The following is a 67140-nucleotide window of genomic DNA, read 5'->3' on the forward strand; positions in this document are numbered from 1 at the left end:
ATGATATTTTAGTTTTATAACATTACACTGGCTTTTCATTAGAATATTTATAAGCATGCCCCCTTCATCAAACCTTAATTTACCGCCTCTTCAAATATAATACATTTTATTTTTTGATGTTTTTACTTTATCAAACCATCAATTGGTTTTGCTCATGGAAAACATGAAAAAAATCATGTTATGGAATAACTTATATTCCTCAAACACTGATGAAAATACAAATCCGCAGTACATAATGAACGATCCATTTATTTTTTTTTTCAAAATTTAATATATATATATTATATATATATCAAATGCGACATGCTGTTTTCATCAACGTGCTCTGTCAATTTAATAATAAAGAATTATCAAAAATATGGACGAAAACATAATTTTCCAATTGACCCTTAAAACAACCAATATACGCACTGTACGTAATATTTTTGTTGTTTTATGGTAATCACAATATAAATATAGGTATGCCAAATATTGATGCATTACTCTGATTTGGCGAAGATAATTCAACTGCTTGTTGAAATCCGATGTGCGTTTGCTTTGAACCACAAACTTGCAATGAAAATGACACGCAATTGCTCTTTGACGACTTTGTCAAATTAAATTTGATTATACTAATAAAATATTAGCATGCATTTTTGCACAGAACACAATTGCTTCAACTTACGCATAAAATTCATTTGCATCTGGAACACTGTCAGAGTATTTCCCCCTATGAGCTTTGGCAAATGCATAGAGGGATTTACTAGCTGTCAAAAGCTGTATTGAATAGGCGGAGTCTGAAAGCAGAATAAGAACCTTTAAATACTTCAGAAATTCAAAATGTTCGTATATTAACAAAGACAATAAACACCGAAGACTTCAAATCCTCATGAGTGATGCTATAGATCCATTTTTACAACAAAAACTAAAACTCAATCCATTTTTACAACAAAAACTAAAACTCAAAAGTTTTGTGCTACTTTATACCTATGCGTAATGATACGAGTGACATATAAACCAGTAATGAATTTTTCTCCTGAAATATGATGTGCATGATATACATATTTCAAAGTTTCAGAAAAATATTGAGATGTATGTGTACGTAAATTAACTATTAAAATGGGTTAAAAGCGCGTTTACTGACAATATTTGCGTCGACGTCAATTAACTTGTATCAGCGAATTACTCTGAAGCAGTCAACAAGTGCATGATACAAACCATAATGCACTGAACAAACTAAAACTATTTTCTTTACACAAATCCTGGTAATTCAAATTTAATTTTCATACCAAATTATTCAATAAAGTTTCTGACAATTCTTTCGTGATTGTTCAAAATCTCATTTTGACACTTGGTTTCTTGAGATTATATTATATACATCATTCAGACGGCTTTTCTGTTGACATTTGAGATCACGTAGATGTAATTCGAAATGACCTTCACTGAGACAGTACCTTTTGATTTAAACGCGATCGATCCCGCCGCCATGGCTGCCGCTGTCTCTCCAGCCACGTCACTTCCGGGATGCCGCGCATTGACTTTGTACGTCGGTCTATTTGGATTCATGTCTTCCGCTCTGCCCCAGTAGTCATGTCCGGCATGTCCATTACCGCACTGTAAATAGGCACGTTGTTGTGGAACATTTAAAGTCACTCGACACGTAACTAAATAATGTACGAGCAAATACAAGATAAAAATCAGTTGGTGTGGATGATAAGGTTGGTCAAATATATATCGAGGCATGATTGAGTGTTAGAGTGCAGAAATATTGTCATGGCGTCTGTCGGTACCATGCAATTGTACAAAGAAATAAATGTAAAAATAAATGTAAATATTATATCATTGCCTCTGTCGGTATCATGTAGTTGACACATGATACAAAGGATGTGTTAGAGTGCAGAGATATTGTCATGGCGTCTGTCGGTACCATGCAATTGTACAAAGAAATAAATGTATATATTATATTATTGCCTCTGTCGGTATCATGTAGTTGACACAAGATACAAAGGAAAGTTGTAGTGCAAAGATGTCACAAATTTCCGTGACTGTTCCCAAATGCAGGCATATTGCAAAATGCCAACGAGTAGAGATGGCATGAGGTATAGCTAAGTTGATCAATGAAGCCACAAACAGGGAATACGACCTGCATACATACATTTAAAATTAACGCCGTGACCAACCTGAACGTAATATGTATTGGTGTTTGGTTTCCAACACTTAAGGAAGTAGTCCAGTGGCCATTTGACGCTGTCATACATATTGTCAAGTTGTCCGGCTGCTTGGTAGGCGTCCGGCCAACGAACGAGGCCCCATACTAACAGGGTGGTGGTTGATGCCATTGGAAAATTAAACTTTATTAGATCACCAGCTAAAACAATAAAAAAAACATTCTAGATACCAGAAAAAATCAAATATAGATGAATGAATGTCATTAAAATGCGAGTTGGTATTGTTGCTAGGTCTCTTCTCTAGTCCTTTGAAAGTATGTTTCAGTGAAGAAGTACTATTAAAGTACAGCGTGTTCAGTATATCAAGACATAACACATTCATACTGTTGTCTACCAAAGTACAAGGACTCAACACATTGTCTTATACAGGTGAGGTTGACCTTAAATAACCTCCTACCCTAACGTGTTCTAATCAATTTCTTTCATCTGTTGCCGTATTTAATATTTAACTATTAACATGACTTTTGAAGGTGCAATAAGTCATCGTAGAAAATTACTTGTTATGCAAAAAAAAAAAAAAAAAAAAAAAGTCAGACAGCGGTTTATGACATATATCTGTACCCGACACGATGTCAATCATATACAGGGCACGTGTAGAATCTCATAGATTAATTTGACATTTTACTATCATTCAGGGATAGGTCTCGTAACCAGGATATTTTTGTTTTATTCTAACACTTGTTTTAAGATGGATATATGCACTTTTAAGGTAATCGATTGTCGATTGTGATGCTATTTCATATACCTGATAGTCATTATTGTTTTGTGTGAAAAAAATAATAGAGTATTATAATGAGAATTTAACACTTTAACAGATAACTAAAATCCCAGAGAATGAACACCTAGGTGATTCGTGGTGCGGAAATGTCATATTACTGTACGGTTACACAATCCATCGGTGGCATGAGTTTCAAGATAGATGTCGGAAATTATTTCTGAAAAAAAAGAACTCTGGTGCACAAGTCTTGCAGCTAGCGTATGATATTTCCAATTGCCTGTTGACCATTTAACCTTCTTTCTACATAAGGTCTGGGAAAAAAGGGAAAAAAATCAGTTCGAAAACTATTTTTAGGGATCGTGAGATGAAGGTTACAGGTATTATTCTAACAACCTACCTGCAGCGAAGATAATGCAAAAGTGTTGATAATGGGCAACAAGACTGACGCACATTACAATATTTGTATTAACCTCTCAAACTCATTCAGTAATGGTGACCGATTCAAAACTAGAAATTGCAAATCTAGCATTGGCGAAAATGTGCAAGTAATAAAGGAGAGACTTTGAATTAATTTTGTAACCTCCACCCACACTACTAGTGAACAATAGTCCTATATGCCTCTTGATCTTGTTTTTGCACATATTTGTCTCCTGAAGTTTTTTTTTCTAATTTATACTGTTAGCTTACTGAATAATAGTCAACTAAAAGCTTGAAATGGTTTCCATTAGAAGTTTCCCATCCGTAATTTATTCTCACAAAATAAGAAGAACAAAAGTTTGAAATTTGAAAATTACAATACATATGTTTTAATTTTTCAAAGTAAAATATGAGTTCAAAATAAATTCTATATTTGCCTCTACAGTGCAGTACAATGAGAGAGTAGTCATTTTTTTAATAAGCCTAACTGTGAATTACTATTTCCTTCCACATTTTACAGCGATACTAGAAATTATTAAGATGCTTCTTCAGATGTGTTTTCATTTAAACATACAGCAAAAAAGCTATATTAAATTACATAAATTAAGTATTGTTGCAAATGCCTATAAAGGGCGCCATGGGTGTTTGAACGTGCATTTGAACGATTTTCGCAGCTTATTTCATTAAGCTTAAATAGATTACTGAAGAAAAAATTACATATCAAAATCTCATATGTAGCATTAAGGATGTGGCCCAATTTTTCTGTATTAAACTTTATTTTCTCATATGGATTTTTGGAAAGAGAGGTTCATACCATGTAAGAAAAAGGAAGAAAACATATTTCAATGTGCTCGTTTTGCAGCTAGTGTGATTCAATGATAAGTATTTGACAATGTATTGGATTTTATGATAATTTTTCAGTTTTGGACGTGAACACGAACTATAAAATCCACATTATCCTAGTGAGTTGTTTGATATGTATACGGATGTGTGCAGAATTTAATGAACCTTTGACTTCTTTAAAGAAATAGCAGTTATGTCTAATAAAGTTCTTTTTTTTCCTCATAAAGGAAAAGAAGCTACTCCTTCCGCTTAATTTGGCGCTTCAAAATGCACCATTTCAGCCGGGTTTGTTTTCAAATTTAACCATGTATAGAAAAAGTTTTGGTATCAAACTTTGAAAATATTTGGCAAATCATAGATCAATTGGAAAAAGGAAAGGGTTCGAGTGGTAACTTTATTTTCAATATTTTAGTGAACAAAATAAAGGTGCTCAAAATACCTTAAAATACAAGAATAAAGAGAATTAATGCTTAATATTTCAATTACATTGAATCTAGTAAAGAATTACAGCAAAATATAGCCCGATGCAGCTAAAACTGCTATCGCAATAATGATTTTTAAGTAAAAATATGGTAGTTTTATTTGCTCTTTTCAAAGACACATTTTCAAATTGATGTCATCTCCATTTATAAAAAAAATCTGCAAACAGTAGATTTCTAATGTTTTGGAAAATGTGTAAATGGCAACTTGCTACTGATATTGAAAAATGCATATTTAAAAAAGTCTTTAACTCCCGGTTGAGACGAAGTTTCAACAAGATGGAAACATCAGAGTTGTTGATAACCCACCGTCATACCAGCCTCCCGTCAGATCTGTGTGTACGTCTTGCCCATCCTGTAGTGCGGAGTCTCCCCGCCAAGGTATGGGGTTATCTGCCGGAAGTTTGCCCGATCGCTGCGCAGCATAAAACAATATCGATAATCGCATCGCTTCGGCGTAATCGTATTTGATGTTGAGAGCTGCAAACAGGATGAAATCAAAGCAACGAGTAACAGATATATGTTCTAAGTAAAGTAATAAAGTGTGTAATCATAAAGAAAATTTCGATACTTCGAAAATGAAGAACACATGATTTACCATGTACATTCTGGTTCGTTGGTGACTGGGTGGTTGACACTGCTGCTGTAGCCGGGGTCGTCACGTGACTTCCGCCCAGTGTTACCTCGGTGACGGTAACAGTTCCGGTTGGGGCCTGATCGTCTAGAATCATACCAGTGAAGTCCACAGTCAGTGAGCTATGTGCTGTAAGGTTTCCATCCCATCGAACATTCTGAACGACGTAATGGCGATAATCGCTGCTTGACGACAACACTATGGCTTTAAAAATCTGTAAAACATACAATGATTTGAACATCTCATTCGTATATATAATTATTAGCGGCTCCAGGTATCCCAGCCGAGTTATCATACAGTTACTCCTTTACTACAAGTCTGGACTCGAGAATCGAAAACATCTGTTCGAGGTTTTCAATTGCATGAAGACCATGGTATCATCGAGGGGACATCGATGGAGATAATTGTATACAAGATATAAAGCAAAATAAGTTGAAGAGAAATCATTATCATTTGCAAAGATTTTTATCAAATCATTAAACAAAACTATAAAAATTGCTTCTTAATTTATAACCAATAGTGTACATTGATCTCATTCTTTTATTAAATCCAGAAGATACAGATACGATATGTTGTATTATTCTAAGCTAACGCTTATCCTCATTTATCATAATAATATTCCGCTTAACTCTCCCTAACCATAATTAGAGTAATTGTTTTGCTTTAAGAGTAATATAATGTCTTTTTCATGAAAGTGTAAGATCCTGGCTTATCCCAAACTGTGATTAATAGTGACAGGCTCCTCTTTTGTTTTATATTATATGGATTTAAGAAACACTAATGCTCTCATTTTCTTCTCCTTCGAGGATATTTATGGCAGTGAAGCCTTTGTACCGATCAGTAAAATATACCGCACGGTATCCAAAAATAATAACTTTTCTCAAATTAATAAGTTTCGTAAGATATATGTATACCAATTCGTGTAAGAATAACGACATTGCATACACAAAAAACGAGCTATATGTTTGTTATTTCCGTTGGACGAGTAATAAATTGATATTAAAGAAGTATATTTCATACATTTCTGTCTCTGTATCTTATTTTTAATAATTCCGGAATGATAAATGCTCAGAAAGATAATAATTAGCTTGTATTACGTATTTATAGACGTCATTGAATTAGACAACGTACAATTAGTTGTGAGTAGGAATCGAATAACTTGAGGCTGAGTTCTAGATACAGAGGCAGACAATGCTTTACCCTGACATCAAATGGAATATACACTTATGCATGTATTGCCAGATATCATGAGAACAAATCATGATTCAAGCACATGATATTAATGTCTTACCAATATCTTCAAAAGGTGTTCAATTACGGAAGCATCGTGTGAGATAAGATATCGCGCGACAGGTTTAAAATTAGAAAGAACGATTGTCATTTTTTTAATCAATGTAGTTTATGTTACAAAAGATGACCGATCTTGTACTTTATTCAGCGCATACGTACCTGGAGACTTTGAACTGCCTTACTGAAGGCCAGGTGAGCGGTCCAACCAATGATTTGATGGTCGGTGTGGATCGTGAAGCTGCCATGGAAACCACCATCCCAGGAATTGTGGATCTGAACTTGGTCTCCAATGGCTTCGTTTGGAGTTACCACCAAAATACAGGTTACCACAAGTATCGACAACATTTGTCGGTAGTGCGAGTCTAGAGAATGGCATAAAATGATAATAGGAAAATCATTTAGAGATACTTAAACATTGAGTTTGTCTTACATGTATGTGTTACAAGCATTGAAATAGTCAGACAAAGAAGATTAAGTAATTTAAGCTTTATTACATAAATCTACCAAAGTGGTGTTTTTGTTGTCTTGGAGCTGTTGCATAACAGTTGTGTTTGATTTGAGTTTGTACTTAGATAGTACATAGTTCTGCCGGAAGCTAATGACCTTTCAACTACAGTTAGGTATTGCACTTTCCAAAGTACCTATAAAGTACAGTTTGTCTCTGAATTACACTCTTCAGTACCAGTGACTGGCCGTTTTTGTTAACCCTAGTCTTGTTAACTTTTGGTTTTATTAGTTCAACGTTACATTAACAACAATGCCATGTAAGGACGTGTCAGGTTTGTTGGCGGAATAAAGCCGGATTACCCGGAAAAAACAGCGATCAGCTGTATATTCGTATTGTTTCTCCTTGTGATAGTGGACTAGATCATTTTAACAAATATCCCTCTTGTACGATTATACATTGATAACAAAGCACACATACAACAATGCTGAATCTAAAAGGGCAATAAAACATATATTAAAAAATATTTGCTTTTACAATAAACATCTATTAAATCATTTCTTAAAATATACATACCTGTTGCATTGTTAGACAATATCGAATTAAACGAATCTAACTGAGCGACGATTCCCTTCGTACCAATGACAGGATATTAAATCCAGTTTAACACATCCATACGTATCAGTCAATATATTGTTTGCACGTGTTGTTGTTTACGGGGTGAATACTAATATGCTTACAAACATATCTGTACAAATAAAGCAAATATTGATAATGGACAGTGCGAACAATACGTAAGCCTGCAGATAAACGTTGTGAAAGCTTTCAATTATCTACGTCAATACATCGTCTTGTAATGTTCTACTTACCTTTAGGGCAGAAGACAGCCAGTACAATGGTGTCCACTTTAACTTTAACTTAAATCTTCTGATTATAAATAGGACCTGTAAGTCTGTACTCCCCAAACAAAGTCGGACAACTGTCGCACGGCAGTGTTCTACATGTCTTTATCTTAGTTTCACGGCAGTAATAATACCGTTATATCCATATGCAGTTGAAGGTAAAATTCCAAGATAAGACGCCTTCGGACCAAGATTGGTTGGTTGGTTGGTCAGATTTAATGACGGCCTTCTATGCTAGCGTTGTGTTGCGTTAGTGTTTTGGGAGACTGCAGTATGTTCTTTGTGTGATACGTTGTAATACTATTGTCTTTAGAATGTCAACGCTTATATAAAATCGTAAATATTTAAAGGTGAAAAGTGGGCAAAAATAGCTTGTTTCTTAATAATGATTTAATATGCAAATAAGTATGCCTATGAAAGGAAGCAAAACATAACTGAATATGAGTCTTAAGCTTTTTATATCAATATTCCATAGTTCGAGAACGCTCGAAAAAATGTAACTAACTTGTTATTACATTTTATTAAGAAAGGACGCAATGTAACAGAATGTAACTGAATATGTGTCTCAGCTTATCAACATTTAGTAGTTCGAGAACGCTCGAAAAGTACAACTGTATTGTAATACATTTTCTAGTTATTTCTTTTAGTTGAAACGAACTTTTAAGTAATCTTTGGAGACAAAGAGTTGCTATTTGCTATTCATTTTTTAATTTGACTGCAAAGTACATTTTCGGCATTGTTCGGATAATTGTGTTGAGAGGTATATAAGAGTCGGTCTCGAGTAGTTTACGTCCGTTTTATGCGGTAAGATAGTGTATTCTGTATGTATAATTCATCTTATATCCTTTGTTCGGCGACAAATGTGTTTAATGAGTTTCAATATTTCGTCTCTAGTAAATTGTGCCTCTGTTGCTAGGTGCCTTTTTGTCTTCTTAAGCTAGTTCAAATAGAATCGACGGCAGCTGTAGACGTAGTTTTGAATTCCCAAAACTCCTAGTCTCACAGTTGTTGATACCTTTTCTTTCCGAGAGTTACTGTTATTTACGTCATGAATATTTTTATTTTTTATTTACAAGTTCTGATGTAAACCCCACGTAGAGTTAAAGAGCAATGACTGTCACGTTTCGTGATACGATTTGACAAGAACCGGTAATGGCTATGGTTATGGACACAGGAGTATTGCTGAAGTCAAACTGGGTATTGAGACCTACTCTAACACGTTACTAATACGTAATTTACGTGCTCATGGGCATTATCTGTCAGATGGGACCCAAGTCAGCAGCAAACGGACATTTAACATGCATTGAAATTCTTCCAATAAACATGTATTTAGAGATCTGTAAGCAGTTATAGTACGTCAAACTGGAACTACGTAAATACAGGTACTAATGTATTAATATTAGCTAAGAAAAATCTATGTGCTTCTATTTTTAGACTTCTTGACCACGCGTTATCCTCGAAAATAACATGTAATAATATGTATTTTCACTACAGGACTTTGATTCCAAGACCCTTCACCTCTATCGGCGTCCACTACAGGAAAGGTCATAGCTACATCTAGAAGGAAGTTCTTCGTTTATTACACAAATAAAGCGGAAATATTAAAGATTTGCTCTTAACTTCTTGTCAAAGATATTTCATATTGAGCAGCTAACTGGAATCGTCTTAAGAGGGATGTCAATGCAGGACGAACACAGACTTAATGTAGCTGAGCTATACTGCGTTTTATCGGGTTTGTCAAGAGGGAACGATAACTTCAAGAGTAAATCGGCTGTATATTAAGAATTTATATCATATCGTATTAGTAACTTGGAAATAAAAAGGTAAATACCAAACACATTAGGAAGTAATATTGCCGACACTACTCAAGACTCCAGATTAATCACATGTAATGTTTATGTCATAACAGGAATTCTTCATGAAAGCTATCGGTCTTAATAACTGTTCTTCATTATGTATGTTTAAATCTATCGCTCTTCATTAGTAAACTTCAATATATATATAAATTTTAACGCATTTAATATCCCTCACAAAGTATCTAAAATATCAAGTTTTTTTTATAAATCTTACGCATCATAATGGTTTTTATGAATCTGATTTTTTTTCTAATTACAATTAATAATACCATGTTTTCTTGGGGTTATTTTAGGGATGTGGGTTTCGTTATGCTTTTCAATCCACATGTCTTCACTGCTGTGTCAGTTTTGGACGGTGTAACGATTTTGCTAGCGAAGAAAAACCATGTCGTAAATCGCACACCAGAAATGAACCTTAGTGGTAGAATGTCAGACACCATAACCAACTCTGACATGGTGGCACAAACTCATGTCAATTAACATACTTATTAAGGTAACTATTAAGATAACAATTTATCAGAGCATTGCAAGCGATATCAGACAATGATACATATTGATTCAAATCAAACGCATTTATGGTTAGTCTTATAACATTTCGATCAAATTCTGCTTGAAAGATAATTTCCGTACTGAATGCTGCACATGATGCTTGGCAATATCATATTCAATGCAAATTGCATAAGCAAAGATTAAAAGCATGATTATATCAATCCCTCTGCCGTTTTAAACGGAAAGACCAGATAAGATTTTTTGAAATATAAAATGCTGATTAAAAAATGAATCATGCAGTTTTGCAAGGAATGCTCTTTGGAAAATATATGTATTTATTTTACTAACTTATTTCACTAACATATCCCCGGAGGCAAACACATTCGAAGGGTTTACAACATATATATTTAAAAACAAACACAATTAGTGCAATTTTTGCATATGTCACTAGTGTAAACAACCAGGAATATTTGTATTGGCTGTGATGAGTTGGATATTCGTTATGACGTTATGGGAGAAAAAAAATAAAGTGACGTAAGGAAAAATCACTATGTTAATGTCATATGAATATCATGAATCTCCCCTCGCAGTTCTATGTTTTTTCTTTTTTCATGTAATATCATGAAATAAACACTCATTTAAGATCAAGCTAGCCCAATCTCCATCAACTAATTTAGTGGTACGTAGCGTAATGAACAAGACTTAGTTTCACAAAATGCATGCATGGTGCAGATATAATCCTGAATACTTTTTCTTTCAAATTCCAAGACAAAATTTATTTTCAGCATTTTCACCAAAATACTGCTCGGTCTTATTAATTGTTGTATCCTGTTTCTCTAGCATTTTTTGTTTTCAATTTTTCTCCCACTTATCGGATGCGCTGTTTAGCCGCCAGTTTGATCACCAATGATCACCCTGTACAATACAATATCTGACATCATTATGTTAAGATTATATCTTCTGGTGATCTTCGCACTTTCTGTAGTTTAAAGACATATATTTGTCTACATTATCACCCCAAAATAAAAATAAAATAAAAAAAAAAACAGTATTCGAATTAGGTATATTGCTGAATTCAGTAGTCTACGAAATGACTCCAGGCACGACTAGCATTCTGCAAGCTCTGCAAACTATTCCGTAAAATCGAAATTTACCTTCAAAATTCTAAAGGCAATTACTTGACTTGAATACAAAAGATCAACAGAACATTGCCCCTGATGTGATGTTGTCATATTTTAATTAGAATGCTTGTCCGCCAGCAGAGCCTGATGACGAATTATGTTTAATTTATCTTCAGCCTTACATAGCTTGAAGCAACTTTCTATGATACGATTATATAATTTGGTTGAGGTAATGAGCTTACGTGTAATCAAGTTCAAGCCCTTGAAGCAACAAAAATAATGGAATAATTAACGTCTTCTACATTTAAAAACATGAAAAAACCCCAAATCTTGCCAATACCGTAGGGTCTATCCTTACTAACAATTGCGTCTGAAACTATGTAGGAAGTAAATTCTTTCATACACTTTTTAAGTTTTATAACCTGAAGTAATATAAGGACGCCATTTTGTTTAAACCGACGTACAAATAGGTACTGTGTGGCAGCTCATGAAAGGTTTAACACAAATGTCATGATCTCCTTGTTACAAATACGGTATGGCGAATGTCATGATCTCCTTGTTACAAATACGGTATGGCGAATGTCATGATCTTCTTTTTACAAATACGGTATGGCGAATGTCATGATCTCCTTGTTACAAATACGGTATGGCGAATGTCATGATCTTCTTGTTACAAATACGGTATGGCGAATGTCATGATCTTCTTGTTACAAATACGGTATGGCGAATGTCATGATCTGCTTGTTACAAATACGGTATGGCGAATGTCATGATCTCCTTGTTACAAATACGGTATGGCGAATGTCATGATCTCCTTGTTACAAATACGGTATGGCGAATGTCATGATCTTCTTGTTACAAATACGGTATGGCGAATGTCATGATCTTCTTGTTACAAATACGGTATGGCGAATGTCATGATCTCCTTGTTACAAATACGGTATGGCGAATGTCATGATCTCCTTGTTACAAATACGGTATGGCGAATGTCATGATCTTGTTACAAATACGGTATGGCGAATGTCATGATCTCCTTGTTACAAATACGGTATGGCGAATGTCATGATCTCCTTGTTACAAATACGGTATGGCGAATGTCATGATCTTCTTGTTACAAATACGGTATGGCGAATGTCATGATCTTCTTGTTACAAATACGGTATGGCGAATGTCATGATCTCCTTGTTACAAATACGGTATGGCGAATGTCATGATCTCCTTGTTACAAATACGGTATGGCGAATGTCATGATCTTGTTACAAATACGGTATGGCGAATGTCATGATCTCCTTGTTACAAATACGGTATGGCGAATGTCATGATCTTCTTGTTATCAATACGGTATGACGAACGAATATGGTATTGTGAGACATAATCGAATTTTCAATTATTTCAAAGAGATCGACATTTTAAACAAAATTTGAACGTATTCTCATCTTATCATCATATCAACGACACACTCATCGTTTCATCATTATTTTGCATGAGTTTTCTCATGTGTTTTAGCCACAACTTTTATATCCTATCCAACTCTTTTCATTTAATCAACATTAACAATTTGTGTTTTAGTTTTAACTTGCCTTTTTCTTATCCTGATCTTTTAGATTCAGTCCTTGTTTATATCATGATATTAATGCCTGCCTTGTAGTTTAGTCCTCCTAAATGACCTTAGATCTATGTCGATGGGCCGTAAAACTCAAACAAACAAACAAAACGAATAGAATATCACGATCTCCTTGTTACAAAAACGGTATGGCGAATGTCATGATATCCTAGTTACAAAAACGGTATGGCGTCATACTCAAACGTGTTTAGAATGTATTTTGATCACTGTTATATGCAACAATTAAGAAAACATTCTTCTAGGCTGTTCAGATTGATGGCATTCACTTCCACTTCAGTTCTAATGTCAAGAAGTGTGGCCGTATACTCCATTACACGATCGTAAAAGGCGGCTAAATGTGGGAACGTACGTTTTCTTGTCTTCCTAACTGACTGCCTATTCTTTCTAATGACTCCCTTGACACTGTCCTACGTTTAGCCTCGATTTGAGCGTTCGTCTTTGTGAGAAAGTCTCTGGATAATGTTCCCAGCTACTAACGTTAAGACTTTAACCCCACCCAACTACTTTAATTACCATTTCATCAGACACAGTATACGTCGTTATGCTAACTCAGACTGAATATTTACATCGTTGAATTATTTTATAAAAGTACAGGATGCAATCGTGGATATTAGTTCCTTCTTGTGTTATACAAAAAAGCACAAAGCTCAAAACATGAAATGAGAATAATCAAACCCATTTCATGGATTTATCCTCATTTCCCTGATACGTAGTATGTATGTTTGTATTGATAAACAATGTTGAGTTATATAGAGGATTTTTTTATTGTTTCTTAATAAATACATATTATATACCATCGAGTGAGATGCGAAACACGAGGAAAAAATATCAGTGTTCACCTCACGAGATAAAATATTACCGGATTCATCAAATAACAACGAATATTCTATTTACTACATTTGTTTTCTCGCTTTCATTTACAGAAAACCATCACTACTAGTTCCGCCAAAGATTATTTTGCCATTGTATTGTACAGAGTTATTTGCTCATGCGATTATTGCGTTGTATTTTTGTGAGCATAACGTCGCATTTCTACACATAAATATGACGTCATTTTCGCCCACTATTTAGAGACGTTACAATCAAAATGTTATTTTCACGGTCAATGCCGCATTCTGATTTGTCAAAAAATTTCACTGGATAGAATTATGTCGCTTTTATGTTCACCGTAAAACCTTATATTTTACTGTGAAAAATAATAAAATGTATCAATACGACATAAGACGGATAAAAAGTGACACAGCATTTTCATTTTAACATGAAATAAGACACAAATAAACAATATTGATCAAAGAAACCATTTAATACAAGAGAAAAATACTTTCGTGTACAACACAATTGAAATTGGCTTCAAGGGTCAAGCCTCACAACAACGCTTTTAACTTACAACGAATTCACCAATTTTCTCTCTCGCTAAAATACATTTTAACACATTCAATACTTAACAAATAAGCAAACTGATTTTTGTTTTCTTTCATTAGTGTTACAGTATACAATTGTCTCATTGGTACTGGGGGAACAGTCAAATCATTGCCCCTCAGTAGCAACAGTTCCCTAGGCCTTCCCTGCTATCTCGGCCGAGGGCAACAGTTCCCTAGGTCTTCCCTGCTACTGAGGGGCAATGATTTGACTGTTCCCCCAGCACCAATGAAACAAATGATTTATTACCTGACTCACTATTTAAGAATAAGATATTTATTACATCGAAAGTAACAAACATTTTGATCCAAAATATTTTACATGACCTGCTGAAGTCAGGATGGTTTACAATGTCAACATAAGCTTTCTTCTCAAAGCGTTTTTGTAGCCCATACCTTATGGAAAGAAATTACTTTTTGGTATAGAGATTGCCATCTTTCGTTCTCAGTGCGACATAGAATTTGCACAGAAACCCGTTCAATTCTGCGTTGCTGCATGTTTCATCTATCACGGGTAAGCCTTTCTCTTCGCAATATTTCGTTAATATGTTGACAGCTCCCTTGATTACATTCTTGGTACTTAGAGAGTCTCTATTTTCCATCAATAAATCCATATCCTGTTCGGATATATCCTGAAATCTGCAGCTGTCACTGTTGGGTTCAGCCATTTTCCGCAGACGACAACAACAAACAATCTGGATCCGAAAAACGCTTGAGTTGGGGTCCTACGGAGGAAATGTCTGCGCATACTTTTCGCGCATGTAACAGTACGGTGCAACAGTCGACTGTTACACCCTGGCTGATGTTTACGAAGTTTTGGTCGTGTAAACGGATTTAACAATTAAACAGTCAAAAATGCGTAATATACACTTAAATAGAGAGTCAGGTAACAATACCTAATGTTGGTGATTCAGAACATATAGAAGGAGATTGGTCGTTGTTTATCACTCGTAGTTTGTTGAGCTAAATCATCAAAAAGAAGTCTAAATTTTCCCAATGATTCGAAAAGTAAAACCGAAGTAAAATGATAACTGATCGATACATTTTATGGAATGTTGCTTTGTTTGTGATTTTAATGGATGCATGATGGTTTACTGAAAGAAAGTAATGTATCACCTTATTCCTTATGTTACCATAGATCCTTTTGGAGTACGCCTTATATTTTCAAGCAGATGCGCCCCTTTCGTGATGTGAGTTATTTTCTATGAATAAAATCATGATTTGCTTTAAGAACTATTAGTTAATTCCGAAATTAAATTGTAAAATAAGTAAAAAAAGTATAGCGTAGAGCGGGTTATTTATGTTGGTAAAAATGTAACTAAAACGAGAAAATTAAATTTTAGATACTTTAAAGTTTCGCGATCTGGCATTCAAGGTATATGTATGTAATCTATATGCTTTAATAAGTTATCATAACTTGTAGATCAACTTTTCGTGATCATATATATTTCTCGCGAAATCGCACAGATATCCGCGTGGAAATAAACCGGCTACAGTATAGATAATAAAAATAACAAAATGAGTTAAAAAAGTGACAAAATAAATCTTAATAAACCAACTTTACCGATTAATAACAACACTGAAACACAATACAACGCTAAACGATAAAAAATGAAGAAATAATAATACAAAAGTATGTATGACAAATGTTTATATATAACTTTGTAGATTGCTATTTGTTATAATGTCTAACTAGCTTATTGTTGATTACTGTATCTACGCACGCGCTCTGTAATGATTTCAATAGAATTATAAAAGGTTTCGGAATGATGGAATGCTGCTGCTCTTGGTTGGCCTTACAAGGTGAAATATATATATCAGATTGATCATTGAAATAGAGAATAAATACGACAAGGAAACAAAATGTTTCTATCGGTCGTTTCCAGTTTTTGTTACTGGTATTATGTACATGTACCTGATTTCTTCCAGTCAATAAGACGTTAAAATCATAAATTTACATATGTACACCATATACTAAAGTGACATGTACTGTTTTTCTAGAGTAAAATTATAAAAAAAATATTTTAAGTACAAACTAATATTACAAACAATGGATCTAGAACACGCATGCCTTGTAATACTTTTAGTAGAATTTAAAGATTGATTTACTTCAGAATTGTAAAAAAAATAACAAAATTGTTGAAAAACAATGTAATCCAATGATGCGATAATGTACATAATGAAATGCTTCTTATACTAGTAACACAATCTAAAAGCATATATTTTAAGAAAATAATATTAATTTTATGTACATAACGAATGATGAAGGAAGACAAATGTTTCTGCTGACATTTCTGGCTCAACGTAGGCACCAAATGTTTGGCAGTTTCTCTCTTCATCAAATCGTACATAACCGTTATATCATATTGTGATGGCCATGGTGGAAAAGGTATATATAGGCTTTGCCTGCAGCCCGATCCAAAATCAAATCTTTTGATTTAATAAGATATTTTGAAAAGAAATTGTGATTGTCAGTCTTATACGGAAAAATAGGAAAGCTACAAATTCATCATATATCATGGCAATATTGAAGGAATTGTTAACATGTGGCGACGAAACGTTGAAAAAGGTTGTTTCCAATTGACAAAGTCGAACAATATTTCTATGCAATCTATTCAAACTAGATTGTATTAAATATTACAGGTTAGAAAGGTTCCAATGAAATTGACTCTTCACAACTTCACATGATATAAACGTTACCATGTTTTCATTTCAAAGGCACAATGATTCATACATTTGGTATTAAGTTACAAGACGTTCTTGGTTGATAAGTAGAACAATGACTGATCTGTAAATCACTCACACATTTACCCACCAATTAATTAGGCCTAATAAGTCATTGGTATGCATAAATAATAAAGTAAACTCTGTGTTTTACCTTTGTAGTAACTTTTATACCTTTTACTGACTCTGGCATGTATTGATTTTTAAACAAAATTTGATCACTTATATTGAAGTGATTTTAGTCTTCACCCCTCGACCTTGACTTTTGATCCGATATCCTGACCTGTAGTCATTTGCCAAATGCTCTTTTAGTCTTACCTAATTACCCTTTTAATGACTTAAAATCGTTTGTGGTATTGTAGTATTCTTTACTATAAAGCAATATATAATTTTCACCACATTCACATGGGAATTTGACACCTTATTCTGTTCACTTCTGACAAAGTTGTCGTCATTAAAATTCAAATTTTTATCATTGTAGCTGGGTAAATTTCACCTTTTGAATTCACACGAATAAAATCCATAAGAATTATTGATAAATCTGGACTAATAAGAAAAACTGTGATGTCTACATTGCACCTGTATTGCCGATACATCGCTAGCTATAACCATTAGTACTCTATCTGTTTATATTTCCCATCCTGACAAATATACGTAACATTTTTATTACCCTACTATCATACATTTAGATCAAATTCGAAGAGAGAAACAGAAATAAATTGTTTTGAAATAAAAATCAATATATTTGACAGCAGTATTTCGTATGTCTCTGAAAACTTTATTCCGTAGTCGTGTTACATGATATCAGGGTCAACATCTGGCATATCGAACGGACCCTTACATGAACATCCCACGTGACCTTTTATCTATACCACGCGGTCACAATGCTATTCGTTGTATGCTGTCTGAAAAAAAGTAAATGAATATTTTTTTAACATATAGCTTTATCCATTTAACGATGTTAAATTATATAAATGTATTCAAAATCATAATAAATGGTATATTTGGTCTCCGTTTGCGTTCGGTCTGTGTAGCTGTAAACTTGTTGGCTCATTCAAAGTTTGAGTAAAAGCCAAGAAGTGTCCGCCAATATCGGACTGTTACAACCCACTTTGAAAAATAATTATTTCAAAGTGCGTTAAGTTTTCAAAGTGGGTTGTAACATGGGACGAATACCAATTTAAAGGATTCGGACGCGGAAATCATTCACAAAAGATCACACAAGATTCACAAACAAAAACCGGGTGCTTGAATACAAAGTAGTTACATCTTTTTCCTTACTGTTTATCGTTTAAAAAAAATCACAAATCATATACCGGTTAAGAAGTTAATTGGTGGATTTTAATAAGAAAATATTGATTAATCCACAAATTGAATTCGCAAATTTCATTATAAAAATCCCATTGACTTAAAATAATGTCAATGAACCATTATTTACCTCTTCGAACAAGAAACTATCTTGGTTAAAAGGAATTGCCTCTAAAAGTTGTTTTTACGTTTTTAACATCAAACATTGTTATTATGACTGTTCAGAGGCTGACATTACAAATCCAGTGACCTGGCTATATATAGACAAATCAAAATAGAGCTTTTCACAAATTTAACATTAAGCAAATTTTATTATATGCAAATACATATGAATGGATTAGATAACAGGCTAGGCCTATATAAATCTTCTCCAGAAGATAGAGCTTTGCTGATCATACGGGCAATATTCATAATGTAAGCTGTTAGGGTGTTAGAATTGTACCTGCTGCCCCATTGCATAATCGTAAAAGGCGACAAAATTTAGGATCTTATCTTTTCTCTTCTTCCTAACTGACTTTATGCCTCACGGCCTTGAGATGAGCACTCGCCTCTGTGAGGGAGGCTCTGGATTCTGTACCCTGGCCGAGACACAACAAAGTCTATAAAAGTGGTAGTTTCTGCTCCTGCTTAGCGCTCAGCAAACAGAGAGTGGGACGACTGGTTCGCCCGTTGTCAGTATAATGTGACCGGGTGGGATGTGTTGTTTGGTGTCTTCGGCGGCATGCTTCAGTGATATAGCACTATAAAAAGGGCAAGAGTTCCACTAAACCAGAAGACACAACACGAACATACCACAGCCTCCCAAATCATGCACCTAGCACTTTACACACGCTACACACTGCATACATGGGAGGCCGTCCTGACATGACCATGGCGGTTGATGGTACGTTTAAATAATCAAACAAACAAACAAACCATAATGTAAGCAAACAAGGCAGACGATAGTGCGATATGTCGGTGAATAATTTTTCTTTAATGTTTTGTTAAATTGTAGTAATTGTCTTGTCTTTGTGTCATTTTTTTTCAAATAGCAAAGCTTGTTTTATAGGCATCATTGTATATAACAAAACAATTTTTCGGCTTCGGGGAATATCACCTTTCTCAGGTTCAACCATTCCTCGTAGTAAACTACAAAAAGGCAATATTTGTCACCTAGATTTATAAGTCAGTTTTACTGACGTATCATTAAAAAACATATACAAAATTTCTAATTTATTCTTGAATATTGATGAACATACATGTTAATGTTATGTCTTCTGTCGTCATGAGTTTTACAATGAAAACTGCGAAAACACCATATCAATTATACATACTATATATAAGAACAATAAATGTTTAAATCACAACCAAAACAATTGAACCATGAATAGCAGGTACAACGCTCATATTGTTCTCTGTCCAGTCACCTTGTGTCATGTCGATTTATGACACAATATGTTACAGGCTGTCGTCATATAGACGATTTAAAACATTCTAGCATGCTTGGTGAAAATTGTGAAAAAGCGTAAAAACAAATATATTATCGTATCATATCTTTCTATCATGTACCCTTTGAAAAAGTATCCGCACCTGCTCTTGAAATGTTTTTTATCGTCGGTATCTTCGACAAAATTAATGCGAATGGCGAGTACCTGACAGAAATAATCTGCCTCTGTGTCGTATACGTCACACTAAACATCACAGTCACGACAGTTGCCTCGTTAAACTTGTTTTCGTTATCCAAAACTAATACCCTCCTCTCATTAGCCACAAACGTTATGTGTTACCCTGTAAATTGTCTCGTTAACGTTTTCACAAACAACATCGTTCATATTTCTATATATACCAACAAACTCAATCATACAACATTGTATCAACATGTTGGCATTATCTTCCACCACAACGATTGTTAACATTTACCTGCCTGGACCTGAATCACCCACAAGTATGTTTGTCTGAAGGCCAATGAATAAATCACTTCAAAAGTGCAAGTCCAAATCTTGTCGATAAATAAAGCTTCAGTCGCTAACGTTTGTTATTTCTAATTTCTAGAAATTTTCTTTCAAATTGAGGAAGGTTGATCATGTTAAGATATGTATTCATTTTATTCTTAGCAAATAAGTAATAACATATCCCTTTTTTGGTTCCGCTACTTTGATTAGCAAGTTAAGAATATTTTAGCCATGTGAAAAAATATTTACAAATGATGAGAAGAAAAGATCATACACAGCACTGGTACTGCCTTCCACTATCTCATACTTTTTTTTAACTCATTTCAAATCTTTTTTCTTTTAATTAAAAGCCTTGCTTGCTCAGAAATTGCTTTTGACATTGTTTTAGTGTGTGGCTGAATTGTGACGTCGTTGGAAAACGCTTGATCTGCTTCTTGCGGTACTTGAAGTGTTTAGATTGTGTTATTAACTCCGGTCAAAGTTTCACGTTATGATTATGTGTTGTCACTGCCGTGGTCTGTGACTGCGACCTAACCGCGTGGTACATCTTTGATGATTTACTCTGAATGTTGTCGCAAGCGATTTCAAAAAGGCAGTCCCGAAACTGTCGGCTCATGGCGCAGTACATACAGAAGTTAGCGGAGCTGTTGATCAGAGACATCAAATCCAAAGTCTCCGCGAACAGCATGTAAGTGTTTTCCATGAAATTCTCCACACATACACACAACACAACCAAAATGGACGACGGCATTTGTGTAACGATATACATAACTATGATCGCCAGTAACATGACCGTCGTACGCTTGTGCTGTTTCAGACGGTTTGCACATTGAGCTCCTTTCAGCGTTAGCGTTCTTTTCTTACTCTCGTGCAAACTACGTAACAAAAGCCCTCCGAATATGCATATCAACACACAGGGGAATACTTTGCCTATCAAAATGAACACTCCGGCAGCTGTCTTCTGTAGCCACGTCTGGTCGCTAGCACCGAGATTGGTAAGACCGTTTAGCTGGACTGACCCATTGTTATTGTCCACTCTGTATACGATGTACACCGGGAGATAACAGAGTACAGTACAGACATACACGATTATCACAAGGATGACGGAGTTCTGAACCTTCATTATAGACTTATTGTTACCCATGGACTTGATGTAGATATACCGGACTATGGCCATACAAACCCCGAGCCAGATGGATATGGTGTGGGTCGTAATACTGAGACCCGAATGGATGGCCATGTACCACACCCAGCCGTAGGTGTATTTATCCTTGGTCCTCGCAAGACCGTGTATGATATAGAAATGGATGCAGTAAGGCATATAGCAGAGCATTGTCAGAACATCAGCAATGGCTATTCCAGCCAGAATACAGTTGATCGGTGAACGGAGGTTTTTCCTGGTTAAAATCACGATGTTGACAATATTTGTTGGTACTCCGAAACAACAGATGACGAGACTTGCATACCCGTGAATTGAAAAAATAAAACAGGCGTAGGATAATAGTCCGTTCGCTGGTGACTGACACTGCTCCTGGGGATCAGTCAGGTTGGTTTCGTTGCTGAAGTTCATGATTTCAAAATCCTGCTGTGTCTGGAAAAGGTCGTCTGAATTATCTGTAACGAGAACAATGGGAGGTTGTTGTAAAATTAAACCGAATCGTTTATTGTCAATAAAATTAAGAACCAAAACAAACAATTATCAATTAAAACGGAATAACGAAGCAAAAATATAATACCAAGAGTCTATTTGATTCGTTCGGAGTAAGCTTCGACGAAATTGTTCAATGCATTTATAAGCTCCTTTTACAACGGTAATCTGTTTACAGTGCGAAATCAATTCAATACTGTAACGTCATATCCCGTCGGTCTGATAAGTTTGCGGAGTCCCAGAAAGATGATTTCGTGATATTTGATAACGCTCTGTGGGAATTCTGAGTCAAGAACAAAACTATGCGTGCGACATTAAAAATCGTATGGTTATTTGCTTAACGGTTATATGATATCTGTTTATAGACAATACAACCATTATTGTTCTCGATTACAATACAATAACATATCATTACGCCCCGTTGCGTGCGTGTCGACAATCAAATGTGTTTGAAATATAATACAATACTATCATATCAGCTATAATTAATACCAACATCCACATTTATTTCAATTAGTCGCGGAAGCTTGTCATTTAAGTAAACACGATTCTGTTTGTTATCAATAAAGATAAAAGCAATATTTACGGATAATTTGTTTCCTTCTATAAAATAGAAAATACTCCTTGTTATTTCACGCAATGTTCGAAGTAAAAGAACTCTTACAATGATACATCAATATGTATAAAGTATACACAAGAGTATATCTCCTATGGCCAAACCAAGTCGTCCATATTATATACATATATTTAAAAAGAACCTTCATAAACTAAATAATATTCGATACACAGTGTTGAATCCATTTAATAGAATGCTAAACCTAAAGTTGCGTCAATCGAAAGGCTTCATTTGTTCGAAAGCTTTTCCCATAAAACAAAGTTTCACAAAGTTCGTATTAAACGTTCTGTGTCAAACAAACAAAAGGTGACAGAAACGGGTAGAGCAATTCTATTTCGTTTCCTCAAAGGAAATCAATCACTCAATCATGCCCTCAAAAGGACCGTTCAAAAGAAAAAATGGACCCATTTTTTTAAATCTAATTTGCTCCTTCGCGTATTTCCGATGTCACATTTAAAAGGTCTTAATAAAAACAGGCATATGCTCTATAAAAAATATCTCATACATCAAATTTACGAATATATTCCGAGCTTCATATACCCAAGGGTATTCTAATACTAGTGAGCTGACAAAATGAATGCGGTGAAGCAGGTGTATAAGGATTCAACTCTGTTTAAATTGGTTAATATAATGGTCATGTGCTGTAAAATATATTTGATGATAAATAAAGATATATTTAACAAAAATAAATACATGTAGATAAATAGACACATGCATGAATAATTAAAAAAGGTGTTACGGAAAAGACTTAATTTCATACATTGCGTATCTTCGCTAGCAGATAAAACGACAGCTATTTTTATTCTAAAGTACAGAATCTAAACAATCTACATGTATAGTCATTCATCGAACTATATGTTAATTCTGTATCTAGATAATACAATATCTGTACTTGTTAGTCTTACATATTGCTGTCGTTAAAATATAGATGCTGAATCAGACATAATGAATGACGAGGATTAATTTACGCTCACACCGTTGTATGTCTACAAGACAAGACCATTTTAAGTCTGAAATCACATTAACTCTATGCTCATTGATATGATTGTTGAGTGCTATTCAGCAGGACAGGTGTACAATCGAACAATGGTTTAAACAGACAGTTGTTTTACTTAACGATTAATTTTTATTTGCTTCCCATTTTTATTGAAAATTATTTTATCAAGCTTTTATCGCAAATGAGTGTTAAGAGCAATTGTTGTATTGACTCAAAGTGATTTCTTTCTTGTCGATGAGATAGCTAAATGTCTCTCCTTGGCACGGAGGGCACAGTTTGGGAGATATTTTTGCGCCTTTCGACTCAATGTCATTACGACTGCCGTTTTATCAGTTTGATGCTTTATCCCAAAAGATGACAACAGCATTGCAAAAACTGCTAAATTTCTTTTTTTTCAGTTACTATTGACACACTGAAAATCAAAATAAATTAACTATGCGACATACGAAGTACATTGTGCAGGTCTGTGATAGACGTAATGTTTTGTCAAGGAACCAAATATTACTGCATCATACTAGAATAATGCAGTAAACTATATTTTTTTCTGCATTCCTGAAGTGTTTTGTTTTCGTCCATATGTTTACAATATTAAATTGTTTGTATGTCTTCGGTCATACCAGTTTTTAATAAAACTATGGACTTAACTTAAGTTGGTAACACATTGTCTGTTATGTGTGTGTTCGATCATTTGGATTCCAAACGTAAAATATCAATACAGTTGCATATCGTTAGATATGCCAATTGCAGCATTTTGGCGTTATGGAAATATGAAAGGTGAATATTAGATAAATTGGTCAGGCAATTTGTAGGGAATTTTAGGAAAATGACACAACCAGCAATATATATTGTTTACAAGCGTAAATTAGGGATGGATATCGACAATATGTCATTCAAAACATGAATTATGTAAATTCAAAATAATGTTATTCATGCTTATATAACCTTGGATAACGGGTATTATTGTTTCCAAGTCTAAAATTATACTAATTGTCTCGATGATGCCTTGTACTACATTACAATATGCATCGTATAGGTGATCCCATGCCTTATTATAGTACTAATTTGACGTAATGACGTGTCAGTCGACACCACAATAATTGACATGGCGGTCTTAAGGCTTTGATCCAGTAAACTGTTATCAAGATCAACATTAATACCTTCATATTGAAGTTCATTGATTTTGTGTGAACATTGTCATTGATAAAAAAACTTTAAGGTAATACATGCCAGCATTTAATATTCGTTGTAAATGTTATTGTTGCAAGAAAATGAAATCGTTGACCTTCGTGATTTTGCATGAGAAACAATAAAGAGTACTACAACACGAGACGCGGTTATATAAACCTAGGCGTGGGAACATTGATTACAGATAGTTAGTTCTTATTCGTTTTCTGGTAGAATGTCTGGTCTGAATACGCGATATGTCTAATAAAAGGTTTTCAATATCGTAGTTGCCCATCAAGTAAGGGAACTCCGGATACTACATTTGAACATTGAGAGAATAATATGGAATTTTCCGGAAAGAATTTGCAATGTCTCAGAAGTAGTTTGTGTTTTTGTAAGTTTAACGGCCGATCGAAAATGAGGATTAAGCTTAGGTTGTATGTTAAAAATATGGCTGTTATCTAGAGAAATGTAATTTCGGTTTTAGAAGGCATTTGAAATATGCGGAAAAGCTTTGTAATAAAGTGTTTTTGGGTTTCTTGTTTGCATACTGTGAAGGACTGAGAAGAAGTCGGTATAGACCACTGATTTGTCAATGCGGTGTTTTACGATGTGGTCAATATCCAGATCATTAGCACATTCGTCTACTTAACAACTTACCTATAATATATCAAATGTATAAACTATATCACACGATGGCTTTAATGAATGAGTACATGACTATGATCATAATGTGGTACATCGCTGCATATTTCACAGTATGGTCCATTTCCCCTTAATATGCATTCATTAGCATTTTTCCCCGTGTATGAATCGAATGGGTTATTATTTATATTCTTTCTTTTATTCAAGTTGCATGGGTTAGTGCCTTCACATAACACAATTTAGTTATTTATGCATACATTCTAAAAACCAATCATGGTGAGTTCATTGGAAAGTGGACGAATGTTGGGAAAAATCATCTTCAATGGATGTCTGGTCAAAAAATTATTCCCTGGCGACCGAGGCCAAAGAGTGTAAGCTGCGATAAAATTGCAGTCACTGCACGAATAATGAGATCATAGCAATGTACGTCTGAGCGCATCTGTATTGTTTCAATTACAGAAAAGATACTGGGTCTTTATGGTTAAAATTGGCCATGGAACTTGAGAAGAATCGCTATCGGACTATATACAGCTCACGAATAGGTCTGTCTACACGCTAGACCAAATGCCAAAACACATTTCAACTAATCAAGGAAGATTGGTGGGTTTTGTAATTCCTTGTCGGTATGGTCTGCTAAATTGTTACACTCAACGTGATTGGTAAACCGGCATTAACATCGAATGATGTCGGCAATATTGACGAATTGTACAGAAGCAGCAAACGTATAGCACAATCAGAGGTAAATGTAATTTTAAACATATAGAACTGCAAGTTAAACCGAATATTAATACCCGACTCTAACGCGTATGTTATTTCGCTGTGTTAGGGTTCCTAAATGATACAGGAAACCAATAGTAACTAAATTCTAGATTTGAATTAATTTGGTTTTGTGCATAAGGTTTCGCTTTCTATTAAAAGTCAGTGTCCCATATGTGCAATATGCTGCGATGTCTGACTGTTTTGAGTCGTAATATATTTGTTCAGATAATAAACAACATATATCGTAGATAACAAAGAACCTCCAGTTATTCCATATATGGACTTTTTATATTATAATTTATGCAAATAATTAAAATAAAAACAAAAAGTTTATAAATATTCTTAATTAAGCGAATTTGATTTACTTTAGTAGTGGATTATAAAACTAAGAACTATTTTAAAAGTAAAAGTAAAAAGAAACATTATGTAGATAGGGAAATTTTAAAGCGGAATATAGATGTACAAAAAAGTATAAATTTCTGCGCAAGCTAATATGCTAATATGTAAGATATAACTTTGCCTACTCTAAACTAACTTTCTCGATTACTTCATTTTGCAATTTCCATTTTAAAAGAAGATCAAGAAGATAAACTTTAAAAAATTACTAATTATATAAATATGTCTTCTAATATATTTCCTTTTAATGATGGTTTGAAGAAAAAATCACTTTAAGAATAAAGATTTTATTCAACGCCATTCTTTCTTTTGAACATCATCACCACACAAAAAAAGCTCTGACTGTGAGCACTAGGCACATTTTTGAACCGGAATCGTACAAGCCAATTTGACTCTGAACAAGCAATTCGATTTTGATTATACATGAGGATGCGTAGACACAATATTAGGCTGAATAAACAGTTCTGTCTCCGGCCGTATGACCTATAAGCAAACACATTTTCCTGGCAATAAGACTGTATGATCAAACATTATTGCAATCTCTTGACGGAATTATACATATAGAGCAGTCAGGAACCCCATGGAGCCTGTGAGGTCGATCGTCCCTTTGGGAAGTCAATCAGAACCAGCGTTACAGTCCCCAATAAGTCAATCACAGACGGTCAGATGTCAGTAAGCCGGACGGCGGTTCTAATTACCCTGTCACTAGTCATACGAGGCCTTCCCTTGGTCTGGAAAATCTGTCAACACTCACACAGGGTTATTATATGTAAGTTAGCAGTTCATTTCCGTATTGTTGTATTGTCCGCAGCAATAAGCCTCGTTATAAGTAAGGAAGTAGGTCATTCCAGTGTGTTGGGAGAGAGTCCACGTCACGACGCTTCAGGTTTACTCAGGAAGCGATGTGATACAGGATATGTATAGTAGCGAGTCTGTATGCCACAGAAAAGCGACTAGTGTCCCAAATATACACAAAAAATTTACAGAGTTAAAATTGATCTACCTGTTTTAATAGATTGCATGAAATAACAAATAAAAAATCCACGAATAAAGTTAAATACACCCGACCATACTAACTAGGGCTATGTATACATAAAAAAATCTAAAAAATATAGACGCACAACAAGAAATTGTCACGTCGCTAACAGTATTAAGGCCACACACGAGGGAAAAAATCCAAGGGGAAAGGTTTCGCATTGCTTTTCCTCAAAAAAGATCGACCAACGGCTATTATGGGAGGATGCAGAAGTTGCTTTTCTCTCATACCTACGGGTGTAATACTGGCTGGTCTAGGGCAATACACTCATGCTACATGAGGCTTTATTGCATGGCTACCTATGCAGTAAAGTCTCGTGACGTCACGGCGTCAACAAAATTTCCTCGGTAAATATTTTTGACTGGTTTTACTATAAACGATGCAAACAAGGGATTTTTTTTTAATATCACGTAATTTTTCATGTATGAAAAATTGACGTTCAGTCGTGGATTTCTTCGAATTTATTTCAAAATGGAGGGATATTATAGTTGTAAAATTGCAATAAAACGTCTAGGTATGAAAGAAAACTACTCTTTCATAAGTGGATATGAAGGATAGGGATATTCTACTCTCGGGATCACAAAATGTTGTAAAACCCTCAGCAAGCCTGGGATTTTACTGCATTTTGTGACCCTCGGGTAGAATATCCCTATCCTTCATATCCACATATGAAAGAGTCTTATAATCTAATACCTATACTGGGAATGTACATGTCGACGTTTCTCCTTTTGATTAAATTGGGCATAGAATCGAGTGTTGATAGCAATCTTTCTGGAATATTTATCTTATTAGAGCAAAACAACATGTGCATGCTTATGATTTATTTGGTTAGTTGTTTTATGTAAGTCCTATGAACAGCCATGGTCATTGTCATACGGTAGCTTTCTAGTTGCTTTTGTGCCGATTTTTGTTATTCTTCCGCACGCCTGTGAGGTGTGTGCATTTATTGTTTCAAGTGTTTGTGCTATAATTAAAAATTAAAAACTTCACGAATATGATTGATTGGCCAGTAATTGTTTTTAGAGTTCTCTTTCCCATTTGTATCGGTGAATTGTAAAAGGTGATATTTGTTGGTGAAAATATTGGTTTGAATACTTAACATCGTATTGCAAACTTATATTAGGTTAGGTCATTTAAGAAGGTCTTTCTAAGTATGCAGGGGAAATTGATTTGGTTCCTATATTTTGAATTCTACCCGCCTTTGCCAGAGCCATCTTACCGATGAAGGCAAAAGAAGACAAGCTGTTTCGTCTTGTGATGGCAATTATCTATTGATATCGAAATTTATTATCAAGATTGTTAGGTGAAACATGACCATGGTTGATGAACCATAACGTTTTATTGACAGTGAAGGTCATTTAAGGACGGGTTCCCCTGTCAGCAGTGGTTGTGTGTATGGAAATCTCATGTTATAGAAGGCTGTGATATATACGTGTTGTGTGTCTTTCCAATAGTTGGAAATCTTACCCAATTTATATGGCAAATTGAAAGATAAAACATTTGCACCGAAGTAATCGATACCAAATTTTAATAGTTAAAACAGAGAAATCAATGACTACGCGACAGTGAACCAATCCTTTCCTGTATTTAAACATTTCCCAGTAGTTCCACAGCAGTCGACATAGATTAAAAAATTCTTTTTTATGTCTGCTGAAGCAAACTTTCCGTTTTCTATTAGATTTGTGTATCGCCAACTAAAAAATAGACGATACTAGATCCTTTACAAATTAGTTCCGTTTGCTTGAATCAATGCATTTCTGGCATTCCTAAATATTTTGAAACGAAAAAAAAATGGGAGAGTGTCAATTACATGTCAGCACGTGGATCACTTGGTCAGCTATGTGTTGTATTTAGAGCAGTCTTGCAATATATATCCTTTTAACATTTTCCTTGTAAGCAAATTTCATTCAATAATGGTTTCGTCGGAGATAACTCAAGTACCAATAATGGACATTGTGCCGCTAGTCTACAACGGAGAATAGAGAAATATTACATACATCAAATATATCATTGCACTAACATAAAAGCAAATTGAATTACGTTAACTTCACAAGCAAACGGTGGTAGTTTTCTTTGAAAATCCCAATTCAATTTTAGGGCTCAAACATGAGAGACGAAATATTTATATTGGTTAAAGCACGAACATTGTATGTTGCTATTATTTGATTTGGTATCAATGTAGGAAACCTCCGGGATTACCTGTAAACCACTTATGACGACTTTCAGGATAACTCTCACTGACATTCAACACCTTTGAACATTAACCGGGCACATGAAGTCAATCTTTTGGAAAAAAATATTCAAGTGACATATAAGCCGTGAACCATTCGTGATTCGGAATTCAAATTGAAATATAAATGACTCCCAAGAGATCGTTCAAAGGATGAAGTCACATTATAGTAACATTAATCCTGGTGTTGTGTTACTTTTGGAACTGTTGGTGTTTCACCAAATAGACAAGTTTAATTCCAGAAAATACCACTGTAGCTTTGAAGCCTACAGTCATCGAGATCGAACTCAAACGATTGCGTGCACAGGTCTTGGAATATATAGAACCTATCGGAAATAACACTATTTCATCGTCAATGTTGTTATTTGAACTGTTTCATGAAACGTTTTAAGAAATCACTCCACATCCTTGTCACTATCTAATGCAACGATTAATTGACAATCTTATGGTGATTTACAACGGTGTGTTCTTGTGTTATTTCGATTAGCCCATGATTTGTTGGGTGATGGCTTATCACATTATGTCATAAGTCATATACAGCTAGATGATTTAAGGACGACTTCCTCAGTGAATATTGTGTTTATGTGAATGTCTGTATATATTAAGAGGCTTTGTTATGTTCGTGTTGTGTCTCTTTGCAATTCTGGAAACTCTTGTCCATTTTATAGCGCTATCTGGCTGAAGCATACCACTAAAGACCGAACAAACGGAGAACGTATCTCACCCGATCATATTATCAATACCATAAACAACTTACAGTCTTTCAAACAGTCCTATCTTTATTGGTATAAGTATTTGATTGCTTGTTTGACTAAATTAACGATCTATTAATAGCCAGGATCATTTAAGGACACCCTCCCATATGTGCGGTGTGAAACGTGTCTGTGTGGGTGATTCGTGTTTTGGGAGACTGCGGTATATTGGGGTGTCCTCTTTTATAGTGGAACTCTTGCCATGTAATAGTACTTATAAGACAACAAGCAAAACCAACCCGGTCACATTATACTGGCGTTTTGCATAATCATTTATAAGAAAGATATATTGCGTTCTTTTGTGATACGGAATATGTAACTTGTAAGTGTTTTCTTACAGTAAACACCAACTTATAAACCTCATTAAATCATATTGAATTTGCATGGAACAAATCGGTCACCCCATTCCGCATATATGTATCGGTATTAAGGTTATCAATGTTTTTCTTTGCCAAGTAAAATGGTTATTGATGCTGTTACTCAAGGTTTAAGTTAGAAGTAATATGGAGGGGAAAATTATAGAAAAGATGAGAAACCTTTTAGGCATTTCGCAAATTTTCATGTCACCGTATCAGAAAATAATTTCCTCAATAGAAAGTCATTAATATCGGTATTATAATTCTATCTTTATTTTATTTTTATTTTATTGACATCATTCATAACATACGCTACACATTTTTCATCGAATATTACACCACATAAGTCTAATGTTGACTTTTTCAATCATTGCACATTAACCTCGAACTGACCTACACCCCCATTGCGACCTTAATCTCCTAGGATTATATAACGAATGCCGTGATTGAACTTAAACATCATTGTAATGTCGCGAACTGTGTTAATAAGGCATAGCTGCTGATATTGCCTCTGGTATTTACTTCGATAACTTAAAAGCATGTTCCGTATACAAACCCAATCGGAGGCTGCTGGTTTCAGGAGACATGGTTAAGTTTTATCTCTGTTTAATACCACTTAACTACCTCGTTACAGTGTTTACAGTAATGCTTTAATCAGTTAACCGCTGCTCTCGCATAAAACTGTCAGCATCTCGATCCTACAGCACGTTATTGAGACACACGAGCTCGAAATCAGACAGGAACATGTGCCAATCGGTGTGCCTTAGCATGCTGGCAGTAACGTTAAGTAGTTGATACAGCACTTGTCTTATCAAATGAAGGTAGGCGTTTCTGCCGTTATATTGTAAAGCATCTTACCTTTACTTGTCTCATAAGTCGCAAGAAATGTAATTAGTCTAATCATTGTTTATAAGTATTTGTTGCGTAACAATGCAACGCATAACATTATTAGAGCATTTGGCATCCGAGACCATATCTAAAGTTTATGATAGTACCGTTATAATTGCTAGCGAACTTGTTAGTCTTTATCTTATCAAATGCTGTTGTAAGTAGAAATGTAGAAAATAGACTCGCAAAATGATACCGCCTACATATAATATCAAATTGAGACGCGAGAGACAATGGTAATCATAAAACCCCCTGATTTCCTTGCGGAGACATTCAAAGTGTGCACAAAGGATATTGTCATGAATACGTTAATAATATCGTCGTATTTCTCGTCATTTTCTTTCCTTTTGAAGTTTGCTTGATTAAACGTATTTAATAAAAGAGTTACCGTCACCGTTGTATAACGTGACTTTCGCCACATTAACCATATCAAACCATCAAACTAATTAATTAAATGCATTTAGCATTATGTAAGCAGACAAACTCTACATTCGACAGTATTTTTTTTTGCGGGTGACACAATGCTTTCTGCTTACAAAAGCTAATGTTCGTAAGGCGCTGACATTCAAACAATTAGATGCTAGTGATAATTAGCTATCTCGTCATCTGCATCAGAAAAAAAGTAAAATATTTTTAAAAAAAAACAAAAAAACGGCATTATAGTTATGCCAGATTAGTAGATGTTTAGTTTTAAACTTAAGAAGAATATTATGTACATTTTTAGAAAGAAAAATGGCATGTTTTTAGCCCAATTGTAATACAAGTTCGCCTGGATTCTTGTAACAGATGCATTTCGCGGAATAAGGAAATTGGTCGCGGTTGTCGGAACATTGCGGAAGTGGCTGGAGGGAAAACTGGATGTGTAGTCTGGAGATGGATGAAGTTCCGGGACAGCGTGGAAACGGAAATAATGATGTCTGTATGTCCTAGCTGCGAGTTCGATTTAAGAGATATAGCCCGGAATAGAATTATCCTCTGGGCGTTCAATTGTTTACCGATACTGCTGAAGGTAAAAATAATGTAGATGCACACAGCATTACAGGCAATACGTTGTTACCATTCCATTTAAAAGGGGAAATTGCTTTTCAATGAGATCTGAAATAATTCGCAGACTCTGGTGAGACCGTGATTAGAAAAGTCTGTTACAAATGGGGCGGTATTCGCATGAACGTGTAATATTTGAGATAGACATACACTCTTTATCGTGTCGCAAGTTCAGGCCAATATCCGAACGTAATTTCATGTTACCGGATTAAAAATAATCTCATTAAGAAATCGAACCGTCAATTCTACTTTATATTCAGCACTATTTAAACCGACAAACGGTTAAAAAGTACGATGATTTACAGACAGCGGTTCGCATGTCTTCAAAATACGAAGGAAACGCTTCAAGAAGTCGGCGAAGCAAGAAATGCTTATTTTGGTTTTGAATTTTTCTTGAATCTTGATACTTTTGACGCCGTATGTTTAACAAAATCACTACCCATGTGGATTACAAAGCATGATAAGCAGGTTTGTTTGTTTGCTTAATTAACGTCCAATTAACAGCGAATGTCATGTAAGGACGGCAATGTGTAGTGTATATGAAGGGCGTGGTATGTGTTTTGGGAGACTGGTATATTCATGCCTTTTTTATAGTGAAACTTTTGCCCTTTTGTAGTGTTGTATCACTGAAGCATACCGCAGAAGACACCAAGTAACACACCCCACCCGGTCACATCATACTGACAACGGGCGAACCAGTCATCCCCATTCCCTTAATGCTGAGCCCTGAACAGGATCAGAAACTACCACTTTTATAGACTTTAGTGTGTCCCTTTGGATTGGTTTACCGTCTTATTAATAGCAAGGATAATCTAAGGAAGACATCCCCTGGGTGCAATGGTGTTTACCGAAAAGATTGGGTTACCATTTACAGAAAGAAGTATAGGTGGACATTTGTACAAAAAAAAACACTTTGATATCATTAAAGGCCCAAAATACGTAACGTTCAATATAGATCAAACTGCATAATCAATGAATCGGAGAGGTAACATTTATAACGTATAAGGCATATTCTTTTATCAGAAGTTACCAAACATTGAAGGAGGCGGAAGAATCAGGCTTCTAGGTATTACCAAATCCGAGGAACGCGTTGTATAAACCCATATAAATGTGGTGTGAGTTATTGTTTGTTTGTTTGATTAATTAACGTCCTATTAACAGCTATGGTTATGTAAGGACGGCCTCCCATGTATGCGGTGTGTTGCGTGTATGTTGTGCGAGGTGCGTGGTTTGGGAGACTGCGGTATATTCATGTTGTGTCTTCTTGTAAAGTGGAACTGTTGCCCTTTTTATAGTGCTATATCACTGAAGAATGCCGCCGAAGACACCAAGCAACACACCCCAACCGGTCACATTATACTGACAACGGGCGAACCAGTCGTCCAACTTCCTGTTTGCTGAGCGCTAAGCAGGAGCAGAAACTACCACTTTTATAGACTTTGGTGTGCCTCGTGTGATTTAATCAATCTTTCAGTAGATTATATTAGCTTTGTTCTATTTCATTTTGCAATTCGGATTACTTTAAGTTTCAGGAATTGAAACACCTGCCAATAAAATTCCTAGTTGAAAGACTGGGTTCAGTGAGCCTCAGGTAATATTTGCTCTACTTGTATACAGACAACAACATGGAATTGCTGCACGACTGGAATAGAAGCAAAACCGATGATTCTTGAAACGCCCAATGATAATGTGAATGGGATGAGTCGCGCTTATCTGGTGTAGTTCCCATTTATTAAGAAGGTGGGTAGGCGGATAACAAGGTAATTAAGGTGTTAATAGAACATTAACACAAAAATCAAAATAGAATCATTCAGAAGAAACAGTTGGTAACAGATTGAATCTGGACCAATGACTGCTTTGGAAGAAGCGATGGTATATAGTTTTGGACATCTAAACACAATTTTCGTATCTCAGAATATATTGATATAGCGTCTGTGCATAGTATTTACATTCTGAGTTACACTTAATTTCAATTTATAACACATTTAAATGCATCGGATAGTAAAGTTAACAGAATGCTGGTTGGCCTCAGTAAATACTTGGTTAAAGTCTACTACAAAAGAAATAACAGAATGCTTGGTTGGTCTCAGTAAATACATAGTTAAAGTCTACTATATAAGAGATAACAGAATGCTTGGTTCGCCTTAATAAATACATGGTTAAAGTCTACTATTACTATATAAGAAATAACAGAATGCCTGGTTGGTCTCAGTAAATACATGGTTAAAGTCTACTATATAAGAAATAACAGAATGCTTGGTTGGTCTCAGTAAATACTTGGTTAAAGTCTACTACAAAAGAAATAACAGAATGCTTGGTTCGCCTTAATAAATACATGGTTAAAGTCTACTATTACTATATAAGAAATAACAGAATGCCTGGTTGGTCTCAGTAAATACATGGTTAAAGTCTACTATATAAGAAATAACAGAATGCTTGGTTGGTCTCAGTAAATACATGATTAAAGTCTTCTACATACGAGATAACAGAATGCTTGGTTGGTCTCAGTAAATATATGATTAAAGTCTACTACACCAGAGATAACAGAATGCTTGGTTGGCCTCAGTAAATGCATGGTTAAAGTCTCCTATTTACTAAATAAGAAATAACAGAATGCTTGGTTAGCCTCAGTAAGTACATGGTTAATGTCTACTGCATAAGATATAACAGAATGCTTGGTTGGCCTCAGTAAATACATGGTTAAAGTCTACTACATAAGAGATAACAGAATGCTTGGTTGGCCTCAGTAAATACATGGTTAAAGTCTACTACATAAGAAATAACAGAATGCTTGGTTGGTCTCAGTAAATATATGATTAAAGACTACTACATACGAGATAACAGAATGCTTGGTTGGCCTCAGTAAATATATGGTTAAAGTCTACTATATAAGAAATAACAGAATGCTTGGTTGGCCACAGTAAATACATGGTTAAAGTCTACTACACCAGAGATAACAGAATGCTTGGTTGGCCTCAGTAAATACATGGTTAAAGTCTACTATATAAGAAATAACAGAATGCTTGGTTGACCTCAGTAAATACATTATTAAAGTCTACTACACCAGAGATAACAGAATGCTTGGTTAGCCTCAGTAAGTACATGGTTAAAGTCTACTACACCAGAGATAACAGAATGCTTGGTTGGCCTCAGTAAATACATGATTAAAGTCTACTACACCAGAGATAACAGAATGCTTGGTTGGCCTCAGTAAATACATGATTAAAGTCTACTACACCAGAGATAACAGAATGCTTGGTTGGCCTCAGTAAATACATGGTTAAAGTCTACTACATAAGAAATAACAGAATGCTTGGTTGGCCTCAGTAAATACATGGTTAAAGTCTACTATATAAGAAATAACAGAATGCTTGGTTGGTCTCAGTAAATACATGGTTAAAGTCTTCTACATACGAGATAACAGAATGCTTGTTGGCCTCAGTAAATACATGGCCAAAGTCTACTACATAAGAGATAACAGAATGCTTGTTGGCCTCAGTAAATACGTGGTAAAAGTCTACTACATAAGATATAACAGAATGCTTGGCTGGCTTCAGTAAATACATGGTTAAGGTCTACTACATCAGAGATAACAGAATACTTTTTGACCTCAGTAAATACATGGTTAAAATTTACTTTAAAAGTATAAGAGAAAGTAATTTTTTCCCTCATAAAAACTTTGTTTTTCATGACACTGCCTCTAGTATGGCCTTTAAGGATCCCTGTTCTATCGGGTGGTGGAAACATACCAGAGTGTTGTAAACATTGTAGTTTCTGTTTCTGCGAAGCACTCCGCTCAACAAGCTATGAGTTCTGTTCCCAGACCAAGGCACACCATAGTCTAAAAAGTTGTAGTTTCTTGTTGTGGTCGGTTGACAAGTTATTGACATATAGGGATTGGGACGACTGATTTGCATGTTGACATTTTAATGTGGCCGGGTTCGTTGTTTGGTCTCTTTTCGGCATGCCTCAGTAAATACATGGTTAAAGTCTACTATATAAGAAATAACAGAATGCTTGGTTGGCCTCAGTAAATACATGGTTAAAGTCTACTACACCAGAGATAACAGAATGCTTGGTTGGCCTCAGTAAATACATGGTTAAAGTCTACTATATAAGAAATAACAGAATGCTTGGTTGACCTCAGTAAATACATGGTTAAAGTCTACTACACCAGAGATAACAGAATGCTTGGTTGGCCTCAGTAAATACATGGTTAATGTCTACTACATAAGAAATAACAGAATGCTTGGTTGGCCTCAGTAAATACATGGTTAAAGTCTACTACATAAGAAATAACAGAATGCTTGGTTGGCCTCAGTAAATACATGGTTAAAGTCTACTACACCAGAGATAACAGAATGCTTGGTTGGCCTCAGTAAATACATGGTTAATGTCTAGTACATCAAAAATAACAGAATGCTTTGTTGGCCTCAGTAAATACATGGTTAAAGTCTACTACATAAGAAATAACAGAATGCTTGGTTGGCCTCAGTAAATACATGGTTAAAGTCTACTACATCAAAAATAACAGAATGCTTTGTTGGCCTCAGTAAATACATGGTTAAAGTCTACTACATAAGAGATAACAGAATGCTTGTTGGCCTCAGTAAATACGTGGTAAAAGTCTTCTACATAAGATATAACAGAATGCTTGGCTGGCTTCAGTAAATACATGGTTAAGGTCTACTACATCAGAGATAACAGAATACTTTTTGACCTCAGTAAATACGTGGTTAAAATTTACCATAAAAGTATAAGAGAAAGTAAATTTTTTCCCTCATAAAAACTTTGTTTTTCATGACACTGCCTCTAGTATTGCCTTTAAGGATCCTAGTTCTATCGGGTGGTGGAAACATACCAAAGTGTTGTAAACATTGTAGTTTCTGTTTCTGCGAAGCACTCCGCTCAACAAGCTATGAGTTCTGTTCCCAGACCAAGGCACACTATAGTCTAAAAAGTTGTAGTTTCTTGTTGTGGTCGGTTGACAAGTTATTGACATATAGGGAGTGGGACGACTGATTTGCATGTTAACATTTTAATGTGGCCGGGTTCGTTGTTTGGTCTCTTTTCGGCATGCGTCAATGGCATGACATTATAAAAACGGCAAAGTCCCACTATTACAAGAAATCACTTTCAGAATATACCTAAGCTTCTAAAAAACTTAGACTTTCACAATACAGGAAGGCTCTTTACATGAACCTAGCTGTTAATGTGACGTTCAAAACATAGTCTCCCAGGACACAACCACACACTCATCACCCACATTTCACCGTATACGGAGCATCTCTAAGTGAATGTTAAATGATAATGTATTGATTTGATACCATGCAGACATCATATTGCATTGCTTTGAACGTCTCGAAAACACATTATGTGAATAGGATGTTGAAATAGTTCCATCTATTAGTATCCATCAAAATATATGTGTTGCGCTGAAATTTGTTTAGCCTCAGTATTTTCGGACAGGTCCCTCTGGAATGTGCATGTCCAGGAAAGATAAAACCAAATATATTTCCAGGTTATATTGCAGCTGAAAGACATCTCAAAGGACCTGTCTGATTAGTTTCCGCTTGTCAAAGTGTCTTGTTTTATCTCACGTGATTAAATGCAGTAGACACCTAAGATATATGTATATATAATCCCACACGAAAGGAGAGCACATAAGAAACGAAAGATTTATTCATTTCTACTTTCGGTTTTTATATACTTATTCATTTCCAATTTACTTTTAAATTGCTTTACAAGTCTGACAGATACAATGATTTCTAAATGGCAGTGAGACTGTTTCTTACATTATACACACCGCTGATGTAAATACAAAACCTTCTACAAAGAAGTTGCCATGAACATGAATTGATGGCACAGATTAGGAATTGGCACATACATAAGTCATGATGTATGTCAATGATAATTTTCATTGTGGAAGAGCTTAGTGCCAACACGTATTGACAGAGGAGACAGGCAGGAAAGAGACAGGAAACGTTCTAACGGTCTCCTACCAACCACTGGTATTGATTCGGAGGAGCGATCTTAAACCTTACTCCTGCCGTTTCAGATAGCGGCAGTACCTTTAATAAATATTCGTATAATGTAAACTTAAATTAGAATGAGGAAACGGTATTCAAAAGAATTTCTCCTGCAGAAATGGGATTTAATTGAACTGTTAAAATAAGACATGTTGGCAATCCATTGTGTTTTGGTGTGTAATCATCCGTTATTTTCTTTTGACTTCGTTATTTTAAAACATTTGATTTAAAATTGTAACGTAAGCGGTCTTTTTGTTTTATGTCATCAACGTATGTTTTCAAACTCTACATACAGTATGGATTTTAACGTATCTTTTTCGTGTGTACGATATGTGGAAACGTCGACGGCAGTATCAAGATTTCTTAAGAACATGTTTTGCAATGTCCTAAGCCGCACGTAAGAATGTTCTACGTCAACGCCGTTTTGGTACATTTGTATGTAATGTTACATTAGTGAGGTCCTATATGCGATTTTAGTTAAAAAGAAACATCGTACTAAGCCTAACGAACCTGGCGAAGCTTTGTTCAATAACCCTATCTGTGCTGATTTTCGGTTGTTTTTTTTCATCCATGCTTACGTCATGAGGAAAAGTAAATACAAAATGGAATATTTACTACATCAAGTCAGCTGTCACCGTCGCCTACCAAGCGATACCAACATACGTAAAGAAGTGTAATGTATTATCTTGCTTGACTTGTGAAGATGGTCAGCTGTGTTTTGGTCAAAGTCCTATCCGCCACCGGGTTAAGCTATAACGTACCACATTACACGCGGTAATGATTATATAGTACACGTGTACATCGTTATTCTCCAGTGTATATTTAGTCTCATTACTCTGTACAATCTAATCAAGGATAATTAACAATTACTGATTAATTGAGCGATGCTATGTTTAACGGCAAATTAACGTTCTTGGACATGCAGGACCTAATGAAGCTAGTACGTCATCGTATACTGAAGTCACCTGATCCCGAGCATTGGTGTTGCTTCTTACGTTGCTTTCTGTTGGTTAATTCTGTCCTTTTTGTCGTTGAAAATAATATGACGTCACGCTCTCAAACACAGGACACAACAATCAATCACTTTTATCAAGAGCAGATAACTGGTGCAGAAAATAGAGTAACTTAAAAATGGAAATTTTTAAAACAGTACGTTAAAAGCAAGAGTAGAAACGTGTAAATGACACTGAACAATGACTTAGAAAACATTAAATCGAATGACATGATTATTTTTATGGTTGACGACCTTATGTGATTTACGTATAACATAGTAGCTAATGTTTAAGGCTTTTGTATATATGTTTACTGTGACTTTTTTATTATAGAATTATTATTATAATTGTTATTATATAAATTAAATATAGGTCAGTGCATTGAACAAGATTTAAGATTTCACTTAGTTGTTTAGTAGATGGGAAGTGTAGCCATACTACATTCTTCTTAAAACATAAACAAACTTTCCTTCCTTAATGGCCACAGTGGAATCATATCAATCGCTATTCCCTCGAGCTATATAACTTCACGGTGAAGAGGCAGTTTGAGTTTTCATTGTTATGCATTTTAAGGTCAGGAAAAGGAAGAGACTGTCTGTTCGATCTTGTCATTGATTACACACAAAACCATTGCCTCATACAAATTAGCATTAATCTTGGGGCGATAGAATTAAATCCTTACGCTGTTCAAGGTCAAGCAGTTTTGAGGGATGTGGACATGATAAATTTGTCATGATTTCGAGGTCCGTAATCTGTCAATTTGAAACTGCTCTGTAGGTTGCAATTAAGCCCGGTGATTTGCCAAAATAATAATAGCCATAAGGAAACCATGACCTTAACTATGAATCATTACAAAAATTTTCTATTTTGAAATAAGTTTTAGATGATCCAATTTCACACGACTGATGGTTGGTTGGTTGAGATTAATTCCCTGTTAGGCTAAAGTCGTTTAGGACGCGCGCCCTCATGTATACATTGTTGTATGTGTGTGGATGTTTATATTTATGGGATGCTGCGGTATATCCGTGTTATGTTCTTTTGTAATTATGAAATGATTTTTACCCTTTTATCTCACAGAAGCATCAAACAAAACCAACACCACACGCCTTTTTATACTTACACCGGGCAAACCAGTCGTCCCACTCCCTTTATGCTGAGAGCTAAGAAGGAACAGAAACTACCACTTTTATAGACTATTGTGTGCCTCGGTTAGGGGACAGAACCTTCTTCACAAGGTAATGCGCTTAACTAGATATCAAAGTGAGGCGGGAGACCTTAGCGAGAAATGGAAACATAAGATTCCACATTTAGTCGCCTTTTACGAATCATGCCAAGAAAAAATACCAAATTAAGTCGCCTTTTCGATCCTGTGCGTCCACCCTTCTGCGCCATGTGTTTCTGAGACATATGCCATATTGAATTCGTCAAAGTTTAGCCTCCGTAAAATGCGTTTTCATTCATTGAACTAGCTCATTTCAAACATTTGATTATGGTTATATTTTATACATGTTTGCACAATAAGATTGATGTTTGCATCAACAGACGCTTAGCAGTAAAGAGGTAATCAAGTATCATGTGCTACACAGAACTAAACGTGCCTTGTCAAAAATGAAACCATATATAACACAAATTGTGAAACCTTGTAAATCCAAGTTCATTGACCATCAGAGCAATTCATTAAATTGAACGATACAAGGTGACTAATGTCACGATGGCAACGTGCCGTGGTCATGATGGCAACGTGGATGTGACATAGTACTGAGGATTCCTGATGACTCGTTCGAGCGAGCTCCCTGGACAAACTGAAAGTTGTATAAGTGTCTCAAACCGGATATAAACTATAAACCAAACTAATACAAGAATCGGTAGAAGTCTGTAAGTAATATTGCAGTTCTCTCATTAGTTAATGGTCTTTAATTGTACTTTGTGGAACAGTTATTCTAGAAATTTGCCTCTTAATGGATGGAAAGTTGATGTCAAAATTATCAAGTACATGTATTTTGATCGGCTGTATCTAATGACTCTAATAAACAATCGAGCACTGCTATGAGTTGAATTGAAGACTATCAAATACAGGACTGATCCATCATAAGCACATCTTAGGTTTGACAAGAGACTACTGTATATTCTTATTTTCCCCTTGTGATAACATGTAATTATTGTTCACTTAATGGTGCGGTCTCACTGAACAAGAAAGACCGCCCTGTTACACTAAGCTTGGAACAAATAGAGAAAATATCCTCATTCCGAAGTGTCCCTCGTTAAAAAAATTTAGAAAATTATCAGGTTTGAAAAAGAACTATTTAAACCAATATTCTTTCATTACTAGACGAACGAATACGAAAATTAAGAACTGTCAAGAATATGTTGAGAATGATTCGACTGTTGTACATTTTGTCGCCTTTTTCTACTGTGCAATGTATGCTTTACGTTTTATTTATTTACATTTCATTTTTTTGTTTTATGTCCATGATAAATTAAAATTGTTTCGGAAAATTGTAGACTTTAGAGGAGAAGTATGTCGGAATATGCTTTGTGCTCTAAGAATGCAAACTCAATTATGCTTTTAAAGCATATTTTGATGTTCACTTTTGAACGAACCAGATTCAAGAAAATGGGGTCAAGTAGATAATAAAAATATGAAACAAGACATCCAGTTTACATTTCAATATATCGTTGGGATTATTTATACTTGGAAAATTGCAAAAATGCATTGTTTCAATATGTTTAATATTGCCGTAACGACTTCTTTTACAATCATTTATTATCCCTATCCATATAATCGATATTGCACTTAATAGTCATGTTGCGAGGTTTTACAGCCTAGGGACATTGTGTTTGTGATGCATGTTTAGATAAACCAGACTATACAATGCTCGCATCGTCCACTTGTGATCAAAAAGATATTCTGATATTTCATTTTCTACATTTAGTGTATTGGTAAGGACACAATATTATCAAAGCCATTCACCACTACGGATTCCATTTTGGATGAGAACTTGTATGTTTTCACAGCATCATCTTGTTAAAAATAATGCATAAGAGCTAATAGGCATTACGTCTCGATGTAAATCGCGACAGAGGAAAGTAATGAAGCATTGTTATCCTTAAATTGAATAAAAAAAGGAAAGTATATAAGTAGAATTAAGATTTATATTGAGATTAAAACTAATCAAGGATGTTTGGTTTTCCCCGGTGGAAAAAAACCGCGTTTCGTCTACAACAGAGGGACGGCGTTCAATTATCACAGAAAAAACATTAGAATTATAAGTAGGAGAACTGAATAACGTTACCTTCATATGAAACGAAGCAAGGTCTCCAATAGTTCTTGGAGTTTCCGATAAAACCTTACCAACAATACATACCAACATTGGATTCATCACCACTCGCATTTTACGTAGTCGACTGTGGTTTGATTTTATTCATTTGATATTCTGGTTTGCTCTCATACCAACACCCCTCGTGTGCTTACATCCGAATCATCGAAAGACATTTGTAAAATTGCACGGTTTATTTCGTAATCAATGTAAAATAGATTTTACAAGTTCGATAAGTGTTCACCAATATTGTATTTATTTGAAATTAAAAACAAAAAATACAAAATAGAGCTCCGTCAGTGAGCAATGGTATATTGAAACAAATAATGATTAAACGAGACAAAATATTTTGCCAAAATGTTTTTACAAGTGCAAAATACCTGTAAAATAATATTTACAAAATGGATGTGCACAATTTGATAAAAATCAATTTATAGTTTTTAAGGTAAATCAAGTGCAGAGGTTTGGCATTTAGCATGAATTTAATATGGTAATTGTGTAATGACATTGCATAATGATATAACAATGAACTCACCCTGCGCTCAGGACTGTATTCAATAATCCGTTTTGTAAAATCGGTGCACGATTTACACGTGGTGTTGATACATACATACTTAACACTGTAGTAAATATGCCGATTTCAATTTGGCTACCTATAGAAAATCAGTATGTGGATAATAAATTTTATATAAAATATACCAATCAGTAATCAGATCTAACTAACCCAATTTTATTTGACTGTAGTAGACAAAATGTTAATAAATCTTATACAAATTTGAACTTCGATGAGTAAACAATGTAACCACCAGCTGTTCTGATGATATCTGTAGGGTATACAAACAAAAGCCGGCCGACTTTGTTATAGGTAATTACTCCGGTGTAATGAACTATTGCATTGATATCTTTTTACCTGTACTTAAAGTTTGATGGCGTTCAAAGCTTATGTATTTATTTTTTAGTCCATGAAAAAGTTGAATTATTGGCTTGCTGAAAGATTTTTAAGAGAAATATTGCTTAAGAATCATTTGTAGTAAATATTTTTGTTCCTTAGGTTAACTATATATTAATATAGGATTTCAAATGAACGAAGTGTTACGAAAACACATTTTATATCGCATCATTGTTATATATTTGCTTGTGTATTTAATTAATTAACGTCCTATTAACAGCCAGGGTAAAGTAAGGACGGCGGTGTACAGTGTGTATAAAGTGCGTGATGTGTGTTTTGGGAGACTGTGGTATATTTCATACCTTTTTTGTAAAGCGAATCTTTTGCCCTTTTATAGTATTATATCATTGAAGCATGCCGCCGAAGATATCAAGCAACGCACCCCACCCGGTCACATTATACCGACAACGGACGAACCAGTCGTCCCACTCCGTAATCCTGAGCTCTAAACAGCATCAGAAACCACCACTTTTATAAACTATGGTGTATGTCGGACAGGGGACAGAACCTCATATCATGCGATTTTTTGTGATAAACATAAATAAGTGTTTGAATGCACATTTCAATACAATTATTGAAGCATTGATATCACTATTTTTTATTTGTTTGTAAACTAAGTGAATCCGAAATTGCTTTGAGTCTTTGGCGGCATGCTTCAGTGATATTGCACGATACAAAGGGGCAAGTGTTCCACTTAATAAGAAGACACAGCCGGAAATTGATGTAATAAACCAAATCAAATAATAAATTTTCACAATAGTTAACCAACAAAAGTCATTTAATAACCCGGTGAAATAAAATAAGATACCAATGCATATAATTGATTTTTAAGACGACATGATAAAATAAAATAGTTTAAATGTACGATTCCATTGATTGTCCAAAAGAATTTTTTTTCCAAACATATACGCAGCGTTAAGGTCACTGTTGTAACGTCACGGTATAATGTCAGGTTTTCGTGACGCCATTTTCGGATTTTTCGTCATAGAGGTGTTAAGAAAAAATCTTTTAATCAGAAAATCGGATTTCGTATGGAAACAAAGACAAACTAATAATATTGCATTTGTAAAACGGAAAAGTGAATGTTTTGAGATATTTTGGAATAGATAAGACGTCAATTCTGATATCTTGATGGATTGTTTAAACATCACGATCTGTTGTCTCCAAGATACATTGACGCCAAGACAATAAATAATAAAAGTCAAATTTTCCTTTAGTAAAGCGATTCAAACAGATCATACATCATTCAAAAGACTTAAAGATGGATGTTACCCTCTGTATTTGCTGACATACATCTCGATCAGGAGAGATATTGTCAGACAATGCAAAAGGTTGAATCGCGATTGTGTCGATGATACATGTATTACATACAGTTATATAAATGTATAACATTGTTTAGATTGATTCTGGGAATATTTGAACGTGAGATGTTTAGAATCCGTCTTTAACCGTACAGTTATAGCCCTGGAAAATAGAGCAATACTTGCTGGTAAGTGAAAAAACATATCAATATGTTCAGGTGAAATAAAATGAAAGAACCAGATTACTTTTATCTAGCCTTTACTTGTCATTTATCAGTCATCTTGGTTGTTTTATAACAAGGCATGTTGTGGAACTATATTGGATACGTAACTGTTACACACACACATTTGTGTATTTGATCCATATGTAGGATTTGGTTTGGTTTGAATTGTTTAACGTCCTATTAACAGCCAGGCCCATATGTAGGATGGTATCATTGATAATCTAGTAATGATGCAGATGTAAGTTGAAATGTATTTTGTATTATATTAATTTTAGTTAGGTGCAATATAGGGGTGTTTGCAATATAATTATATATAGTACGTGAATCAATGTTCCCCACCCAACCAATCCCTATCTCTCGCTCTCTCCTTTTCCTTTTCATCTACAGGTATGTATGAGTAGTGCGAGTGTCGATGCAAGTACCTGAATGAGTGAGACTTGAGTGTGAGAATGGATGGTAGAGTAGAGTGCAGTTGTCTGATATAGATTTCCATTTTGTGTTTTAAAAAAAATAGAAATTTTTTTTGTACCTGTATAGTTTTTATCAATTGATATCAGATGTTTTGATGTGAATGATCATAGCTAAGTAGTTCATGATGATGAATCTTGATCATGATGTTACAGATGATGATGATGATGATAATGATGATGACTAATGTTTAAAAAATGATGATGATGATGATGAATCATGATCTACGACGACATGATAGTATGATGATGATTTATGATGATATCAAGATGAAGATGATGATGACTGATTATATGATATGATGGTGATGATGATGATGATGATTGTGATAATGATTCTGTTGATGATTGATGATGATGATGATGATGATGATGATATCATGATGATGATACGATGGATGATGATGATGGATGATGAATGAGGATGATGATATGATGATGATGATGATAATGATGAAGATGACATGATGATGATGATGATATCATGTATTGTTTGTGTTCAATATTGATGTATGTGTGAGGATAATTATTGTTTTGTAAGGATGATTGATGATGTGTAAATGATGTGAATTAATTGATAAGGATGAGGACGATGATGTGTGAATGAGATATTATGTATCAATGAAATTGGAAAAAAAATAAAAATTATAAAAAAAACCGCTCACAAATAGATCTATTGCAGCGGAAGAACATGTTCATCATTTCAAAATAAGCTATGTTGTCAAATTTGCAGTTTTTACGTTTGCATCTGCAGCTGAAAGTAATACCCACAAAGAACTGACAATTCTGATATGATGACATGTAGTATTTATTGACTTCGAATATAACAATAAGATATATATTAGGCTAGATCTTATCTACCTGTATCAATTTTGGAACATATGTGAACAACTTTTAATTATTTTGAAAACATTCAGTAAAAAGCATCATTAAACAGATACGTATATACTGTACCGTTATTATTGTCTTTCAATAAAAGTGAAAATAAATTGATTTGATGAAGATTCTAAAAAAGTGATCCGCAGAATATTTATGAAGAGCAGTAATGTCGTTGATTCATTCAGCACTTTAGATCCTATATTTTGCCATGTCATAAAAGATAAAGCTTAATAAAATGCCATTATCGCACGTAAAAAAAATTAGTTAGGTGCAATTTCGTGTTATTTCAAATTCAATCACACTTCTATGACTTTCCTAGTGTTTACTTCACACAATTTCCATAGTCTTTTCCTTAAAAGCATATGACGTATTTCAATTTGTCGCTATTTTACCTAAATGGTTCACTTTTCACGAGAATTTCTGAAATCTGATATCCTCAATGAAATTCTGTCATTATATGTTGAACAAATAACATTGCGGAACTGTTGATACTGTCAACTTGATTCAGTGAAGGCGCAGGCATTTAAAAAAAACACCTGATCAACAAAGCGTTGGATAAACTAATTTTTATAGAAGTGCCCTTACCAATTACCTAAACCGTCTTCTTCATTTCACCAATGCCAGGTTACATTATCCTTAACCGACATTTCCTTGCGCCGTCCTGATTCGCGATACCATGTGTTCTCTTCATTTTAATGTAGTCATAGTACGGTCTTGAAATGTCGAATTCATATCCTGTTTTCATAACATTATACCAAGCGTCAAGTAAAATCATTTTGGCAATTTTTCATGAAGAGATAAAACTAATGATAAAGGTCACGTGGGTGTCTGATATTTTGGATATGGTACCCAATAATGAGTTTATAGTGCAATAGCCTTGATGTATAACTGACAGATTGTGTCAACGTAATGCTTTCGAAGTAGTACCCCAGCTACAGTAACTCAGTTTTTATCCCGACAAATCGCCCCCTTGGCATGTAGGTAATAGTATTACCATCTCCAACATACAGTCACTTCAAACAGAAAATGGTAATTGAAATCCCTCTGGTGATTTATCGTCAGTGCTTTGCTATTTCACCATTGTGAATTCTCCGTTTTTTACGACGTCAGCCATTTGTATGTCACCATACCTCCGAGCAATATCGTAGAGCGATTTTATCCATTTAACGGATACTCGACTGCTAATCTATCTCATGATCGAATATTCCGTCAAATATAGCCCTAAACTATCCCGATAAAATGTTGTATATCCATTATGATTTATGGCTGTTGTTTACACATGTATGAAAATAGTCGCAACTGTCGTCAACATACTTTTTATATTGGTATTGCTTTATTCCAACTTACTTATTATAATAAATATGTATACTACTAAGTATTATGAATTTCTCTGATTTCTTTGGTTTACTGCTGCTTGAGAGTCCATTAAACACTAAACAGCTTTCAGCTTTTAAACGTCTCACTAAGAATGAATTAATTTTGTTAATACTACGTTATAGGGTTATTTTCATATTTTCGTTATCTAACTGCTGTAAATATATGTCAATGGAATATTTAACAATATCTCCATTCGAGCGTCATTGTAAGTTCAATTTACGCGGAACAATTGGTAATTGCTGTACGTCAATCTTCGTATAGTGCATACATATAAGCACTCTAAAATGACATAAAATAGCAATTCTTAAGATGTACAAGACCTCTTATATTTTGTAAGTGTAATGGGAAACCTATTAGAGGTAACAGGAAGTATTCTCCAATCTTTAACTAAGGGCTTTGATCTCAAAGGTTTGGCATTTTGTTTCATTTTATATCTCTTTAGTGCAAGAAGTCTCATTGTTACTTATTTGTTGTTGTCTATCTGTCACTGCTTCCTTGTTCATAATTACCAGTAACCTCTCCGCGTATTTGTCCTTAATATCCATGCCGAATCCTAGAAGGTATGGATGTTAATTCTAATCGCACTTGATATCTTGTGGTTAAACATTCTCCCAGGCACCAGATACATAATAAGCTGACCCACACACCTTTCAATGGGTTTAGATAGTGCTTATTCATTATTCAGAGAAGTCTTTGTTAACTGTTTATTTCAACATGCATTCTTATTATGATAGGTAATTCTTTTGGCAAAAAAAAAATCATTCATAGCGACGGATTTCCAACTCACCTCAACATTACAAAGTAAATTAATACCTATGGAATACGTTCGTAACCATCCTAAAACATAACGCGGCCTCCTTATACAGGATTAATGAGAGAGATAAAATTATTTTTTCGGAAATCCTTATTGCCATCGAATAGATTATTGATACTATGGATAGGAAATTGCGCCAGCTATTCCACATTGCACTGTTTGTTAGTAACGGCGAGGTAAAGACAAATCCTATCAACTCCATGTTCGTCTATTACAGCACAATTTGTATTTACAATGGTTTGCTTCCATAATTAGTTTTTACTTTAATAGAGCATTTTAAAACAGATCGCATAACTTCAGTTTCCGATAAAACATGTCTAGATAACGAAAAAAATATGTTTTTTATTCATAGCAAAAGCATAGATACCTAGTGACTATATATGTTAAAGTTGTATGTCCCGTTATTTTTATAAGAGAGGACCGATATAGGATTTGCCTGTTGTCTAATCCATTTATCAATACAATAATATAATATTTTTCTCTGTAATTCCTGTATAACTTGTATTGTTTAATAAAATATTTTGAAATGAAATTTTTATACTCACGAATCAAGAAGAACTTTTTATATATTATTCACCACCAACTGTTATCAATAGTTTGTCAGTAGGTTTTAATTTTACAAAGTCATCTAAAAGCTCAAAATGAATTTTAGCAGTACAGCCAAATATCACGATATTTACATTGGTGATTTCTTCAAATATGTTTTCATCCAAACATACATAAAGCATAAACACCGAGAACTGTTACGGTGGATAGAATATGTGTTTTTACAAATGTTAATAAAGTATCATTTATGTTTGCCTTCTATGCCTTTGAATGATTCTTACAGCAACAGCTTAATTCTTCAAAGTTTATGGTTTCCAATAGATTACTAAAGTAAACCAACATGACAAAATGTTCGCACAGTTAGGGTACGTACTTAAAGATATTTTCTTATTCTGAATGGAAAAAATCGCTTTCGTAACCATAAGCATATATATTCACATCCGACGTTGGCATCGAAAAACATTGCACAATGCAGCTGTTACCAGAGACAAGCAACGAATTTCAAAACATATTAGTAATAGACCTTAGACATTCTATCACTATTAAATGTTAATGTCGTCATCAATTTCTATTATTAAACGTGGAACGATTGTATGGAATGATCGTAATGATTTTCAATGCAGAATGAAGTGACGTCGTGAATTATTCAGAACCGCAACACATATCTGTCATTGTCAGCACAATGTGGACGATAAGAATTCCAGTGGGACGAACCGTTGGCTGTGGAAAACGCAATGAATTGCAACTTCCGGTGAATCATTATATCTACGGAAACGGCGGTGGAAAGTGAAATGATAAAAATAGTTTAATGCTTTGTGACATTCGTAGAGATAAACTATTAGCGAAGTCCTTGGTGTACTTATCACAAACGGCTGGTTGATGAGGCATTCAACATTTTCAAATAAAGTGTATGAGATTGATGTTTACTTTCATTGTAATCAGTAAGGATATGGACTAGCGTATTAATACAATTGTAATTATACTATGACTAACATAGTTTGTGTGTATGTCGCTCATGAGAAGAAATAATATCTTCGTATTGTATTGGAATACTGTATTACAGGTAGATTTTGCCGGTGGTGAGTGTTACATCATATATATAAAAAAGGGCAAGAGTTCCACTATACAAGAGGACACAACACAAGTATACCGCAGTCTCCCAAAACACGCACCTCGTATTTCATACACGCCAGACACCACATACACGGGAGGCCGTCCATACATGACCCTGGATGTTAATAGGACGTAAATATAATAAATCAAACTAAACCAATTTTCGCTGGGTTTAATTTGTTTTTGTCCTATTCGCGCTTATACCTAAATCCGAGAAATCAAAACACCAGCGAAACCTTTAGAGTTCTGTTTTACATTATCGTTATACAGAATTGCTATAATATTATTATCATATCGTCATTGCCCTGCAGGTAGGGCGTTAGAATTGTACCTGCTGCCCCTATTGCATGATCGTAAAAGGCGACTAAATTTAGGATCTTATCTTTTCTATTCTTCCTAACTAACTTTATCTTTCCTAATGCCTCCCTTGGCACCGCCTCATTTTTGGCCTTGAGTTGAGCGTTCGCCCTTGTGAGGAAGGCTCTGGGTTCTGTCCCCTGGCCGAGACACTCCAAAGTCTATAAAAGTGGTAGTTTCTGCTCCTGCTTAGCGCTCAGCAAAAAGGGAGTGGGACGACTGGTTCGCCCGTTGTCAGTATAATGTGACCGGGTGGGGTGTGTTGCTTGGTGTCTTCGGCGGCATGCTCCAGTGATATAGCACTATAAAAAGGGCAAAAGTTCCACTATACAAGAAGACACTACATGAATATACCGCAGTCTCCCGAAACACGCACCTCGCACAACATACACACAACACACCGCATACATGGGAGGCCGTCCTTACATGACCATAGCTGTTAATAGAACGTTAATTAATCAAACAAACAAACAAAAATCATATCGTCATCGGGATTTTCCTTGCACAACATAAACATTCATTGGCAATTGTTTACTGGTTCCAAAATAATTCCGCTCTCGAGTGATCACATTAAAAAATAATTGAAAAGAATATTTTACTAACATTGTCACTTTATTTATATAAGTATATTGTGCTCAGAGGAATTGTTGTACCGCGAAATAATACACCCGCCAATTCCGTCTTTGCCAAAACACGCACTACGCACTTCATACACGCAACACACAGCATACATGGGAGGCCGTCCTTACATGACCCTGGATGTTAATAGGACGTTAATTAATTAAATAAATAAACAATCAAGCTATTTATAACATTGATGAGTTCCCACTGTCACAACACAAGAGGATACAACATAGAAACATCTTATAGATGGAAACACGTTCTATTTCCACACTATTGTACTACTTAAGAAATTACAAGGGTTGGGACTCGGGGATTAGGCTCCTTACAAGTGACACAAAGACAGAGCGCTAATTATCACATACATTCTTTTAGTACCTAGTGATTAACTGGATGTAATAACACATCAAATCAATTTTCTGGAGAAATACAGTCACACTTATCACATGCGTGATAATTGATCCAAAGCAATTTTCCAAAAGTAGATAATGATGAGATTTTAAAAATGATAAAGTCCTGTTTTCGAAAATGTAAGCTATATATATGATTGTGGTTGATATATGACTTTTGACTTCGTGAAAGAACACTGCATGATTTTTTTACGATCATGCTGTTATCAGACCTAATCAATAACAAGTCCTGTACGCAACATGTGAGTGATATTGAAGGCTACTGACAATGGAATGATTCCTCTAGCATTCTACGATATGGAATCAAATATAACAGTCTACATTCCCGAGAGAAATCAAACATCATCGGTCTACGTGCTCAGCAAAATCACGGCTTCAACTGTCCTCGTACTACGGAGAATCCTCGCTTCAAATCAACTTGATCTGAACCAATGGGCCTTAACCTAAACGCAATAAACAAATAACCTAAACGCAATAAACAAATATGTTGTTCATCGTTGCATTTGTAAACATTTATATGCTAAAAACAACAAACAATAAGTCATTCCCATTGAACAGATATATTGTTTATCATCACCATATAAACCCATTTAATATACTTAAAACCACCAGCGATAGCTACACGACATAATAAAGAAAATCACCATCAGTGCAGAAACAGCCAATGTTGATCGTCACAATTGTAAACCTGTTATGGATTTAAAACTAACAGCAGTTGTTGCAATCAAATTATATTGTTGTTCGTCATCACGAATGTATTTTATTAATACTAAACCCGCCTACCATAATCCGTATGCAATAGACAATACATTGTGTCTATGTCGTAATTGTATATATAAATATATAAATGCAGCGTATGTGCGCTGAGATAATGATTGTACGCTATTAACTATGTTGTATATATGTGAGAGCTGGATTCTTTTATATTCATAATGTACTAGAAAATACTCGCTATAAACATTATTACAGGGTTACGGCATTTTCATTTAATGACCTCTATGTGATTAAATGAAACGCTTTTCGCAACATAAATTACTAATATTTCACTTCCTTGAAAACTTGATGTAAATATTTACGTTCTGAGGGAACTGGATTTAGTTTTGCAGACAGTTCATTAATCACAACATTAAAGATGTACTGTGAAATTAACATGTGTCTGAGTGCTCGCTAGTAGTCAATTTATCCATCTCGGTACCGCAAGTGATTGTGCAGTTTGTGTTTGGTATGTTCTCCGAAATTGAATATGTGCATGTGCAAGTGTGAGCATGAGGCGTGGCTACATACTGTCTGTTGAAACATATTACGCAGAATTATCACTTGATATATCTATTTATACTCGTTTTAACACATGACCTTGAATAAGGGGGATTTTACGACAACTATGTGAGGACTGTAAGCTTCAATTAATGTCTCAATTATCACAATTATATGTACTGCAGTTCACGGCTAATCTAATTCATCCGAGTCAAGTTCCCGACATAAAACAAACATAACAAGATTAAATTGGTGACATTCAGATTACGCGGTAATTTGTTGTGTAATGAGGGATGACAAAGCTATCATGAATTTTATATTTCTGCACTATCTCCATTCAGGAAGAGTTTGGCTTATCACATTCAATATATCGCCGGTGCATTCATAAAGCTTTATCACCTTTATCACCCAGTCACGGCATAAACACAAATATTAAATTACTTAAATCCATTAAACCGTGGGCTTGAAACAGAAGAGTCGGAATGGATCAAACAGCATTATATAGTGGCAGACTGTATCTGTTTAATCGATAGACAGTGGCGATCGAAAACAGTAGAAAGATCAAAACGACAAAGAGAATAATGTTTAAATAACCTAAACTCCGATAAAAATATCCATAATTCATTAGTCGTCAATTTTACTCACCATTTTGTTTCTTCGAAAATGACACTTGGGTTTATTACTTTATTTACGATGCCAGTTTAGGTGTTTAATATGATAAGCGAGTTTAGAGAATTCATGAAAAGTCAAACTATGATTATAACTAAGTTTATGTAACGTTAATGTGCTGTTGGGAATTTCAACAGAAGAATGAAAACGCGAATCAATCACTTACACAAGCCTCCAAAAACACGGAAGATATCAACTCACATCCATTGTTTGTTTGTTTGATTATTTTAACGTCCTATTAACAGCCAGTGTTATGTAAGGACGGCCTCTCATGTATGTTGTTTGTAGCGCATGTGAAGTGCGAGGTGCGTGTTTTGGAGACTGCGGTATGTTCGTGTTGTATCTTCTTGTATAGTGGAACTGTTGCTCTTTTTATAGTGCTATATCACTGAAGCATGCCGCCGAAGACACAAAGCAACACACCCCACCCGGCCACATTATACTGACAACGGGCGAACCAGTCGCCCCACTTCCTGTTTGCTGAGCGCGAAGCAGGAGCAGAAACTACCACTATTATAGACTTCGGCGTGTCTCGGCCAGGGGACAGAACCCAGAGCCTTCCTCACAGTGGCAAACGCTCAACTCAAGACCAAAAGTGAGGTGGTGCCAAGGGAGGCATTAGGAAACAAAGTCAGTTAGGAAGAAGAGAAAAGATAAGATCCTGAATTAAGTCGCCTCTTACGATCATGCAATAGGGACAGCAGGTACAATTATAACGCCCTACACTCACATCCAAGGGTGAAGTATCAACATTAGACGTTACCGTTGTATGTCATAATACCTATGACAACTCAGAAAGATCTGCTAGTTTGTCAATACTCTGAACGACAATGAAGAATTAAATTTAAGTACGGTTTGAAGAATTGAATTTAAATACGTTTTAAATTCTCTATGTTAGTACATAATGATTGTCAATACCGTTTCTATATGAATAAAACCTTTGTATTAATATATGTTGATATTGGAGTTCTGCATTAAAGAGTTTTTCTAGAACACTTTGAACCGTAGCCAGGCATTGAGGTAAACGTCAGCTCCAAAGGAAGCAAATGAATCCACTTTGGTGGTATATCTAGCAGATATATATACCGTGCGTTTAGCGACGAGAATGCATCTTAAGACCTGCATATCATCTGGGTCATGGAATGCGGGTTCTAAGCAATATCTCTCATTATATCACACAAATGGCGAATCGCATATTACATGTATCTGAAACCTAATGTTTGATTGTGCCTGGGGGAAATGTAGATTGTTAAGCACTATGATGTCAAAGAACTGCTTCCGCAAATCACGCGTTAATGGTCCGATAACTCAAGTTTCAACAGTTCTTTATTAAGTTTGGCGCCGCTTTAGCGAACAATTTGTCAAGGCACATATTGCTTAAACATTGGTCGATTCCAACCGAATTCTGGAGCGGGTAGGGAGGACTGTTCAAAGGATGACAATCACCATTGATTACTGTGCTAGTGAATCAAATTGCTGGTTTTGGCAAATATTTTATCAAATGTCAACAATAAAGGATTTCTAGGACGGTCTTCTTACGTGCGTGGTTTTCAGGATTGAAGAATAGCCATACTTATTTTATTGAAACGTAATGCACACAAGCACGGAACCAGGCTGTACATAATGGACACATTATCTGAAAACAGCCAAAAATTTCCTTGGGCGTGCAAAAAAATAGAGATGCCTGCAAAAGACTTATTGTCCCGCCTTCATACATGTATAAAATTTGAATGGGACTACGTAGGATGGAACATAACATGGATCACACAACCTGCACAATTTCTAGTTCAGGTGAGATGAGTGCAGTTAAAGGGAACCATAAAATAGCTCATCTGATATCCTTACTTGCGATCTTGCATTGTATTCCCGGACAAGACACCAAAAAAGTGAATGTAAGAACCAGTTCCTTTAACAAAAAAAAAAAAAAAAAAAAAAAAAATCCTTCACCGCCGACAGAGTACATACAAAACTTCTAATCATCTGAACAATAATTGAACTTTACTCATGCATACATATTTACACCCTGAGTGTTTCGTCACTTAAGTTACTGACGAATTAGTTTGGTTTATTAAATTAACGTCATGTTAACAGTCAGTGACATGTAAGGATAGCTTCCCATATATGCAATGTGTAGCAAGTGTGTGGTGTGTGTTTTGGGTTTTGGGAAGCTGCGGCATATTCGTGTTGTGTCTTCTTGTATAGTAGAGAAAAATACGAATTCGTATGCTACTGTTTTAATAGACAAAATATTCATTCGTTGCCTGTATCGCACCATTAAGCATCGGATACAGCATTTTCCCCCTTTTTCGAAAAAAAATCCGCACGTACAGTTTATCTATAAAACTCGCGAATTGTCATAGCTCGCAAAATTCCATTTCCGATATATAGCTATAATTGTATTAAGACTTTTTTTTTTTTTTCTTCTTTTTTTTAACTTTTTATGTTTTAATTTTTATTCAAATAGAATATGCAATACTACAGTGAAATAATTTATTATGAATGATTTCGTGGAACACATAACGATTCCAACGTTAGCATTCCAGGAAGAGGGCTTATATAGGCATAGCCTGCTGCCCAATCCCTATTTAATCGAATGATTTAATAAAATATTTTGGAATGAAACGTTAGCACCTGCAATGTGTAACAAATAACGGTTACAGCAACAGCATGGCAACTTATGTAAACTTTGATGTTATGATGTTAATTTTAAGCGGTTCGAATTCTAGTTTCATTATCTTGATACCATATGTAACATACTGTGACTCTTGACAGGGGGCGTTTTATGTATGCAGGTTTGCTGATGAAAATTCAGCGAGAATCGATTACTTATTTCATTTCTACTATATCATCAAAATGGGTTTAGTATGGAGTATTGTGTAATATGATTTATGGAAAAAATAGAATAAAATAATTTTGCGATTCTAGGGTTACCCAAAACATGCATTTTAAAGCACTAGAACATCTGTAATACTGATAGTTTTATTCCATTGGAAACACAGAAATTTTATCTATTAATGGTACTTAACACGAGAAAAATTGTTCTGATAGTAATCTTGATATTACATGATGCCGTTGTTTACTGAGCCCTTATAAATAGTACGATAGGATCTAACATGATGTAAATACAGCAGACATTCCAAGTTACGAACACGATTCGGTACTAAACAGTACCAAAAAAAAAAGACATACATTGAGAGTAGTACTCAGATTAGATGGTTAGTGGTATAGTTAGTGATAAATCGTACAATTACTGCCCCCTTTATACGACAAAAATAAGATAAAATGTAAAAACAGACCCAACTCACTTGCATCAATGCTGACCAATATTACGTCACGGGAATCGTGATATCGGTAGCAGCTTCTTTTAATGCATATTAGGTTAGACCAGGGAAATCTGTCGTGTTAATACGTCCCACTCAATTCTCATGGAGTCAATGTCCTATCTAACCAGGTAATGAAAAGTTCCCTCGTCGTCAACAATTCTATCACATCATTATGCCTTTTTCAATTTTTCAATTGATCATAAGACAGCTGTCTAAGAAATTTTTACCACCAATTCGTCACGATTCATAGATATTTATAGCGTATTGGTGAAAAACGGGAAACGCTTGAATTGCATCGAAATCTAGACTTCAAAAAGATCTCCAGCACAACAGATTCTCGATTTCCCGATAAGCATCATTTTTACTACAGTTATGAAAACTTGAAATGCACCATTTTCACGACTTTGGATTAATGCGGAGAGAAATCATCAAGACTGGAAATACACATGTTTGATTTTTATTTTGCCAGATATTTTGAAATCACTCACTGCAAGAAAAAATGTTTATAATCGTTTTCCGTATTAAAATTTTCAATGACATTATTCATTTTGACACATTGTGTATGATATATAACCCAGCTTATGTAACATAAAACGGAAAGGACATTTTTTATTGATTAAAATTTCAAAAATGGTATTTCGTTGAATTTAATTTAGTACATTTCAAGATCAAAATAAAAACATGTTACGAAATGCTGAACAAATAATAATGACAATCATAAAAATATACAATGTAAATAGCAATAAACATAGTTGTTACAGCTCTGAAACTAGTAGTCACGTGGTTGAGAATGTTTTCGTCAAAAATAGTCAAGTAAGGACGGTATTTCATGTATGCAATGTAAAATGATTAGGTGTGTCTTTGGAACACTAACGTTACTGTTGTGTCGTCATATCACAGTGGAACTTTTGTATATTTTATAGTATTATTTAACAGTACTAAAGTGAGCTGCTGAAGACACCGAACAGCACACTTCGATCATCAGGTCATGGCCTACTCCCTTTAAGTGGAAGATAAAATTGCCGTTTTTGCAGATCTTTGTTTGTTTGATTAAATTAATGTCCTATTCACAGTCAAGGTCATGTAAAGACGGCTTCGCATGTATGCGGTATAGAGTGCGGATGTGTGCTTTGAGAGACTGCAGTAAATCCGTGTTGTGTCCCTCTTGGTTTAGGACTCAACAGGATACAACAAAGAACAATGCACCTTGAGGCGAATGCTTATCTCATAGTAACAAAATACATTTAAAAGTAACATATATACCAAAAAGAGAGTAATCTCCCCTTTCTTTCTCCCTGTGGTATTTCTTCTAAATAATAGAAATAGTCTTAGGTCATTGATGGTGTTTCAATCAAATAAGTTTTGTATAACGTCTTGCACGTATTGTTTTATTATGTAGACTGCCTTACTATAGTTACATTGTTATATCTGAAAAGAACAGAAACGTTTTATTTGTCTTGTTTCTCTTTCAAATTTTATTGAGAAAAGTTTTTTTTGTTCTCAAAGAAACGTCAGTTTTATTGAGCACGTGCACTTTAGTAAATAAGATAAGTCCGTTTTGAAATGTAGTTCAAAAGACGTTTACACACTAAAGATAAGCGGAATAGACATTTATGATTTTATTAACGCTCATTATTTCATATTCACAGGATTTAACGTCAAAACTTAAAAGGTTTTAGTAAATAGGAGAACTATTGTATAGAACTATTTAATGATGTAAGAAATAAGATAACAAATTGTTCTAAAACCGACTTACCTCATAATGCGTATCCGGTATCCAGACTCTTAATTAGTATACAATTAGGTGTTCCAGCAAAATCACTGGCTGTTGTACTTTTGGCAGTCAGCTATCAGATTATCTTCCAGTTCGTAAATGGATCCTGACGGCGGAGGTTTGTGTAATTCTTTTAATGATTTTTCTGCACCTTCGTGTGAACTTGAAAATACAAATAAAAACCCGCTACAAGTGTTGTTCGTCTCTTTGGTTAAAAATGGACAATTCCAATAAAAGGTTTAAACAAAAGTTCAATGCAACTTGCGTCGTGATGTGATGTTGATCGCACGATGAGATAGGTATCTGTTTCGTCACAATTCAATTGAGAAATGATAACATCAGAGTCACACAGTGTCTTGTTATACACCACTTCCTGGTAACACTGGCGAACTGCTCATTTCAAAACAAAATTCTCTCTGACGACAAAAGTCATGTGATTAAGTGAGCCAATACACTGAAAGCTGTCGGAATGATAATTGAAGCATGAATTGAGATTAAGATAACAGACACAAATTTCAAACGTTTTTTTAAAAGAATACTGCAGATTTTAGTCGCTTTTTAGGCCTGTTGCGCTATTAGTGCTTTGAAATAATAGATGGTAATACTAAAAACATCCGACCTGTTACAGGTGAATGAAACAAGTTTTAAGCTTAAAACTTGTCCTTGAATGCGCTTCTCGCTGTCCTATGTGTCGATTAGTTTACTTCACACCTGTTCCACGTTAGTTGTGCTGATTGCATATTTTATGTTGTCTGTTATATAATCCGCATGTGCTTGTTCGCGTGAGTGATCCACTACTGTGTTGTAGATAAGAACACCTCACACTAACCGACTCGTGCACACTGGAGACCGCTGCGCTACCCTGCGAGGGACTATATACCAGTATCAGTTGGGGGCTGCATCGATTTGCTGGTCCATCGCATGCGTTGGATGTACATCCAAAATCTATCCGGAATATAAGTCAATGAAAGGCAAATCAGTTTCCCTCAGTGTTATATAGCTAGTGACATAGGATTGTGTGGGTTCGTTTTATGTGCAAATATTAATCGACACAGAGTGCCGATCCGGAAACTCTCGAATGGCCATATGGGAGCGTGTTGATTGATTTGTTATCAGTGTTCGGCTCTCTGTCGCTGGAGTGCTATAGCTGGACATTGAGCATCTCTACACAATGTCAACATCACTTGTCGGCACCTCAAATCGAGCGATCCCATTAGTATTCCTATTATTGTTGTAATGACTTTTGATCATCCGTTACATAATAACAGTGGTTGGCCTTTCATTCGGTAATATAACAACGTCAATCTCTCCATATCACCTCTTACCACACATCATCAAATGTCCAAATGTTGCTTATGACAGTTCATATATTTAGTGTCGCATAGACTCTTGTTAATATCACACACAGTATTGTATTAACTTGTCGAAAGTCTTAGAGCTAAGCAGGAGCAATGCCAACTATTGGCTCACCCTCATGTGACTAAAACGCCCTTATCAGGGGGAACACTTTAATCAAGCTCAAAGGGAAGTAGCTGCCAACGCAGACAATTTTAAGACGAAAGGTATAAGAAAAAAAGAAATATGACCTAATATTATGAGTCGTTTTGGTTTATGAAACTAAACGTTCTATCAGCTAGGATCGTTTAACGATGGCCTTGTTGAGTGCAATGTTTTGGGTTTTGTGAATGCATGTATATCTTGGGAGGCTGTGGTAAATTCGTGTTGTATCTCGTTGTAATCGTGGAATAGGCATAACGTGTATGCCGTGTGTGAAGTGCGTTCGTATTTGGGAAGACTAAAGTATGTTCGTACTGTGCCTGTTTTAATACAATACAGTAGAACTCTTAATTGTCCTTTTTGTAGTGTTGTCTCACTGCAACATGCTACCAGAGACATAGAAAAGGCACGCTCACCACCACTATCTTTACGCTTAACTGCAAACAGGAGACATATCCTTCCTCAATTTACGATCAAAAGTGAAACGGTGACAAAAATAAAAACTTCGTGACTAGTTTCATAAAACTTCATATAAATGAAAACGAATTAAAGATACTTTTTATCACATAAGAAGATGTTAGGAAAAAGAAAGGCAGTCAGGAAGAATAAAAATGATACTATCCCAAATTTAGTCGCCTTGTACAATGCAAAGAGGTACAATTCTCACGTCCTACCTATAGAACAGACTACACTGTTTTGAAATTATATTTTCATCAGGCAGTTGATAGTTACACTCAATGAAATTATCTTTAAATGGCTATAAGACAAATACTGTCTATGTTCATTGATAATATATATCTTTAATATATTGTTATACATTGTCTTGTTATGTTGTGTCATTCAGTTTGGTTTTGTTGTTTTGCTTTCTGTATTCCAATAGTAGGCTATATTTATTTATATATGTATGTAAATCTGTTGGAGTCATTGTAGTTATATTTCACATCATTTGAAATATCTAACAGAATTTATAAAGGATCTGACAATATTCCATAGGGGGTCACGTCGAGATGAACTTTATACCACGTTGTCTTCATTTAAGACACATTTTCTACGGCTTGTCACATTCATTGAAAAGATATTTCGTCCCAGTATATCTATACAATTAGCTTTATTGTGCTCTTTGGGCGAGATGACTACTTAATCCAAACTATTTCGTCCCTGAAATTCACTGTCAAAATTTTGCAAGTAGCAATTTGATTGGCCATTTCCAAAGGTCACTTGGACATGACCCCTAATGGGATTTTCTCAGATCCTCTTATCAAACGTAGTGATAATAAGGATCTGTATTTTAATCAGATTGATTGCATCACCTTTGTTTTCATCATATCACAGCCTAGTAAATGATAGGACCGTCTTTGATGCTTGGTAGGTGAGTACCGAGATAATCCCGCGACATACATGTGTAACCAGTACTATGAAAGACACTAACTGTAAACCACGTGTTTCACATGTGTTCATCTTTAGGACGATTAGAAATGGCGAACATTAATCGTTGAGAAATGATACTAGTAAACAAATTTAGAGTATAATTCTCTAAATTGCCGTTTGATATGAAATTTTCAAATTCGGTCGCCGTCGGATAAGTCTCGATTGGTATATACTATTACTGACATGTTGATTTTTACTAAGAGTGTTTCATCACTTTTGAATTCATATTTTACATGCAATGTTGTGATCTCACACCATCTGAGTCAATTATTTTATTTTGGAATGTTGTTAAAACACGCAAAGATTGATACAAAACGGACACCGGCATAAGCTAGTGAAGATATTGCTGAGTCACTATGAAATAATAATTGCTGCTCCTGCTTAGCACTCAGCATAAAGGGAGTGGGACGACTGGTTACCCTTAGAAGTATAATGTGACTGGATTGTGTGCGTTGTTCGATATCATTGGCTGTATTCGTCAGTGATGTATCACTATAAAAACAACATTGCAAGGAAATACAACAGGAATATACCACAGCCTCCTAAACCATACACATTTACTCCAAAATATACAAACATTCAGAAAATAGTTCAAGAGCAGCCATCCTAAATGACCATACACAGGCAATATTTCTTCACGTGAATTTCATGTGACCCGGGGCAAAAAAGTGAATTTCACGTGAAAATTTTTCACAAACGTGAAATTCACGTGAAGAAATATTGCCTGTGTAGCTATTAAGCTATTAAGCGTAAGGAAGCAAACCGAACCGATCTTGTCAAAATAGATGACAAACACAGTTTTTATTTCTCAAGAAGCCACAGATCGAATAGCGAAAATAAACCGATATTGTAATGATAGCGGTTGCAGATTTAGCTTACTGCATCGATGATGACCCTGAGTTGAAATTGAAGAATCAGTTGTGATTCAATCTAAATAAGTTAGAAATACGATATAGAACTGCCACGTTTCCATCATTAGAGCAATTGTGATCTTAACTAACCGTGACGATTGGTTACACGAGTTCAAAATCAACGAGTGCGTGACAAATCCATTTTGTAAATTCATCCTGTTATCATTGTTGCCCTTCCTGCAAGTACGAATAGAAGAATACGATAGTACATGAGCATAATGCCATTGTCATTTTTTCAGTGGTTATTTTTCAATATAAAACAAGTTATTGTCCTAGTTATGTCTTTTCGTATTAGCGAACTTCCATACTACAAAAAGGGCAAGAGTTTCACAATACAAGAAGACACAACGCGAATAAATCACAGTCTCACATAAAGACCGCACCATCCTTCATACACGCAACCCATCATATACATGGGAGACCGTCCCCACTTGACCCTATGAATAGGACGTTAATTTAATCAAACAAAGACTTTTACTATTAGTGACCTTCCAACAACAACTCCAAAACTGTTCCATTCGGAACTTTATTTATACTTTAGCTTAGATATGGAATCATAGCCGATAACTTACTAGAAGATTTCCAACTTTTTATACAAACAGCCCCGCGTGGGAACATCGCCACACTTTAGGGCTTCTTTTTTCAGTAATACCTTTTGACTGTCTTAGTGGTTCATAAGGTTGTAACATAGCTGCCCAATAAGAGAAATATAATATCTCATGTTGCACCTAAAGCATGAATAGACCAAGAACAGGATTTATCTTTACATATAGATCTCATAAAGGAATAGAACGCCAACATAGTCCATTATTTTTAGGTCTTCTTAATATATCATAGCACTTCCGATAAGGCGCGAATGTCCTTCGGGACTATGCTATATCCGGCATGTTGAAAATTAAAAAAACACCTTTAGGAAAACAAAGTGAAATGTTTATGTAGTCATATTTTATATTACAGACACACATATTTTTTTACATCTTATTTTGTTTCAAGTCTGCTTTAATGTCACCTGAGACGAAATCTCTAGGTGACCTATTATAATCGCCTTTTGTCTGTCGTCCATCATCCGCCGTGCGACCTTTTCGACTTCTCAAAAACCACTGAAGCAATTTCAACGAATTTTCGCACAAACCTTCTTAAGCATAAGGCCAATCCAAATTGTGAATTATATGGTTCCCACCCCCAGGGGGCTATAGAAGGGACCAAAAGGGGTAAAATTGAGTGATTTTTTCAAAAATCTTCTTCTCTACTCACAGATGCGGTAGAATCAATTACTCAAATTGTGAATTGTATGATCCTGGGGTCTCACGTTTCCCCCAGAAGAGGGGGTTAATTTTACTATAGTTTATATCGAGAAAACATTTTTTTCAACATTATTTGGTCTTTTGAGTCAAATGTTGTCAGAAATATCAGTATGAGATGTCTATTGAATCCTATTAACAAATTTCCCATGACCGACACCCCTGGGCCTTAATAGGGGCAGGGTCAAAAGGGATTAAATAGGTTAAAACTTCAAAAATCTTCTTCTGAAATTCTGGAAATGGTAGGATCAATACTTTTAATAGATGGAAAGGTCTTAAGGTCTAATACAAAATTGTGAGTTGTATGATCCTGGCGTCTCACGTTTTCCCCTGGGGAAGGGATCAAGTTGACTATAGTGTATATAGGGAAAGCACATTATGAGCATTTTTGCACGATGTTTATAGGAAATGAGTCAAACTTGCTTAGGATTACTATAACATTTTAACATCATATCCACATTGATACTGGCCAACCCCCTGCGGGCAGAGGTGCGGGGACAAATGGGGTAAAATAGGCTAAAACTGAAAAATTCTCTTCTAAACGTCTGGATATTGTAGAATCAAATGCTCTTTTTGGATGGAAAGGTCTTAAAATGTTTTATAAAATCGTGAATTATATGACCCTGGGGTCTCACGTTACCCCCTGAGGAGGGGGTCAAAAATCCAAAAAATGTCTAAGTTCACAGGTTGGATGGAAGCAGATACCGTTCATAGATAAAAAAAAGTAAAATTTATACAATCACTGACCCACGTCAAGGGCCAGTATATAGTGTTTATACGTCTTTGCTTCATTCTACATTGTATATCTGATTTCAGGTGACTGTTAAGGCCCATGGGCCTCTTGTTCTTTGTAATTTAATCTTCAACTAATAAAATATCAAATTTTAATCTTCAACTAATAAAATATCAAATGGTGTTCATTAACAATGTTCAAGAATGGTATATTGAGGATCTCCTGAAGGGTATGCTTTCAACGTGAAGACACCCGCCAAACAGATAAGTAAGTTATTTTATGCAAAAGACACAACAGAATAGTATACCAATGTTACGATAATAGGAGATTCCACAAGATTGATTCCAAGTAACAGACGGTTAATAGGCGTTTTGTGAGGCTTTTCAATTAATGGACGGAACTTTCAGGATTTTCCGTCGCCATTTTATAAATTGGTCAATCATTCCACTTTGACTGGGTATGGCCATAATTCCGTTCCAGACTGTCCTATTCAAATGTCGCGGACAGACACCTATCCTCGTCTATAGACTGTAAAAAGTCGTCGGGAAATTGCATGAAAATGTAAATTTAAGTAAATTGTAACAATCGCCAAGATTTCGATACAGACTTAAGCAGTACTTCAGAAAAGAGTTTTGGCAGCATACACTTATTGCACAATTGTCCAAATACGGACTGAAAATAGATTTTTTTTCTTTAAAATTTGAGTGAAGAAAAACCCATAAGTAAACATATATCTTCTTAAACGGTCCATACAATTTGTTCAGGCGATTTGAAGAACCACTGAGTTCGAGTAATTTGTTATCTGGTATGCTCTCTTCAGACGGTAAAGAACGTCATTGATTATACGAAAGGCCATCCTTGAAAAATATGACTTCAGACACGATAAATAGTCCTTATATGGCACTGGCTGTCGGTACAACGATTAAGAAAGGAAGGCGTCCTTGGATAATAATATGCCGTCATACTTAATAAACAGATGATCCATTTTAGCAAAATACAGGACAACATCATCCATAACATCGCTTAAAACACATTTCCCCAAACATCATAGATCCCAATCATAACTGATTACTCACAGTGGGTTATTCATATTGATAACTATCACTCGTCACTTCAGATATAAAATTTGATGTGTATCCGGTAACATTAAACTGAAAACTTTCAAACCAGCTGTCTGCTTTCTGACATGCTGAATGCTAACCAGGATCAGAAACTACAACTTATAAAGAATATGGAGTGTATCAAATGGTGACAGAATCAAAGATATTCTCAGAGGGACAGCTAACAAGTGATACTTAGAGAAATACTGCTTTTGGAAAAAGAAATATTGTTTCGGTTTAGTTTATCATATTTACATCCTATTAACACCCAGGATAATTTAAGGACGACCTACCTTGTATCTGAAGTCTTTTTGTATGTGTGAAGTGTTAGGTGCGTGTTTTGGGAGACGGTATTATACTTGTGTTGTATCTTTTTGTACAGTGGAAATCTTGCCCTTTTTATAGATAGTGCTTTATCACTGAATCATGTCGCCTAAGACACCAATAGGAAAATATGGCAGAACATAACATATAGTGTTTTAAGACAGTTCATATATGCTTCCATCACGTGCTACTTCCAGTAACAAACCATTCATTTTTGTGTCCACCATATATTCAATCATTTAAAATTCATTTTCCAACATAATTTATATGAACATTTATTCATTTTCGAATTCAGTGAGGAAGCGAACACATTCGAAACTAATTTCAGTCGTCCTATACTATTCATACAATTTCGACAGTACGATGCAATGGCGCTAAAATCATGTTTTTAGTCTCTTTTTAGCCCACCATCATCAGATGGTGGGCTATTCAAATCGCTTTTTGTCCGTGGTCCGTCGTCCGTCCTTCCGTCCGTCCGTCCTTCCGTCCGTTA

At 35.1% G+C, this 67140-nt stretch overlaps 2 protein-coding genes across 3 annotated transcripts in view; both read right to left on the reverse strand.

Annotated features, from left to right (window-relative positions):
- Positions 1 to 8043, reverse strand: part of LOC138320778 (uncharacterized) — a 21251-nt gene extending 13208 nt beyond the window's left edge. The window contains exons 1-7 of one of the 2 annotated variants that reach the window (XM_069263993.1): positions 7903 to 8043; positions 6748 to 6950; positions 5263 to 5512; positions 4974 to 5144; positions 2160 to 2347; positions 1434 to 1593; positions 665 to 776 (exon numbers count right to left, since the gene is read on the reverse strand). In XM_069263993.1, the coding sequence (XP_069120094.1) occupies positions 665 to 776; positions 1434 to 1593; positions 2160 to 2347; positions 4974 to 5144; positions 5263 to 5512; positions 6748 to 6933 (1067 nt within the window). In that variant the 5' untranslated portion in view covers positions 6934 to 6950; positions 7903 to 8043. Of the gene's footprint in view, positions 1 to 664; positions 777 to 1433; positions 1594 to 2159; positions 2348 to 4973; positions 5145 to 5262; positions 5513 to 6747; positions 6951 to 7609; positions 7865 to 7902 lie in introns of those variants that run through there. The other variant, XM_069264001.1, reaches the window with a different exon arrangement.
- A 6264-nt stretch (positions 8044 to 14307) lies between these two features.
- LOC138320792 (G-protein coupled receptor dmsr-1-like) lies at positions 14308 to 60332 on the reverse strand. Its single transcript, XM_069264012.1, has 2 exons — positions 59336 to 60332; positions 14308 to 22020 (listed from the first exon to the last, which is right to left on the reverse strand). Exon 2 carries the CDS (start codon positions 21974 to 21976, stop codon positions 20882 to 20884), a length of 1095 nt encoding a protein of 364 aa, XP_069120113.1. The 5' UTR covers positions 21977 to 22020; positions 59336 to 60332; the 3' UTR covers positions 14308 to 20881.
- Between the last annotated feature and the right edge of the window lie 6808 nt (positions 60333 to 67140).

The sequence above is a fragment of the Argopecten irradians genome, chromosome 1 (assembly GCF_041381155.1).
Source record: "Argopecten irradians isolate NY chromosome 1, Ai_NY, whole genome shotgun sequence".
NCBI lineage: Eukaryota > Metazoa > Mollusca > Bivalvia > Pectinida > Pectinidae > Argopecten > Argopecten irradians.

Coding starts and splice junctions, on each gene's coding strand:
- LOC138320792 (XM_069264012.1), bottom strand. CDS start 21,976: ATGAACTTCAGCAACGAAACCAACCTGACTGATCCCCAGGAGCAGTGT.